Here is a 72,089-nt window from a genome sequence, read left to right as displayed (position 1 = left end):
CATACGGGACGACAGGGGTCCAGAAGACCATCAATGTTTTTCTCTGAACGACCTGAACACTAAGCCAATTCTTGTAAGTGAAGATGGCGGTGACACGCCACTGACTGGAACCACGGCTTGTCACATTGAAGTCTACGCTGTCATCATCTTCATTTGGGGGTCATGACAAGAATACCCCACCAACACCCACCTACCCCCTGCCCTGCCGACAAACAAGAAATTGTGTCGCTGTTTGAGAGAGAAACACTTTATAGCACTTTGAGTCTGCAGTGCAGTTTATGGACGCATGTTGCATACGTTAACACTATGACGGTCACCACACTCATTTAGAATAAATAAATAAAAAAGCAAAACAAAAACATGACATTGACCTGTGTGATGAGTTCACAATAAACAGTTTGATAAACTTTTTACTTTGGTCTTGTCTTTTTGCAGTATTTGACCTATTCATGACCCAGGCTGAAATAATGAACTGTGTAAATGCCAGCAAAGTGTGTCTGGGGAGTTTGTTAACACCCTCTTCCTCAACAAATGATTGTTATTCAGATTGCGTTCAGGAAGTGGCTTCTGGAGATGCACTATGAGAGTCCCATGTGGTTATTATGTGGAGTGTTTCATCATGAATTGGCATTGGACTTCTTCGGGCAGTTTGAAGGATCAACGCAGGTTTGTTTTAATGCCATACACCTGCTGATAAAAAAACTGCTAAATTTCTGTTTCATAAAAGGCTATGGTGCTTAGACTAACCCTCATTATGTCGCCTGTGATGATATATTTGCTATGCCAGAGAAGCTACAGAGACTTGATTGAAAGGCTATTTGGTATTGAGGTATTTTGCTTAAATTGACTGTTTAAACCTAACTTACTGGTAGGCTACATGGCTCCCAGTTAAAATCTCTTGACTTATCAGCAAGATGTAGGCCATTATAGGCTTTGGTCAAATTACATTTATTTTTAAAATGTGTTATAATTAGGCTACATTTATAACTATCTGGATTTGCCATCAGATGTACAGGTAGAAAATAGCATTTGTGATTTAACAAGACTAAAGACTAATTGTTTTTTTTTGTGCAGCACTAGCGGTTTATTTTTGCTGGTTGTGGATAGAAGCTCAAGACAGATTGCATGTGTCATTTTAGATTTCTTTGGCTATTCAAAAATAGCAGATGTACAAGCTATATCTACAAGCTCATGGCACTCAGTGCCCTGCTATGAGCTTGTAGATCTGCTTTTTTTTTATCTGAGAATTTGTGCAAATCTTTGAATATGTATATATTTTTAAAGCGAACATTTGTAACTCAAATCTTTGCTTCTGGGGGGTCCCTGGAACAAAATATTTTGAGATGGGGGTCCACGGCCAAATACATATCATTTTGGTTGAAACATGAAAAGGTTTGAGCACCACTGACATAGCAACATGAGTTTTTTTCTTTCTTACTTTATTTATTCCCGTTTCAATGTTCTTACTATATACTGGGGGTCCAATTGCAACATTAAACACTTTGATAATTTGCCAATTAGGCTACGAGTAAACAAGGGCGACCGTTGTGAAATGGCTTGATTTGGCTATTAAAGCCTACAATAAAACGAGATAACAGGCCCTTCTTCTTTAATTTGAACATAAATACGTATTTGGGCATAAAGACATTTTAAAGGCGAAGTTGGGTTTTGTTTAAAAAAAAAGCCTTGTTAAAAGGCTAAAGGCTATTGTCCGATATTACTTAAATTGCTATAGGGTGCTCGTTCAGTAACGGGTCTCATCGTTTCTCCATCTCTGTTGCAGCTAGGATAAACAGCTCGGGAATATGCCTATACCAATTGTATCAAATGAGGGGAGAGAACTCCACACAAAGAAAATGTGTCATGTAGGCTATTTATGTGTGTTGCAGTTCCAATTTTGTCTGCTCGTGTTTTCCTTCCAAATTCACTTATGTAGTAGGCTTATCCTGTAGCTATAATGATAGTCTTGTATCAAGGCTATAAGCTATAGCCTTGATACAAGACTATCAATATGACCAATGACCGTCTTGATTCAAGCCAAGGCTACCTGTAGCCTAGAGTTCTCTCCTAATCGAATACAATTGTTAGTCTATCTCATTATAGTCTATATTTATGCAACTAAACAGCCAGATAGATGTCTGCAAGGGGAGCTATTTAATTGAACACTTAATTCAACAACAAAAAGAAGAAAGAAAAGAAAGAAAGGAAAATCACTTGCAGCACCTTAAAGACACAATGTTAAAAAGGAAGCTGTGAAAAACAACTTTGTCGTCTAAAACGTGGCAATAGCTAGGCTTGGCTGATTCGCATGTCCGTCCTTAGTATCATATCTAAAGCAGCATATGTTGACAGGATATGCTGATGACACTGGGGTGTGTGTGTGTGTGTGTGTGTGTGTGTGTGTGTGTGTGTGTGTGTGTGTGTGTGTGTGTGTGTGTGTGTGTGTGTGTGTGTGTGTGTGTGTGTGCCTGCGTGCATGTGCAGGCTAATCAACACAGGACATATGGAGCTTTGATTTCCTGTCCTTCATATAGGGAGATATGCCTGCTTCAGCTTCTGACCATATAAGGTATAATAAGCACTTGTTCTGTCAGTGTGCTGCATCCGTAGCCTAATTCACACTTCGCCGTACGACCGCGCGTCGCTCGCCTCAAATAACCGATTTTCAAACCATTTATAAATAGGCCACTGTTCATTAAAAGAAACAACATTAAAGACGAAGTTATCAGTGCGTAATGCGTATAAGTACAGATTGCATCCATAGGGCCCCCTGAGTGGCCCCTGCATGCTGTCCTATTGTTCCGTGCGTAATGAGCCAAAGCAGGTAATCAGCGTCCTGAGCGAATGGAAAAACAGGTCGCCTCTGTTCTGTTCGAGGCCTTCTAGTCCTCCTCAACATATAATACCACCGTGTAGAAATACGAAACGCTCTGCGGCACCGGAGGCGTGCAGACGGAGAGTGTCTGTCACGGGCCGGCCACATAGATCAAAAGAATATAGCCTAATAATAGCCTCGATGGATTCACAGAGCTTTAGGCTGATCTCTCATTCTGATCTAGCCTTGGATCAAGACTATCATAGATGTATTTAATCGAGTCTGACTTTTACTTTGTAAGATATGCAAATGTCAAAATCGATAAAATACACCTATGATAGTCTTGATCCAACGCTAATTCTGATCTATATTTATCCAGAATTACTGCATGAAATGCATGAATATTAATTCTGCAACAGCGCAGCGTCTACTGCTCTCTCGTGTCAGACTGATGGGCCCCGGCACCCTGCTGTTTGCCTCCCCTCCCTCCCTCCATCACCCATCTAGATTGAGTAACGCATTGATAAAGTGGTGTAGCCTATCTCTCTTATCCTGATTGCCACGGCCCTCGAGTCCCCCTGGAGACATGCTGTTACGTAGCCCAGTGGTTCTCAACATGTGGGTCGGGATCCCCGGGGTGGTCCCCACATGATTTTGGGGGGTCCCCAGATGACAGGGAAGAGACAATTTAAGGACTTTTAAGACCTCAAATAAAGAAGGGATGAAAATAAAGACCAAAGACCATTAGCTACTGCATCAAAAGTGATCAACAAACTATAAAAACTGGTGAAATATTGGTCAAATAATATAAGAAAGAGGCAAAAACAATTGTGAAAATAGCCGATCTACAAGGTCACAACACAAATTTCACAATATTTATCCTTGGAACTAAATGTAATACCTCAACTCCTACAATTCCAAGTGCTTATCAGGGTGGGGGGGGGGGGGGTCCCCAGTTCAAATATGATTATTTTGGGGGGGTCGCAGACTCGCAGCCTGCAAGGTTGAGAACCACTGGTGTGATCCTGAGGAGACCTGCATATCGTCGTGGAATGAAGGACCAATGAATGGCCAGCTAGAGGCTCTAGAGGCCAGCTAGAGGCTCACACCCACACCGCAGGCACCTGTCTGTCCCCAAACACCTGGCAGGCGAGAGGCGCAGTGTGCGCATGCTCGGCTCTCAGTGTAAAATCTCATATATCATTTGACCACACGTCTCTTTTTAAACCAGTAGAGTTCAAATCTTTGCAGGGTTAACAACAACAACGCACACACCACCAGGTCCATCCGAGGGAACAGTAACACTGATTGCTGCTGAATCATCACCATCATCATCATCACAGAAGAGGCCAAGCGAAGAAACATGCCTCGTTCATTCCTGGTTAAGAGTAAAAAGGCACACAGTTACCACCAGCCGCGCACTTTGGAAGATGACTACAATCGATTGGATACCATCTTGGCTCAAATATGTTCAGGTAAGTGAATAGCCTGTAATAATGAGCTTTCGATTAATTGAATATAGGATCCCAATGGAAACAAGCCAGTGCTTTCTTCGGTTTAATCCTTTTTAGCATCCCTTTGTATAGAACTGTACTTTCTGTGCTTTTTTTGCAAACTGCTAAATAAAGTATTAAATCAATCAATCAATCAAGCAATCAATCAAAAGCACAATAAAATCATTAACTCCGAGAGTGTTCAAAATGGAACCAAATGGTTTTGTGAGTTATACCAGCATGATTGATGATGTATTAAGGTGTATTTTGCTTTGCATTAGGTGTATTTTGCTGTCCATACAATGACTCAATTTGTGAAATATGAAATCGTTTTAATCTAAGTCCAATCATACAACACATGCAGCTAAACAGATTTACAGACACGATTTTCTGAAGATATATACCTATTAAATGATTACGCACACAATTATGCATAAAAGCTTATAAGCCTAAATGTGTTTTGAAGACAAAAACATTTATCGAAGAATGCCTAAAATAGCCTACTTTAAAATTGTAATAGCCTATCACAAATTTACACGACAGTGTGGGGCAAATTATTAACCCATTAAGGCCTGACGTTCCGATTCTACAAAATGTCTTCTAAATCCAGTTTTCTAAAAAAACAATATGTTACTATATCAGTGGTTCTCAAACTTTTTCATGTCAAGGACCTCTAAAATGATATGTATTTGGCCACGGACCCCCCATCTCGAAAATATTTTGAGATGGGGGGGGGTCTGCTTCAAAGATGAAGCAAAGATTTTAAAAATACATATAAAGATCTGCTATTTTTTAATAGCCCAAAGTATAAAATAGTGGTTACACAGATGCGTTCCCAGTTTGAATGGGTCTTGAACCCTGGCACATAATATTGTTCTGATCAATTCCTCATTGTGGTTTTTCATCCGTTTTTTAGAAAGCGACAAGCTTCCAGAGGACAGTGATGTGTTGACGCTGTCCCCGGACCCCCACTTGGTCGACACGGGGTCCCCGCTAAGCTGTGGCGGCAGTGTGTGTGGTCGTTCCCCGGACTATGAGGACTTCTGGCGGCCTCCGTCACCTTCTGCATCCCCTGGTATACTGTCATCTGCTAAACAAACTTAATAGATAATCGATAATTTAAGAAATTGATTGAACTTAATGATAAATCCTCATGATATATTTAGTGTGATATAGGCCTATAGGCCGCCTGTTAAATGTGTTGTTTTTGTTTTGTTTACAAAGTTGTTAAATGTAGACCTATATGTGGTGGACTTTGAAATGCACAACATTTGTGCATATATTGTTTCTAATCATAATAATAATGATAACAATAATAATAATATTTATAATGATAAGTATAAAGAACTGTTTATATTACATATTTTTCTTCTTGATACTCGTTTATATGATGTTTTTGCATAGTATTGTATATTATTGTTTGTCATTAAATGTTTCGGAGAATTTAATACACATGGACGATGGACCCCAATGGAAACAACTTCAAGCCATAGCACTTTCTTGGGTTTAATCCTTTTAGCATCCTTTTGTATTCTGTGCTTTTTTTGCAAACTGTTAATAAAGTATTCAATCAATCAATCAATCAATACTAATAGCCTAATGTCCATTTTATTCCCCATGAACAGTTGATTCAGAGAAATCTCTGTCACCGTCGGCGGATGAGACGCAGCCCTTCGCGGTTCCCTTCAGGCCTTACGCATGGAACCGTGGTTACCCTGCTGGTTCTGACATGAGACATCTGGACCTGATCCAGCAGCACTCGTTCCATCATCACAACGTGGATCTGGAGATGAGCCCCTCGTCCCTGCAGGCGTTCTATCATGGCGACAGGACCACCAGCGACCCCAGCGCCTTCGCGGACAGAGGGTCTCTGATGGGAGACGAGCATTACAGTGATTACAGGCAGCACCACGCCGCTAATCTGTTCGACAGAAGTCCCGGGTTGTTTACAGACAAACCTCATCATCGTGACATGAAGGCTCAGGGGTCCGACCTGCTCTGCTCCAGGCTCATTCTCACCGGCGCCTACAAGTGCGTCAAGTGCAGTAAGGTGAGGAAAACAACAAAAAAATAAGAGAAATCCTATGTGAATTTAAGATTGAGAAACACTGGGTCGGGGCCCATTTGTGGATCGCACAACACATTTTCATGGGTCACGACTCACGAGTAGAAATATCCATTTTGTTTTTAATTATAATTATTTCAAAAATATTTCCCCCCCAAAAAATCCCTAAAGAAATCTCCATTAGACAACAAATGTTTAAGAAGTATAGTGAACAAAGCTCACAATGCGTTGCATGGCAAGGCATCGTGAGCTTGTAGATCTGCTATTTTCACTAGCTTGGGTCCTGGGGAGACATCAAATTTCTCTTTTTGGGTCTCGACTCTTCAGCTAAAAAGTTTGGGAACCACTTGGAGTTACAAATGGAAAAATGAACACACATAGGATTTTGCTGTGTAAATTTAAGAAAGACGTGTTTATATCTCTCACAGTCTCATCGGTGTTCAATCATCTTGTCTCTCCAGGTGTTCTCGACGCCCCACGGACTGGAGGTCCACGTCCGCAGATCACACAGCGGGACCCGGCCGTTTGCCTGTGATATGTGCGGCAAAACCTTTGGCCACGCAGTCAGCCTCGAACAACACAAAGCAGTGCACTCACAGGTAGGCCGACAGGCATATTAAATAGAGAGGCGATGCCATTATTTATTCGGCATTTAAGGCAGGGACCTCCATTTGATGAGATTTAGCCTCTCAGACCCAAAACTTTGAATATTTCTCCTATCAGAATGAACCAAATGGTCGCGTAAGGGTCCATTTGGTTTCATTTTACGCTCTCAAGAGTTAAAGAATAAAGATCTATAAGGGTCCATTTAGTTACCAACTCTTCATTATTTAGCTGGGGACCACCTGGAACCCCCTCAAGGACCACTGGTGGTCCCCGGACCACTGGTTGAGAACCACTGCATTACAATAAAATATAGGCCTTGTAAAGCCTCTAACTGACTTAATTGAATTCATAATTAACACGTCTCTCCAATCCCATTTTCAGGAAAGAAGTTTCGACTGCAAAATATGCGGTAAAAGTTTTAAGCGGTCGTCCACTCTGTCCACGCACCTGCTCATCCACTCGGACACGCGGCCTTATCCGTGCCAGTACTGCGGGAAGAGGTTCCACCAGAAGTCAGACATGAAAAAACACACGTTCATCCACACCGGTGAGTTTAGCCTTAAAAAAATCAAACGCCGAAATGCCTCAAAGGGGGAAGAAGAGAATCATCCTCATGGACGTAATTTATCAAGACCTTAAATCAAACGCCAAAAGCTTAAAGGGGGAAGATAATATTTATTAAGTAGACATTACACAACGACGAACGACCTGTGCGTAATTGGAAAGCCACGTGCGTAATTTTCCACGTATGTCATGAGAAGTTGAAGTAGCCTAATGTTATGTTTCTTATTTGTGTTCCTCAGGTGAGAAGCCTCATAAATGCCAGGTGTGTGGCAAAGCGTTCAGCCAGAGCTCCAACCTCATAACGCACAGCCGCAAACACACGGGCTTCAAACCGTTTGGCTGTGACCTCTGTGGCAAAGGGTTCCAACGCAAGGTGGATCTGAGAAGACACAAAGAAACGCAACATGGACTGAAACTGAACTGAACTGAACTAAACTGAGCTGAACTGAACTGAACTGAACTGAACTGAACTGAACTGAAATGAACTGAACTGGCCCAAACACATGAGGTCTCGGCAACACTATTAACTATCAGTGGTTCTCAACCTGTGGGTCGGGACCCCCAGGGGGATCCCCACATGATTTATTTTTTACTGCATGCTTCAAAGGTAAACAACAATCTATATTTTAAAAATGGTCAAACATTGGCCAAATTGACAATTAATATAAGAAAGAGGCAAACATTTTGAAACTAGAAAACGAAATAATGCCTCAACTAATACAATTCCAAGTGCTTATCAGGGTGGGGGGTCCCAAATTCAAATTCAAACATGATTATTTTTGAGGGTCACAGTCTGAAAAGGTTGAGAATGAGAACCACTGAACTAGATGTTTATGGACGCCAGAGAACCAGATATAAGCTATAAACAGTATGGAATTCAAATTAAAAAACTGTTTTTAAAGGTAGCCTATATATGGCAAATGAGTTTGTTATGCTCATATATGCTGATTGAGTATAATGACATTTTGCTGTAGGCCCATGGGTGGGTATATCCCTGCTAAACCCAAAATATTGACACATCATAACCGGATTGACAACATAACCACCAAGAAAAAAATCTGCGCCTCTCCAAAGAATGACATTTTGTTTTCAGTCCAGAGACATGCTGGCAAAACAGTCATGCACAGGACTGTGTGATTTAATAAACATAAGGGTTAGGCTATATATTTATTTTGCGAAATGCTATTTATTATGAAATGCTATTTTTCTCTTTTGCACATTTGGTCGTTATACGCACATGCTGTCATTTACAAAATGAAAATCTGATATTTTATTTATTTTGCCTATACGTCCTGTGGTCGTTTGAATAAAAAATGCAGTAAATGTTTTGAAGTAAAATGTTTTTGAGATTGGTATTTTTTTTATGTCGGCGAGGTCAATTGAGAGAAATCTCCAGACATTAAGAACCAATTTTACGCCTCACATGTAATTTAATTTAGGCCTACTGAACCTTAAAAACGGAGCAGTCTATTATAGCTATAGCCTAGTAGTCCCAATAATTCAAAAACAATAAGATAACATCTTCCTTATTTACACTTTACTGTAAACTTCTCCACTAGGCTTTGGGCTATGTAAGGCGGCAGGCCTACTGTATATTTACAAACAACAGCACGTGCATACACAACAGAAACTACATCAAAAGTCAAAGGCCATTTAAAAACAATGATTGTTATTCATTTGCTGATGGAAAAAGAAAGCCCAACAACAACAAAAATAAATACAAAATGAGGACCATCCAATTAGTATTCGACTTAAATGTAGCCTGCCCTATAGGCTTTTGTTTTTCCACTTTTTGTGGTTAGTCATTTTCAAATAATTGATGAGTAGTCCTGGCTCTGAATTGATTTAAGTTGAGTCTCAGGCCATGGGAGTATATATACATGTACTGTAATAGCTCTTAAAGTAATTTTGCCTTTGGCCATTTTACTGGAAATCTGCGAGGGGGAGACCACAGGAGAAGTCAGGTGTCAGGGGGAGACTCGAGTCCTCATGGGTCTCCTCCTTCTATTATTAATCATTCACAGCCATGTGCTAAAGACACGAATACACGTTTATTTATGACATCGCATATACAACGATATCGCAACTATATGCCTTGTTGTAATAAGCCTGTATTAGGCTATATATCAGTGGCGGAAAGTCACTAAGTACATGTAAAGTACTGTGCTACTTAAATACAATTTTGAGGTACTTTTACTTTACTGGAGTATTTCCAATTTTCAATACTTTTACTTCTACTCCACTACATATCAGAGGCAAATATTTGAAAACTTTAGTTACTAGTTACTTTGCACAGTTTTCAGATATTACATTATTATATCATAAAATATCATAAAACAACAGTAACATTACACTCAGTAACATTTTGAACACCGGCCATTTACTTGTAACAGAGTATTTTTATATTGTGGTATTGCTACTTTTACTTAAGTAAAATGTCTGAGTAGCCTAATTCTTGCACCACTGGGCACTGGCTACTGCTACCTATTACCTAAGCCGCTACAACGGTGTCGCTTGCGGACAAGATAAGAAGTTATCTGCTCACGACGTGTCGTCGCTTAATTGCCTGCAAACAACAGCCGTCGTGCGATGAAGTATCCAGGCCTAATCTTAAAAGGCAGGCAAATGACAAATCATTGCTCCACAGGCAGTGATGCCGTGTGTCGTGTGCTTCATATAGCCAGGGGCAACTTGGGCTGTTTGTTTTGACCATCATTTGTTTGAACCATAAACACAGCCTGAGCAGATTTAACCGTTTACCAAATGTTGTTTTTAAAACTCGGCTTTGAATTGGTTTAATTCGCCTATGTGTAGCCTATTCTTGTAGTTGTAAGTGGATTGGTGTTGGTGAATAAAGAACAACAATAGACGTCAGGCCAGCTGTCAAACTTTAGCCTTCCAGTCCTGGAAGAGATGGTTCAGCGTTGAACATCATGAATGACAATGGCCCAGGCGGCAGGCCTAAAAAAAAGAAAAGAAAAGAAAAACTAAAATGAAAGAAAAAACTGATTGTGTGTATAACTGCAGTATAGAGGCCAGTTTTTTTTTCTTCGATGAATTGAGTAGCCTACAAAGGACCCCAATGGAAACAAGCCATAGTGCTTTCTTGGGTTTAAAATCCTCTTAACAGACCTTGAAGCATTGTATTGAACTGCTTCCCTGTACTTGTCTTTACAAACTGTTAAGTATTCATTCAATCAATCAATCAGTGGTTCCAAACTTTTGCCCATAGCCAACAAGATTTGGGTTCTCAAAATGCTTTTAAGAATTCAATTTTTTTTCACATTTTATCAAGACTTATTGAAAATAGCAGATCTAAAAAGTCACCCAACACAATCTGGGAACCCATTCGTAAAAAGGAAAAAAAGATTATTATTTTTTCCTTTGTTTTTGCCTCTGGGGGCACCCTTTTTTGTGTAGAAACAGGAACTCGGTTTGGCTCCTCCCCTTTCTTAGTCCACTTCCTCCCCGGTGCTTCTGTGTTCTATGGTTTATTCCTACAACAACACTACATGTTTAGGGCAGTGGTGCCGACAGATTACGCATATTCGCATAACATGTATTGTGAGCTTTTTTATGTATAATGGGGTAAAGTGCATGGTGGAAAGTGATTTTGATGCAATCCAATTTGGCTGGGGACCCCTAATCCCCTCAAGGGACCCCTGGGGGTTCCCGGACCCCACTTTGAAAACCACTGCTATCTTGTTAATTCCTGTTTTTAAAATTTCAGGCTATGTTGAATGACATCCAGGAAAGACTGAAACAATCTGTTAATCCTACTTCAACAATGACTGAAATCTCTCACTGAGTCACAACGATTTTAAATGCCTCAGTTACCCCCAAATTGTACAATATCCAGGCCTGCGAAAATACTGAATATTTAAAAGCCCAGGATGAGCACGCCACTGGAAAGAAAGCATGCTCATGGGGTGAAGATGGGTGAGCGGAGTAAATGTTTATAATTTGAACATTTCTGTTGTTGTAATTGTAATTGACAACCAGTGAAGCATTTAGGCAAAGTGACATTTTAGGTATAGGCTATAATTAAACAACTAACATAGATAACCTTTGCCTGATTCTACTAAATTAAACAAACCAACCAAAAAGAATAATGCTGATACTCTCAAAGCATTGATGTGACTGATACTTTGAGATCTCTTATTTCCTGTAGGGCTATTTTTTATGTTATCATGTCATTTTATAATAAAATGCACTCATTTTAAACATTTACACCATAAGGCAGATTGTCCTTGGGAATGTGCGTGCATGCGACGTTTCTCAGCAATCGGATGCTGCTTCACGATTTGAGGCATTTTGTTCAAAATGGGCCACTCCTGCAAACTTTTAAAGCCAATCAGGATGGAATATGAAAAATCCGTCTTGATCACATGACTATAGAGATCATGTGTACCGGTGATGTTTGGACAAAATCTGTAGGAGTAATATAAAAAAATGTGTTTTGCAAAAATCGGCCTCCTGGTGGTGCTATAACAGGCCGATGTAAAAAATATGGGGCAGAGGTTCTGTTCTGGCCTCCAGGGAGTGTGCATGCACAGTTTCACGCCGATTGGTCCAACGGTGCCGGAGATTAGCTGGTCACAGACAGACGGACACATGGACATGCGGACAGACGGACAGGGGCAAAAACAATGAAAACATGCAGTCATGTTCCTAACTGTAATTTAATACTTAGCCTGATAGTAAGTAGATGTAGAGTGAAAAAGTTCCAAAACCCGGATTTGAACCGACAACCTTGAGTTCATGAAGCAATGATTCATCTCCTGCACCATAGAGGCTCCCTTTATGCTCCTCCTTCTTCTAACAGGGTAAAAAGAGCGTACCTCCACGCTCCTGACCTTTACAAAGACCAAAAATAAGGATTCACCGGGACCAAGAGTCAAGCCCTCTAACCTCAGAATTGAGAAACCTCCCCTTTCGTCTTGCGCCACCAGGCCTTTCACACTAAGATGATGTTTGAGATTATATTTAAGGTTGAAGGGAGAGGTGGTGGGTAGAAAGATGGAAATCCAAAGCAAACACCTCTCCCCCTGACAGAATGACTACAGATAACACCCACTGGGTTCATTTTGACACAACTGAGATTTAGGTTGTTTAAAACCAAACCAATCTTTACTCTGCACCCAGATTTACTCTTTTATTCAACGCAAATACAGAGATGTTTTGCCTTAGTGACATTAAAATGCATAACCTTTATTGTCATGCTATTCATTTATTAGTTTGAGATGACCAAAACTACGTATAGCAGTTTTAATAACATTTACAGTAAACCAAGTTAAAGGGATAGTTCACCCCCAAAATGATTTTTTTTCGGTCGATTAGTCACCCCATGGTGACTTTTTAAAATAGTTTTTGTTGCATTCCTAAGGCAATAATTTGATGACTGGCAGTGGTTCCGGTAGGAGACACAAATTTGTGTCTCCTACCGGAACCGCTGCTTATTGGCTTAGGAATGCGACAAAAACAAAAAAAATATCCATGAATTCAAGTCTCCATGGGGTGACTAATCAATAGAAAAAAAAATGTTTTTTTGGGTGATCTATCCCTTTAAGCATACATCATTATTTTGGGGCATGGGGTCATCCCTATGTTTCCCGGGTTCTATGTTCCCCATGCAGTCCCCACTTACCTTAGGGTTGGGTTTAGGTTTAGTATTGTAAGCGGGGGACATAGAACACGGGGAACATAGTTACTTGAGTTCTATGTTCCCCGGGTTCAACCCGGGGAACTTACCTATAGGTATAGGTGTAATGTAGGCCTACATAGTCCAGTTTCATGAAACACAGGAATGATGTTATAATCCAAAGTGCAGTGGACTCTGCATGGCAGGGGCGTCCTCCTCCCTGAGCCAAGCTTGCGCCTGACCGCATACCTGTTGTGTAGGATTGATGTTGGTAATCGAAGCACCGATGAGACACTGTGGGTTTTCAGATGAGCGGTGACACCGTTTGGGTCATCAGGTGGGCAGGCCCTCCTTCTTGGATGTTTCGCTTACAAGCCCACGACACCTCCAGAGGGTTCAGCAGTGAATCCCAGCGTCCCAGGTTCACTCCCTACTAGATGTCACCGACTCATCTGAAGGCCCATGTGGGGTCCTTTTTCCTTATCCACAGCCACTGACTCCCCTTTTCAGCAGCCCTGGAGAGGTCCTTGACCGCCTGCCGGTGGGCCTTCCCTCGTACTCCCATCTCCCTGAGTAGCCTAGATGTTGAGGTAGCTACGAACCCTCTGCAACCTACTTCCACTGGGCAGACCTTCGCTTTCCAGCCTTGTTGTTGAGCATCTGCTGCGAGATCGGCGTACCTCAGCATCTTCCGCTCGTAGGCCTCCTCCACTGCACCCTCCCAGGGCACAGTGAGTTCGATGATGAAAACGAGCTTGAGCGAGGCTGACCACAGAACCAGGTCTGGTCGCAGGTTGGTGGATGCGATCTCAGCTGGGAAGCAGAGTTTTGTGTCCAGGTCTGCCAGCATCTTCCAGTCCCGTGCTCTGCCAAGCTGCCCAGTGTCTGGTTTTGCGGTGGTGCTGCTTGCTTTACCCTTGCCCTCCCGAACAAATGGTGTTGGCTGCCAACGGGATGACGGGGGAGGAAGGGAGTTCACGCTTGTCCGGCGACTTTCCAGCACTGCTGCAAGACACTTTAGCACCTGGTTGTGCCGCCAGGTGTAACGACCTTGGGTGAGGCTGGTCTTGCATCCCACTAAGATGTGCTTCAGTGTTGCTGGACTTGGACATAGAGGGCACGTGGGGTCTTCGCCATACCACTGGCTTAGGTTGGCAGGAGAAGGTAAGACGTCGTAGGCAGCCCTGATGGTGAAGCTCGCCCTGAATGCCTCCATCTCCCACAGATCTTTCCAGGAGATCTTCCTCTTCTCCACTCCTTCCCATGCCATCCACTGCCCTTGCTTTGCCTGCGCAACAGCCTTTGCGCGCCTTCCTGCTTCCTCTTCCTGACGTACCTCCTGGACCACCAGCTTGCGTCTCTGAGATGGGTTGGCCTTGCTCCAGGCCGGTGTACTGGCCCCAAGGCCGAGACCACTCCTCCCCTCTTGTACTCGGCCCACGATGTCCCTGTGTCTGAGTGCTGCCTTTGCCTGCTCAGTTGCAACCAATGGGGTCCACTTCCTTCCAGTGGCCAGGATGGGGGCAGCTTGGGCTACAAATGGATCATTCGAATCCAGGAGCATCATCTCCAGTCTCACTTTGGCGCACTTGTACTCCTCTGCCAGACTGGAAATGGGTAGGTGTAACATCCCTTTTCCGTAGAGCCCAATGCTGCTGAGGCACCTGGGAAGGCCGAGCCACTTCCTTACATATGAGTTGACCAGTCTCTCCAGCTTTTCCACCTTTGAGAGCGGGACTTCATAGAGTGTTAGTGGCCACAGGAGACGAGGAAGTAGTCCGTACTGCATGCACCAGAGTTTCAGCTTGCCAGGAAGCAGGGTTTTATCGATGTTTTCCAGGCCGTTGGCTACCTCCTTCCTGAGCTGCTCTACTTGCTCTTTGTCTTTGAGGGAGGCGTCATACCAGCGACCTAGGCTTTTCACAGGCTTCTCGGTGACCGTTGGAATGGGTTCCTCGCCAATGTGGAAGCGGTGGTCTACCAGCTTCCCCTTGACAATGGAGATGCTTCTGGACTTGGACGGCTTGATCTTCATGCGAGCCAGCTCAATGTTTTCCTGGAGCTTTCCCAGTAGCCGTACAGTGCAAGCCTTGGTCATGGTGAGTGTTGTGAGGTCGTCCATGTAGGCTCTAATTGGCGGCAGCCTCAGCCCAGGTTTTATTCGCTGTCCTCCAACCACCCATCGAGAGGCCCTGATGATGACCTCCATGGCCAGGGTGAAGGCTAGTGGGGAGATGGTGCAGCCGGCCATGATTCCCACTTCCAGATGCTGCCATGATGTAGTAAACTCTGTTGTTGTCACACAGAGCTGGACATCCTGGAAGTAGGCCTTGACAAGTGATGTGAGAGCTGGTGGAACCCTGAAGTAGTTGAAGGCTGTCCACAGGAGGTTGTGAGGAACTGAGCCAAAAGCGTTGGCGAGATCCAGGAACACCACGTGGAGATCTGTTTTCTCCCTCTTGGCGACCTGGATCTGATGCCAGATCACACTGGCGTGTTCCACACACCCTGAGAAGCCTGAGATACCTGCTTTCTGGATTGACGTGTCAATCAGGTTGTTTCTCTGTAGGTATCCTGCCAGTCTGTGCGCGACCACACTGAAGAAGATTTTTCCCTCGACATTTAGAAGGCTGATCTGGCGGAACTGGCCGATTTCTGAGGAGTCCTTTTCCTTGGGGATCAGGATCCCTCCGGCTCTCCGCCAGGATGTTGGTATCTCCTTCTTCTGCCACACGACTTTCATCAGCTTCCAGAGGAATCGCAGGACATCCGGTGCATTTTTGTAGAGCCTGTATGGAACTCCGTTGGGACCTGGAGCTGATGCGGCCCTTGCTCTGTGCACGGTTTTGTCTACTTCGCTCCATCTGGGTGGACTAATATCTAGTTCGTGCTCTGGTGGATTAACTGGTGGCATGTCAGATGGGAGTGAAACCTCTTCCTGGTGTCGGTCATCTGTGCAGGACTTTTTCAGATGTTCTTCCAGAGTGGCCTTTGACACTGAGAGACTTCCGCTCTTCTCTTTTGTGAAGAGACTCTTCACAAATTTGAAAGGATCTTTGTAGAAGCGTGTTCTTGTATGCTCCTTCCTTCTGCGCTTCTTCAGGAGGTTTTCAGCCCTCCTCAGTGTTGCAAGCCTGCTCTGAATCTCTTCCTGCAGCACGTTTATTCCTTCCTTCTCCTCCTCTGTGGCCTTCCTCCATTGCTTCTTCAGCTGCCTTCTCTCCTTGACAAGTCGGTCTATTTCTGTCTGCCTTCTGGACTTGGTGGGAATTGACGGAGTAGATTGTTTGCTTTCGGCCACTCCAAACCGCTCCGCTCCATAGGCATAGATCAGGTTGCCCATTCTCTCCAACTTCTTCATGGTGGTCCCTTTGATCCCTTCTAGGATGTTGCAGAGATCAGTGTTAACCTCCTTCCACAGCGTCTTGTCGCAGGACTTTGGCCACTTTACTAATGGCCTTCGCCCCTGGATCTTCTCCTCTGCCGGTGGTCGTGATGTATTGGATTCAGGTTGTTCTCCTGTGCCTTCCTCCTCCTCCTCTGGGGCAGGGGTGTTGATGTCCTGCAGACTGTGGTGTGTGTCCTGCTGCTGAACTTCAGTCGACTGACTCGACCTGCTTCTCAAAAAGTAGCTGTCGATGCGACTTCCCTGTTGACCCTTCTTTAGGCACCCTTTCTTGCCCTGGTGTATCTTCAGGCCATGGGTGGAGGTAACCTTTGTCCAGCCACATATGCAGTTCTGGAGCGTGTGTCCTGCTTTAGCTGTCGAAGCCTCGGGTATACTGGTCTTCAATCTCGTGGTCTTTTCCGTTCCTGTGTTCGTTATACTGGTCATCAATCTCGTAGTCTTTTCCGTTCCTGTGTTCGTTACCGGGTTGTCTGCCGACGAGCCATCTTCCGCCCCCGCTCTCGCAGGCTCAAGGGGTGTTTTCTTCTTAGAACTTTTCGTAGCCAATTTTGGGTGGGACTCATACACTACTCGTGCTGAACCCCGCCGCCACGGGTAGCTAGCCCATGGCGGCCCCGTTGGGGTCTATTCCCTCCTGCCAGCTGTCTCTCCATGCCGTCGCAAGGTCTTCCCCTTGTCGCCAGCTGCGCTTTCACAGCAGTCACTGGTTCGCCAGATGATCAGTTTCATGAAACACAGGAATGATGTTATAATCCAAAGTGCAGTGGACTCTGCATGGCAGGGGCGTCCTCCTCCCTGAGCCAAGCTTGCGCCTGACCGCATACCTGTTGTGTAGGATTGATGTTGGTAATCGAAGCACCGATGAGACACTGTGGGTTTTCAGATGAGCGGTGACACCGTTTGGGTCATCAGGTGGGCAGGCCCTCCTTCTTGGATGTTTCGCTTACAAGCCCACGACACCTCCAGAGGGTTCAGCAGTGAATCCCAGCGTCCCAGGTTCACTCCCTACTAGATGTCACCGACTCATCTGAAGGCCCATGTGGGGTCCTTTTTCCTTATCCACAGCCACTGACTCCCCTTTTCAGCAGCCCTGGAGAGGTCCTTGACCGCCTGCCGGTGGGCCTTCCCTCGTACTCCCATCTCCCTGAGTAGCCTAGATGTTGAGGTAGCTACGAACCCTCTGCAACCTACTTCCACTGGGCAGACCTTCGCTTTCCAGCCTTGTTGTTGAGCATCTGCTGCGAGATCGGCGTACCTCAGCATCTTCCGCTCGTAGGCCTCCTCCACTGCACCCTCCCAGGGCACAGTGAGTTCGATGATGAAAACGAGCTTGAGCGAGGCTGACCACAGAACCAGGTCTGGTCGCAGGTTGGTGGATGCGATCTCAGCTGGGAAGCAAATCCAAATATGATCACTGAATTACTAAGGTGTTTAACTAAATATTGACTTACTGACAATGCCAGGGGAAACAGGAGAAACAAACAAACAAACAAACAAACAAACGATCAAAGTGGATTTCTGAGCTCAGTATCACCACATGTTCTCAATTAACCTAATTACATCCACTTACCGATAACATGTGACCACCACACACAATCCCTGTGTATCCCTCTGAGGAAGTGGACAAGACTCATGTCACTATGGTATTGTTCAATTAAGGTCAATTGAATGATACTATATACAGTTCAACAAATTACAAAACAAACCAGAAAAACTTAAAAGTGCATGTTACTCAACTAAAACCTGCTTCAGATTTACAGAAAATACCACAAAACCTCTGTTAATACAAACATTAACAACCTTCTTAACCACTTAATAGTCCAATTCAAAAACCTTCAAAAATAGCCCATCTACAAGCTCACAACGCATTGCATCGTGACACATTGTGAGATTGTGTATCTTTGAACATTTTTGAAAATCTTTACAAATAATGGCATGCCCAAAATAATGATGCCAGTGTGAAAGTGGTTAAGCTGTATGGTTCTCTGTGAGAGAAGCTCTTCTAACCAAATCTCTGAGAGACTCTTTGAGTTTTCAAATGAGCCATTAGGATGACCAGATTTCCTCCCAGGGACCCAGGACATGGGTGCATGGGTTTTTAAAGCTTTACCCCACTGCCCCCAGGCATATCAAATATGAATAGAATACGGCTCAATCAATTTGAGTGGCTTCAGTAATCAGAGCACTGCAGTCTGAGGCTCAAATCTAGGTCTGCGTCTTGAGCCTGAAGCAGACATGCACAGGTGAACACACACACACACACACACACACACACACACACACACACACACACACACACACACACACACACACACACACACACACACACACACACACACACACACACACACACACACACACACACACACACACACACACACACACACATTAATATTTCTTCACACAGTGGTCTGAGTTGTGCAATTATAAAGTTAGGTGTCCTGGGTTTAGTGGTTTTGGACGCTTCATTATTAATTTCAAGTTACGCATCAGTTATAAAAGATACATTTTACAGACAGAATATTTTGGTTTTTGAAGACATTCTGTGCATCTCCAAACGTTATATGCTAATCCCTTGCAAATGAAACGAGGTATATATGAGCTATGTAGGCATTCTACTCGTCTACATATGCACATTTATGAACCTGCTGACTGTGGCATATAAGAGTCATAAATGTGTCATATACTTGCCATATATTTACATATATAGTAGTGAAATCGGGTTAAATATCGTACAGTGTGTAGAGGTCTTAAGTTAACACGTGACCTCAATGAGCTCCCAGACTCTGTTGGTCTGCAACCAATTAAGTCATTCATCAAGGTGTGAAAATAAAGAACAGACTTCTCAAAATGTTTGTAGCACTTCTTTATCGCCACCAACTTTGAAAATATTCAAGCACTCGTGTTTTTATTACTGCTTCATGATATAGCACATGCAGGGTAGCTGCTATGAGACACGTACTGTGCTATTTTGAACCTACTGTATCTTGTTGCAGGTAGACCTTTGTCTATGTTGTACAGCTACTGGTAATTGTTGGCATATAAATTAGGTTAAACCGGGTATCCCTATTAGCAAATCTTCCAAAATAGCGTAAATAGCTAATCTACAAGCTCACAACTAAACATGTTGTGAGCTTGTAGGTGCATCGCGGTGCAACATGTTGTGGACTGGCTAATTTGCCATGACACCATCTTACGACCAAGTATAAAATAGGGCTTACGTGATTAATTCTCCAACCGAGACTTCAGAGACCACAAACAAGTCTCATTTGTCAGTAAGTAACTGGCATAAAGAAACAACCCCTTTTTAAAAACAGACCACGTGTCAAGAGGAACTGATTCACAACTGTCACACATGCGACTAAACTGCCACAGAGCAAAACTGCAACATGTATAAAAAAAAATATCACACACATGCAAGCCACTGTGGCTGTTACTGTGATCAGCAACATCTGGTCAATGCCAAGTACAAACTGTAAAACTGATGGTGAGAAAATCCTCACAAAGAGAGAACTATTGTGATTATGGCCTGAGGCTTTCTGATTGCCACAGTGTATACTGTAATAATAGCGTGGTTTTCACTGTCACGCTCTGATCAGCACATTTTGCTCTAGTTGAACAGGTTTGTAGGCCTACAGAGACCGAGAACTGGGGGCTGGAGCAGGGCAGGCTCCTCAGCAAGCTGGGAAAAATCTGCAGTGATCAGCAATCAGTGATGGAAATAACAATGCAGGAGAAGACTCAAGAGTGAGGGAGAAAGAGAAATGGAGAGAGATAAAGGTAAAGGGTGATAAACTTTCCTCCACACCTGGCCCCTCCCCCACAGGTTGACATGCCCTGTGGTGGGACAGACAGAGAGAGAGAGAGAGAGGCAGGGCTCACGCAGGACGCAGCTCTTTTGTTTGCAAAGGCTTATTCATTATTCACCTGATCTGAAAAATAGACTGCAAGCCAACTGCACAGCTGTCATCAAGCAGCAAGGCATAGACACAAATTATTCATGATCCTGGAAAGAAAAGGCAGGAGAATGAGAGAAAAATAATAACAAGAGATACCAGCAAGGCAGGCAGCTGACAGGCTGAACACGCTGTGTGGGAGAGTTGGCCATGTCAGGCTGACACGCTTGTTTCAGGACGTACCAGAGGGTCCTGGCCAACTCCAGGCTGTTCCTGGATGCGCTCACATAGCTGACTTTCACAGTACTCATTTTACGCTCATGTATTTAATAGCTTTACTTTTTAACAGTTTTACACAGCATTAAAAAAGTGCACTAGCATTAAAAGAGTACTATACTATATGTTTTTAAAGGACCATGCCGTGGTCTGTCATGTTTAGTCCATTGACTCTATGATTCACGGTATACTCTTTTTACCAGCTTGTGGAGCAAGCTGGTCTATATTCAGTCTCTGAGCTAGTAGTGATTTTCTCGGGACTTTTTTGTGACCTTCTCCTCATTGGCTGTCCTTTAAGCCAATGGGGAGTCCGCCATGCCTTCCCACATTCTGAACGGGCGTAAGACCTACAAATTCAGCACAACACTCGCTAATTTACCGTTAAACTTACAGTAGACACAGACACACGCTACTCTTCACCCTCTGGCAAGCATTTAAATGAACACCTTCAATACGTTTTTCATGCAAAATAAAGCAAGGGAAAAGGACTAAAGAATAGCAGACAAAAGGGCGACATTCAGGCACAAACAATCCAACATCTAACTGTCAACATAAACAAAAATAACTTACTAGTAGGCCTCTAATAAAAACTGCAGTAATACATAACATACCGGTATTCAACTCCTTTGAACACTGTTTCAGAGACACAGCGAATGTCATTATTAATCTATTGGTTCTCATTTAGTAGAGTCATGACAGTACTTTTCATGTCCCTATTTTGGACAAAAATGTCCAAATATTTTCCAAAAACATAAAGACTTTTGTTCCAAGAAAGGCCCTTGTTAGGGTCAGGGCACTTTATTATGGCATGTCCCTTGTCTACCAGCAGACTATCTTTCGATCCAGAAGAGCTGTGGAGGGACTGAGGTGTTTGTGTGTGTAAGTGTGTTATTACGCCCATGAGGAAGTCTTTCAGTTTTTTCTTAACCCAGGTTGAACCCTCAATAACGACCACACACACACACGCGCACACACACACACACACACACACACACACACACACACACACACACACACACACACACACACACACACACACACACACACACACACACACACCAGTGACACCAGAGAATGGTAGTGGCCAAATGAGAGCCGACATTTTTTTTTCTTCCCCCGGCCGCCTTGAAAGCTTTCCATTAGCCGTGCTGTGCTCCAAGGGTCTTGGGGGGACCCTGAACAGCGTGTGTTCAGGGGAGGGGAAGCCTGCCAGTCTGATGAAAGGGACGAAGGGAGAGCCGGGGTTAGAAGGGATTGGGGGTTGTAAGAGGTGGTCTTCTCATTTAAAGACATGTTTACCCGGTTCATTTAGCATTACATATCACTAGACAATTTGGATGTGAGCTGTCACTCAGGAACAAAGAGGGTGTTCCAATGCTCAGTTAGGGCCCATGCAGCCATGACACAGATTCCTCCATGTGCGGCCTATGCACTGTAACTTTGCACAGTTTTTTTTGTGTGTAAGACAGGCTCATATTCTGTACCTTATACTGTACTGTACTGTCTGTACATGTGGGGGGGAAAAGCTTTTTCTTCATTTCTAATCCTTTTTTCATGCTGTTACAGTACCCACCTGCCATGTTGCATCTTTATCTATGGTTGTGTCTGATAACAAGTGAATCCCGAGTGTGACATTAAAAGGATCTACCTTGGTTAAAAGGCTCGATAACAATGTATTCTCTTTTGGGGGCGGAGATGACATAGGAAAAGGGAAATCCTGAGAGAATCACAGTGACAAGGACTAGAGCTTTAAAGCCTTTTAGAGAAGAGCTGAAACTGCTGACATATACAAGCTTTTACAGGAGTTAGTTAGACACTTGTGAATGTTAAGTAAGAGGGTTCACCAACCCCTTGTTTACTGTACAATTAACACACAAATGTTAAATTAATGAGTCCACTTTGTCCTCCTCGTTGCCTCCAAACTTATATTATTCAGCATAAATGCAGCTGTCTAGGTAATTGCAAGATAAATGCATTCATCTGTGTAACATAACCGTTTTAGAAAGAATGAAGACTTCCAGTTTGCCACTCCTGCCACCAGAACAGAACAGAAATTAGATCACCAATATTAGGGAAGTTATACTGTAGGTTTCAGCTTCTGACAGACAACTGAGCAATACATTCTTATGGCCTATGCTGTTATTACAGTACCATTTATGTCTACTCTCTCTGTGTCTCGGAGAAGGGCTGGACAGTTCAGAAACCTACCTACCGATGATCATCTCAAAACAAGATTAAAATGTTCCATTAATGCAAGCTTCTATTTCAGTATGCAAACTCTACAGGAAGACAACGGCTATAGTTCCTAATTGCTTGGAATCCCCTTCGATGATGTCATTGGTGGGCAGGTTTCTTAACTGTCCATAGCCCACCAATGAGACGCAGAGTGAGTAGATAAAGATAAGGTTGAAAATGGGTGAAGTGCTCCTTTAATCAAACCAAGCATAAAGCAAGTCTACAGGTGGCTAAGAAGGGTCACAGATTGTAAATGTTGTACACTCTGAGAGTGTACAAATGGACTTGAAGACTGGAGTCAAATAAACACTCAGGACTTTACTGTGCGCTGTGCCAGCAAATATTTAAAAGTTTACGTATCTGTTGGGAAAAGCCAAATCCTTGCTCTTCCTATCTTATCAAATGGCACATGATTTGAGAGAGTCCACACAACCCAGAGATGTTGCTTTCTGATACAGTCCTACCCTGAACCGAGCCTGATTGCAGCTATGAATCTCTCTGAAAAATTCATAAGATCCATTTCACAAATGACCAAGCCAAGCGTGCACTTGTATCTAAATAGGGGGGGGGGGGGAGAGAGAGAGAGAGAGAGAGAGAGAGAGAGAGAGAGAGAGAGAGAGAGAGAGAGAGAGAGAGGCACAAGTCAGCAGAGGATTTATAAGTGGTGCCACAGCCAGGGGAGAGAGAACAAAACGACAAAGATTTATTCTCAGCCATGATAAAATATTTATGCCGAGGCATTCAAGTAAAGTTACTTTTTGTGTTCTGATTTAATGAGTGATTTGAGCGGTGGCGATGCTGGGAGGCACAGATGTAAGGTTTGTTGAAGCCTGTGCTAATGCCCATTCAGGGGGCCATGTGGTCATGTGTCAGACTACAGCAGGATCAAAACTGGCTAATGCCGGCATAGAGATCACAAACGGGAGAGAAGAGATGGGAAGTACTTCACCAGCCCCAGAGGTCTCTGCTGGTGCCTGGCTGCAGGAACAGCACAGGGAGAGAGAAAGACAGACATACAAAGAGAAAGAGTGGATTGTGTTTGTAAGCTCACAATAAGGTTACTGATCCTGAATGTACAGATGACCAACCATTTGTTACTCTACATTTTGTTGCATTTTTATGTTTGTTTGAAAAAATAAATATGTATATACTGTATAGGGTATATACATAATTTTGTACTTTGTGTGTGTGTGTATAGTGAGAGAGTGAGAACAGGCATAATGTGTAGCTGTGTTTAACATTTCATTCAAGGTGAATCCTGTGGTTCCATTATTTCAATTGGGATGGAGCTGATCAACTAGTGCGCCTGTCGTGAAAACATTCACCTAACGGTAACCGAGCACCTCTGTTATCTTTTCCCCATATCTCTAGACGGCCCAACGTTTCCATGGCTTTGAGTGTAGGTCTGATCCAAAACGACGGAGCCATGGTTAAAAAGGAAATGGATCCAGGCAGTGCGGCTGAGACTCTCCCAGTCCCCCTCTGGCGCCCTCTGAAACATTCATGATCATGAGGAGAATCTGATCTGGTCCACTTCAAACTCAGAGCTGTACCTTCACTCTGAATGGGACATTCACAGCACATGCATTGATAAGGCCACCTCTGAGAAGCATTGATTATAGCTGCTTGTGCCTAGAGATCAGATTCAGATTCACTATATTGTCACTTAGATGCACTGTTTAGGTACATACATGTGAAAAGCTCCAATACAATAAAACAATTAAAACCAAACCAAACAGACCAAACATGGAAGATGTCAACATAGAGAGAGAGGGGGGATGTCTATACTGATATTAGGGAGAAGATGATCATTTCTTTGCAATGATCCCTCAAATATAGTTATCAAACTGTTGTGACAGATATGTAATGGAAGCATGATACTTTACAGCTTAACAATAAAGTGTAATGCCCAAAATCACACGAGTGCAGTGAAACAATAATATATATAGACACACACACACACACACACACACACACACACACACACACACACACACACACACACACACACACACACACACACACACACATTTCTACCACATGCATCTTTTGCTGCATTATGTCTTGTCAAACTAAGTTTGCATATTGGACAACATATATGCCAATACCGATATATCTGTGACAGGCCTGTGCCCAATATTGACCGATAAAATCGGCCGACCTTTATATTGGTTAGGCTAAAATAAATAAACCAAAAAATAGGAGTTCCCCTAGAAACAACAATTTGACCAGCAGCCAAAGAAATGATTCCTGGGCAAGTGAATACAAAGTATCTCCAATTCAGGGGTGATCAGTTGACCTGGCAGGGAGTGGTGAGCGCACGTGGCAGGTGAAACACAATTCTTAACACTCGAGCAAACAGTTAAACGGATAAAGGGAGTTTTGAAAACATAAGGGGAGAGAAAAAAGAGGCTTAAAAGCCTCCATCACTTTAAACAAGACATTGGTACCCCAAACACGGTGTGTCAGCATCTCCAAACACCAACCCGAGAGGGGATGACAAAATTGCTTTGACAGCCAGTTCACATGAAACATCTGCGATTAGTCCACCTTGGGGAGTTGCCGGGCCGGTCTTGGCCCCACAGCCGGGGAGGGTGAGGGGGTGTTTACTGGGTCTGTGTGCGCGGCAGCAGAGTGCCCGTGAGCGCACAGTGCTTTATTGATCAGAGTCAGACAGGGTGTCAGTCACCACAGCCCGGAGAAACAGCAGACATGCAGACGTTATCTGTGTCGACCAGGGTGTGTGCGCTCTGTGTATTGATTGGGAACAACTTGACACTGGTAATTGTCATTAAATGGCAACGTACAAAATGGTGAGCAGGCTCCGGCATAGGCGAAGGTACGGTGCTGGTCGAAGGTGGTATGGATTTGCAGGGGCACTCCCCCCCCCACCCCAAGCGTCATCCGCTACCAGACAGATGCAGGACAGACTGCGGTGTCTGGTCTCGGGCCCTTTGTCTCACCTTGGGAGCTTTTTACTCATGCTACACCGGCAGATGAAGAGCCTTTACCCCATGTTGAAAGATGTGAACAAGGGCCGGCCCGGACAACATCCAGGTGACAGAGTACACACACACGTCACGTGTTCTCCAAAAACACTCAGACCCCACCGTCAGAGCCCCTCCCGTCAATTGTTTGCCACGGGGAGCAAAGCTTTTACAAATATTCTCCCTTGTGAGAACAGCCACTCCATTAGCTCTTAGCTCACTTGGGGTACTTCTTCCTCCTTTGAATTTTTGTTCTACTCCTAACATCCACACCAGCATTGGTTTTGCACTGAACAAATCACACAGAACAAACTGACTAAGCCCCACATTACTCTGACAATGCTGACATCTGCATCTTTCAACCAGGGCTGGAGGAAACCTGTAATCCTGCGCTCACTTGCTGCAGAATTCTTGAGGGTCACCTGGATCAGAGAGCAAAGGCAGCAATCAGATTCTGGATGAAAAATATCCTTGTTTGAAATCAAATGCATCAGTCCAACTCAGAATGAACTGGGCCCGGCGGGGGAGGCCCTAAACACGGCGCTTTTTCCTGACAAGCACAGGAGGGGCCCAAAGAGGGTTTTGGCAGACAGGAGAGGTTGCAGTGGCACTCTTTGAAGGCCCCCTGGGAGGCCCCGACTGGGTAAATAGTTCACTCAGAACATTATGATCTCTAAAAGCCTATGGTCACCAAGGAAATATGGGAGAGAAACATGCAGGCTTCATATAGTTCTCATACTGCTAGCTACATAGGGTACGTAAATATTGTAGAGTATACTAGCACTTCACTATCGAACATGAAATAAGATTCAGGATCAAGCTTTTCCTCACACACTCTTTCCACAAAATATTATTTTATGTGTAGGCTATAATTGAGTTCTTGTTCAGTCGGTTTACAGTAATAGGACAAAACTATACAGCCCCAACAACTCATGAATTCAAATCCATTTCTGAAAATATGAAGATCAATAAAGTAAAAGAATATTTTTTTAAATCCATGCTTCTAATACCTGTTTTAACACATATTTTGAGATCCTGTTTGACCACAGTGCAGCCTCCACACACCTTGAAGCACAAACTAAAGAGTCGTGAATCCATGAGGGGATGGGGTTACACAATTGTTTTCTTGTAGTCCAGCAAATTAAATATAAATGGACATGCGATAGCAGTGACCTGAGATATGCCTGTAAGCGACAGACAGCTCCCCGAATGCCTGAAGCAGAGCTGCCATGATTGGACAAGGTAAAGGTATAATAAACTATAATGCTGTTAAGTGGACGAGTGTTGTGCGCTGAAAATAGCCAATTTACAAGTTCACTATGGATGCGGTGCCTTGTGAGCTTGTAGATCTGCTATTTGCCGGTACAAGACACCACCATATGAGGGAGCATAAATTAGCCATTATACACTAACTACCTCTGTCAAATGACTACTCATCAATATATCAATCAAGGCCATGGAAATGGAAACTTTAGTTGACCTGATACAGTACATCAGGCAACATTAATTTAACAGGGCCACTCTGAGCTAGTCTTAATTAGATTTCATAATTGGATGTCATTCAAACTGTGTGGTTGTTTTTATAAACCTATGCACATAGTTAACATATCTTGTATTTATGTGCCTTTTGTTTTTGTCAGAGTCTAATATGCAAACTTTGGGTAAACAAGTCAAAAAGCAGTTCTATCAAACATATATTATATTATTAAGTAAGGGGAATATTCACACATCCAAAATAAGACTATCATTTATAATAAGTAGGATAGGATGAGCACAATACATACAAAAAAAAGCACACACACAACAGAAAGAAAAATCCCACACTGCACTGGTCTTACAAGACATGACATTATTAGGCTTCATGCCTTAAGAGCAGCAGTGAGAAGAATTAAGGTTCTCTCACTTTTTTGGCTTTTCAAACATTCCATCAAATGTTTATAAAAATGTATTAACTCATGTTGTCTGCCTGTTTGATCATCTGGTACACTACCTACCATGGAGTCACTCTCAGACTAGGCTATAATATCATGAAAACAGTGCCCTCCTGAGTTGGACACTGATCACTGCAAAACACTGAACCAGGCACATAAAAATGACAGTTTTATAGATTTAATTTGTCCCGCCATGTCCATCTCACAATGTACATAGATTTTGATCTACAAGAATAAATATTTGAATGCATGGCGGTAAACAAAAAAAAGCAGTTACAATACCATTCTAAGAGGTTACACTATTTTATTAATTGTTACAATCCCAATGTTTTCTGTTTAAAAACAACTAATTCTTCACTATTTTGTGTCCATGCGCACAAAGATAGAATAACAATGTTTGAACGGCTGTACCTTTTAATTAAAACAACTGGTCATATTTAAACCAGTGTTTCTTAACCAATGTGTCAAGACCCTAAAGAAGGCTACTTGATGCTGTGAAATGATTCATGACAAACAACTTTAATAACTAAGAATGTAATATTGTGTTTTCACATTTTTGGTCCTAAATTAATGGACAACAAAAATGTGGATCCCAGTGACACTTTGATAATCAGTTACTTACAGATATAAAATTAAAGTTAAACATTCTAAACTCATGTGATTTGGGCTGTGATCTGTCTCCTGCGAATCCTACATTGGTAATTCATAATTGAGAATAGGGCATAAACAATACAAGCATTGATCCCAAATTTCATATACTCTCATATACTCCTCACCCAGGTCCCACTGTCAAAACCTAACCTCATCAACCAGCAATTAATAACAGAAATCAGGGACAAACATGTTGTGAGCGCCAGTCTGTGTATCTGTATTTGCTTTGTGGCTTTTGTATAAGGCTTTCATCGCGCTGTAATAAAGAGAGCAAACCTAACCAGCAGATGCTGGCTAAATCCTACCGTTCAAACACGCTCCTCACCCCATTCATCTCAAATCAGGGCTTGAGCTGGTCCTTTACCCAGGCTGTCTAGCTGGGGCAGGAAGTCAGTGATTGTACTAATATTATATTACACACACGTGTTCATTGGGGAGAAAGGCTGGAGCATCCCTTTGAAGCCTTTTGTCATTAGATAGATGACTAATATAGTGACATTGGGCAATCATGGACAGGCATTCCTAATCCCCACATTTTGTGTGTGTGTGACATGCTTCTCCATTTGATTACGTTGTGAAAAGACAGGGATGCTCAGCTAGCATGGTGACTAACAAACGGTCAAAGCTTTTATTAGTATTGTGCATGTTGTCTAAGCTAAAGCATTTACAGGTAAAGTGAGTCTATTATAACAGCCTTTATAATAGCAGTGATCTACCAACAGATCCTTTGGGACAACCTTATTTTCACCAATTTACTAGCAGATAAAATCATATGTAGGCTACAGTACAAATTTCCATTTTGAGCTTCATGGTGGCTCCACTGCAATATCTCTGAATATTTATTAAATCATATACAAAAAAGTTAAACTTTTTAAATTACCTCTTGTGTAATGGATATCTACTTTGGGGGGCTTAATCCAGTGTATATGTTTCTACTGTATTTGGGGGTGGGGGGTGGGAATTGAGCTAGAACACTCCAGACAGTTCTACATGGCCCATAGAAGTGCCCTGGTTTAATCCTATTACGCCTCAAGCACAAAGGGAGATAAGAGGTTTATGGTGAGCACACTTCTCCCTGGAGACTTGACAAGATCTTTATATTTGGCAGGTTACTGACGCTGGGACTGTTTTATTTCTTTGTGTGTATTTAGGACTGAAATTCTGCTGAAATTGACCACACACTTAACACTGCCTGTAGAATCAGAGGAGACTGAGGATGTCTGTGCATCAGGTGAATGATGTAATTCAGAGATGGGTAAGTCGTCAAGCTAACAGACCTCGTTCACGTGGCTTTAATGAGTGTACAAATCAGAACACAAGTTAAAAATGTAGAGGAATTTGTCAAATGTAACATTAGAAAGCAGGCATCTAGCATTTTACCTTTTGTATTCATTATGACATTATGATACAACTATAATGTCACTATAACAGCTTATTATGTCTATGACTTATAATGCCTTATAACCAACCCTGTAAGTTTAACTGTCTTATGTTTGTCTCTATACATTTACAAGGAAATGTTTGACCACTTTTGGAACACATCTATGCTGCCTTGGCAAAAACTGATATTGGTCTAATATTTTGTAATGAAACTGATTGTGAGATGTTACTACTTTGACTTGGCATATTAGCATGAAATGGGACATTTTAAAGCCCGTTGTATATTTCATATATATATGTATATATATACACATACATACACACACACACACACACACACACACACACACACACACACACACACACACACACACACACACACACACACACACACACACACATATATATATATATATTATTTTTTTTATATATATCAAACCGAAAATCATGCTAAATGAATACTGCTCATAACAATTCTTAACAAAAGCATTCTACACAGTAAAAACCTCAGTGACAAATTAATTCTCAGAGTTAAATTATAGTGTATCCTGTTTCTTTTACTTAGAGTGATAATCCAGAGGGGGGTTTGAAGCCAGAGGACCATAAGCTATTCCATAATTTCATAACAACCTGTCTCGCTCGCGATGGCAGCGCACAACTACTAGTAATCCTTCAGGATGAGAAAAACCAGGTAACGCTACAGTACATCACAATGACAAAAACACAGTTAGGACTGGTCTGGTCAAACATGTGTGGAGACATATTAGTGTCCCAGAAGTAATAACTCCAGCTGCATTGCAATTGCAAGTCTCCTCGTGAAAACAACATAACCACTTAACCCCTACGTAAATACCAGGGTCCCAGGCTTTGTGCCCTGCTTTCAGGGCACCCCATCTTTTTGTTGAAAATGGCCAATCAGATCTGCTGTCTATCTGTTTTTTTGCCAAATGTTCACTTATTTTCGCCAAATGTTTGCCTATTATGACATTCCCAGAATACGAACAATAGGTTCATGGGGTTAAGAGATACTGCAGCGAACAGCGGTAACTCGCCTCCCTACTAGCAGAATATACAGTACGTGTCACCACTCACGCCCTGAAGGTGTGCGAGCGAAGGCAGTAGATATGCAGTCAGATTTCTCGCTCCACTGATAACCGTCTTCGATACGTCAACTCCTCTAAGTGCCCTTGGTTGTCCCATCGCCCTATGCTTCCCACTCTAAAGCTCATGTACTTTCAGAAGCATGAGCCTTTCACTTGTGTTGTCTCTAAGTCTCCATACACTAGAAACCAGAACCAGCTACCCAAAGAGAAACATGTAACCTTCAGTTTTTGCATCTGCTACATGCATAGGGTTTTTAATGTTCAGGAACATGACAATAAGCCATACAGATATTATGAACATATCGTCACTTTGGTAGCATTATGTAACATTTTAATTCAGAACATCCATAATGCTTTGAGTCTGAAATGTCAGAGAACATGAATAATTGAAAATGACAATCGAATTTCTCTTTTACTCAGGAATTTGTTAAGTCTACGGGCTGTGCTCTCTTGCCAACCCTCACAAATGAAGTGGTTAGAAATGAGAAGAGTGCGTGTCACTGTGAGGCTGCCATTACACACCTGGCCAAGGTATGTAAAACCGAATGTGACAATAGGACAATTATCATAATGACAGGACACATCATCAGCAATACATGTTAACTGAAGCCTGATACTTTGTCGTACAACGGTGTCACGTGTAGAAAATAGCCGATCTACAAGCTCACAATGGGTCACTGTGACGACGTGTGATACACTTGTACGATGGAGTATAAATGACCGTAGGCATTATAAAGTTGATGAATGTCGATCCTGTTGTCCAGACTTGCTGCCCAAAAGAGCTCCAGTGTGTTTTGCTTCAACTAGTGGAGGACATTAATCCAGATGTCATTGCTGATACCATCATAGCCCTGGCTCCACATATTCAAACAGGTACCACCACAACTCCTATTTATGACATAATGACCAGCTATAACTCTCACTCACTTGCATTAAAACATTCGCCCCTATATCAACAGCAATTTCCATGTAATGATCATACATGGCATGATATTTATTTACTAAAAAGTGCTATTTGCCTCCCCCTGCTGGGAAGTGACAGAATCTCATTTGATGTCCCCTTGTCTCCAAAAGTGGTACTTCGGATGGGCGAGGAGAGGGCAGCTTCTTTGGGCCTGGCTCTGTCTGCCCTGCAGAAGCAGGTGTCCCGGCTACCGGTGCCTTACACCCTGCAGCAGGAGATAGATGATATACACGGTCTGTGTCGCTGCTGCACTATCTTGGCTGCGTTTATGGAGCCCTTTGTGGAGGAACTGAAGAGGAAAGAGGCGAACGGTGCCATCACTGCTGCCGACCATGACCTGAAGACTGAACTTCTTAAGTTGTGCGTTTCACAAAAAAAAAAATCCAGATTTTTGGATTTAACTCAGAACGCGTAAAAATCTACCATCTCCATATTTGGTCGGGTTGAAGAATTTGAATATACATTCAGTTAAATTATTTAGAAAAGCTCAACACGTCACGATGTGACGTGTGGTGAGCTTGTAGTAGAGACTAGAGAGATCAGCTAGTTCAACAATTTGTTTTATGTCGAAGTTTATAGGGCTTATGTGTTTTTTTTTCTTTTCCTACAGCTGCATGAAAAGCTTGAGGGAGCCTCTCCTTAAGGCCGAACTAGAACCAGGGATAAAATCCCCCTTATGGATCTTTGCAACAGTAATAGTGGTAAGACAAAGCTATTTCTTACATTGCATCTATGTAAAGGCAGCCATAAAGACACTATACATTTCCTGATCCTAGGTCACACTGCCAGTCATCCAAGGACCTCTACCAAATCTCCTATTTTACAACAATATTATGAAGAAAAGCATTCTGGTGGAAAATGATCAGAGTCAGGAGGCAAAAGAATCAAGGGCCTGTTTGGCTTACCTACTCTTTGTCGAACTCATCACCATAGAGAGTTTTCCTGCAGTGTTCAGGTAAACCTTTACTAAAACGTAGATGATAAACTTTCACAAAATGTTAATCATTTATCACACAACGATCCAACTGCAAGGAGTTCATACTGTTTTTTGCTGTTCCAGTCCTGTGTTTGTTCTTCAGTGCAACATGGAATACATAAATATCTTACTCAGCAGGTAAGTCATACAAACTAGACACTGAGCATGGCGCTTGTACAACATTCAATTTTTTTTTTTTTTAAATAGAAGCTAGACCACAAACATTCATTTATCTTTTTGTCAAACAGAAAAGATGAATCACGTGCACAAAAAGGCCTGGTAAGAGACAAATTACTTTCTATAAAATAAAATAAATAAAAAATCAGCCTGAACCTGCAGCTGAATCAATTCTCCTCAAGTGTTAAAATGTGTTTCATAATTGTATTCAGGCACTGTATGCCAAAACATTAGAGGGCGTGCAAGACAACAGCCTTCCAGTGGATCTACTGGAATTACAGACCTTCTACAGTGTCCCACAGGTGAGCCATGTTATGATAGCGTTCCCATTCTTATAGTCTCAAATATATTTAGAAATAACACATGGTGAAGTATGCCCTAACAAAACACACTGTGGAAACATAACATAATGTGTGTACAGTATAAGGAACACTGTGTAAATGTTGTCATTACTTTGTTATAATGTTGTTTGTATTACTCTGTAATGTTCTACCTTGAATTCTTAAAATCCACAATGCCATGGCTGCCATTGCTTTGAGTTATCTTAATGCCATTTCAAAGATCGTAGTCAAGTGCAGAGCATTTCAATTGCTGACAAATCAAGTCAGACTTGTGTACAACTTTACTTGACAGCATTTGCGCCACATTCTCACGGACTGTCCAATGCAACATTTGGTGAGTATATCATCTATTTAATGATAAATAATTACTTATTTTGCAATGGACATACTGTCAAACAATCGATTTATACCTGAGGGCTGTTTTCCTAGAGAGAAAAGGGACTACAAGTTATTCAACTCTTCATAAATAAATTGGACGTTGAGGCAAAGTACAAGTTCTTCAGGTAAGAATACTAAGAACATGAGAAAAAATAAAACATAATGTCAACTACTAGAATATATCCATCTCCAGTTAGTTCAAAATGGTTGATTTTCTTTTGCAGGTGCATGTTAAAAACCAGCCACCATGCAGGGGTAGAGGGTTATATAATAAAGAACATCAAGAATCAAATTGAACTTTCCATGAAGGTAAGATGTCACATTACATTTTTCTTTACACTGGAGTGAAATCCTATGTGGATAATATTATGCCTGTATGGGCCAATTTGTCCATTCATCTATTAAGCTATAACAAGCAAGAGGCCTAATTAAGTTGCAGAATAACTGAGTCAACTGCTTGTGGATCCCTGGAGCAGTATTACATAAAAATAACAGCACTATAATGAAAAAAGGTTGCTGTCCCAGGGAACCTCTTGTCCAAATTGGAGGTCCATCAACTAAAGACTGTAAATTCTATGATAATTCCTCTGCAGCCAGGCCATGGCAATGACTGGTTTCTAGGAGCAGAGTTCCTCCCTCTGTTGGGGCTGGTCCTGTGTCTACCACAAGGTGCCGAAACAGACCTGTTACATGGCATGGACAGGTGAGAAACATTGTCCTCGTCCTTTTAAGCACAGAACTGATCAGTAGTTTCTGTACTAGCCTTACTTTATTTGAAAGCAAGTCTATTGTCATAATTAAGGTATTGCCATGACAAGGCAGATGGATAACAGTACAGATCCACTTTGCAATGAAGCTCACATTTCAGGAACCGTGGAGCTAATTTCTCAGAGGCTCAGGTGTCACTGACAGACGCGATAGATTCAAATTTAGACCAAGTAAACTTAAAGGCCTAATGGCTTCATTACATCTTAAATACATGCATTTTCCAAATAGTAAAATCCAATGGACAGTACACTTGTTAATATGACTGATAACAGCTCCTCATTTAGGCGGAACCAATACTAAACAATACCCTTGTCTCTCTTGTCTACCCAGGATAATGGAGTGTCTCAATCTGCTACGCTATCTCTTAATCAGAGACAAAGAATGGAAGAGAAATGTGAGTCATTGTGATTCACTACAGATCTTGTCATCTGTCACTTGATGCAGATAATGCAGCGCGCTGACAGCTTATTCCTCCTGCTTTCAGACAGGTGTCTGGACAGAGCTGTGCAGGATCAAAGACGAATACATAAAAATGCTGCGCGTTTGTCTCAGCCTCTCCAGAGCCTATTATGGAGCTGAGTTAAGAGCACTGCGGGAGGATCAAAAGCTGAAAGCTAAGGGTAGGCATTATTCACTAATCCACATGAAAAAAACAAACCAGATAACCTAACACAGATTGATATTGGGCGGCCACAGCTGAGTGGTTAGTGAGCCCGCCTGGGGAGCCAGAGGCCCTGGTTGTCCCAGGTACAATTCCAGGCCAGGCTAGCAATGTGTCGATGTGTGTCCTATGAGCAAGGCTCTTAACCCCTAATTGCTCCCTGAGCGACGTAGAATGGCCCTAGTAGTTAAAGGATGCGTAAATGCAAATTTCACGTGTGTACACAGTGACAAAAAAAAGAAAAACATGTCAAGGAGTGGGGAAAATTGTTATTATTATCAGTGACAGCAGTGGTTCTCAATGTGGGGTTGGCAGACCACCAGGGGTCCTTTGGGGGGGGGGGGGGGTTCCAGGGGGTCCCTGGCTAAATGATTAATGGTTAGAAACCAAATGGACCCTTTCTAATCTGTAATAAAGAGTGTACAAATGGAACCAAATGGACCCATGAGCCATTTGGTTCCATTTGTACCCTCTCAGAATGAAATTAACAGTGAAGATTGGATCCCAGACATAAAATTAATGTATCAAATGGTAGTCTGTGCTGGTCTAACTCTAATGCATATCAAATCCTTGAAAGTAAAAAGGTTGAGAATCACAGAGCAAGCATTCATATTCTGGACTGTTCATTTTCTTCTCTTCTAGAAGCCAGAGCTACAGCTAGATCTACCAAATCATTCAAAGGCGCAACAATAAGACATGAGAAGGTGTCTGATATGTCCCCAGAAGTCCAGCACCAGGTACTCTAACTATTCTTATCAGCTGCCAATTGTCTGTTTTTCAGACCTGCATTAAGAAAGCTTAAAGAACTCCCATACTTTTCAGGTACTGCAGAGTGCTTTGGTCACATTTGACCTGATGGAGAGCCTTATCTTTCGCATTGAAGAGATAACCGAGGAGAACATGAAGAGCATAGAATAAGTAGTTAGAATTAAAGAGCAGATCAACATAATCTGTTGTTTTTCCAACTTGTTCTGTTACCACTGCTGTGAGAGTGAAAGCAAATAAAATCTATGACTGACTTATTTTCATCCCTTGATAATGACAAAGCAACACTGACAATGTTCCACAGTAGTGTACCCTGGATGATGTCACTGATATACAAGCTGAACCACAGAGATTGTGTAGAGTACAGGGTATTGTAATATTCACTGTTTGGTCCAGGGACATTTCTGAAAGCAATACCGAGCGATAGATAGTATGGTACATTATAGCTTGTGTGGTTTTATTTTTTATTTTTAGGAACTTCATGCAATAAATAAGATCGTAAAATGGCCTATAAGTCACCAGTTTAGACACCTCACTGATTTCACGAAGTCAAATAAGAATATATTTTTAAATTAGTTTTTATGTTGTGGTTAAATAAAGACCAAGCACATATAAAGTATGCATGCTTCTATCCATAACATCTCACAGGAGATATAACAATCTCTTCCTATTGTCCGTACAGTAGTAGACTAGAATCGTAGTCTATGTTGAATTCTCAAGGAAAAATGCTCAGAATGTTTACGTGTACTTTAACAAGTTCAACAGAATATAGTGAACAGTTGTGGTCTTGAGACTTGACTACCTGCTCAGCCAAGCTTTATGTCTCTCAGCATCTCCCATACAGGACTGCTCTCAATGATGTGGGCCCGTGCCAGAGACATCCGATCCCGGATGCTGTCCACATGGGGTTTACTGGTAGCCTGGGAACATATGTGACTTTAAACGTTAATATCATAGAGGGTAGAATAGCCTATACATTTTGTTTTCCACATTCACCAATGTATGAATCTTTGGTTCTGTCTCATTTAGAATACTGCCCTGCAATCTGGTCGTCAGCTACAAAATCTGATTTGAAAAAGTTACAGGTTGCTCATAGGTTGCTATATGCATGAACATCTGGCATGGCTAATGGTTGAACAGAAATGTGGAATGTTCTGCCCAAAAACATTTTATTTACAATCCATAACAAAATTACTTACAAAAAATATATCAAGAGATATCTTGCCAAGTCACTTGTCAAGTATGTAACTGTTATTTGTGTATTTCTTTCATTTGACTGCCTGGACTGTTGGATTTGATTTTATAATGGTAATATGTCTTTTTGTATTCATTTTTATTTTATTGTTTTTTTTTTTTACTTTAATTTGTAATTTTTAGTTGTACATCTGTATGCTATTTGCTTTGTTCAGGACCCCAGGACTAGAGGCATTCATGTGTCTCTAATAGGGATCCTTTAATAAACATAAACATAAACGTATGACCATGTGCTGTCTTTATCCGTACCTTAGCAATTGTCAACATGCCTTTGACGATCTCTGCATTGTTTCGCACAGGTAGAATCCTTAGACTGGAGCCAAAAAATCTGAAATAGACCAAATCAGCTCCTTTCACAAATGACAGAAACATGACCACCAGTATAATTGCATTACATTAACACATTTATTGGAATTATTGTAATGAAACCCATGGAATTCAATGAAAATCCTTCATTTAATCCATGTCGTTGTTGAAATTACATTTGGACCAACATGTGACGACCATAAACTTGTTTTCCAAGATCCATCACAGTTGTCTGAATAATTAATAACAAAAAACACAGAATATTCATGAATCTACCTGTGTTGAATCATTGACAAGATGTTCATTTCACTTTTCCCATGAAAGGGGGCCTGTAGAAGTAGGAAGCAGTTGCGGTGGACTTTCACAAACGTATTGATCTTCTCAAACAGTCCTGACTCTTCCACATTCTCTGGGAGTTCTTGTAAGTGAACAAGCAAAAATGCTGTACCTGCGAGGAAAGGGAATAATGCAATGATGGTCTATTAACCCTTATTACCCATCTCCATCAAAGACCTTGTCTTTAAATTGTAAGTTTATAGTTCTGACCATGAGTTTGTTTGTATAATGTGAACAGTTTACCTGATAATGGGAAAACAAAGGCTCCAGGCTCCACACTGTCTGAAAATCTAATCCTATGTTGCTGCACACCCAGCATCCTTGACACACCATGATTCTGTTAAATCACATAAAGATAATTTCAGATTCTTTCACATTAGTTGAGAAGCTGCAAGCGACATCATTAACGGACCACTTCATCCATTTGCAACCAATCTTCATATAATTCGTCCTTTGCTCATGATTATATGGTACCATTGTTTTCTAACCGGTCTGTGTCTTATAGTAGGGCTGTGGACAGTTCAGAAACCCACCTACCAGTGACATGAGTACCACAGCATGGTACCATTTTTGTCTACTCTGTGTGCAAGAGGAGGGCTGTGGACAGTTCAGAAACCCGCCTACCAGTGACATCATCGATGGAGAATCCAAGCTAATAGAAACAGCAGGCTTTCTATTCATGGAAAGTTAGCATGCTATAATGGAAGCCATTGTTCTCGTGTTAATAAAAATCTAAATAAAACAATTGAAATATTGTTTGAAAAAGAAAACCCTGCCTAATGATGATGTCACTCGTAGGCGGGTTTCTGAAGAGTGCACAGCCCTCCTCTGAGGCACAGAGTACACAAAAATGGTACCATATTATCATCAGCATTAGTAAGGACATACTATATCAAGACAGGTTGAAAATGGGTGAAGTCGTCCTTTAACCTTGAATATTCAACATTATGCTAAACAGTATTGCTATCATCTCATCTGTCTATATATATCTATATTTTTATTTTTATTTTTAAATATATATATTTTCATTTTAGCTAGCAGTGTTGAGTGGTGTGTAAAAGGACCCTTGTCAAGTTCAACATCAGTCATATAGTTTATATAAAATTAACAATTGTTGTTTTTGTTTACATTTTGGCCTTATTCAACACATTTACAGAATGTACCCGAAGTTATTACAAAAGTATTTTGTAAAATACTTAATATTTATGATCAAAGTCCTCTTCAAGCTAAATAATACATTATACAAGCTAACTACTACATTTAGCTTTAGCCTGCCTGCTGCACACGTCTCCCCTTTTCACAAGCTCACATGTCGGATGTGAAGGTTGTGAGCTTGTAGATCAGCTATTTTCAAATAGCCTATGGATAAAATAGGGCTAAAGTGGTTAATGTAAGTTTTATAATGTAATAATTTATATCTGTAAAATAACTAGAAGGCTAACTAAAGTTTAAAAGTACAATATTTCTGCCTCTGAGATGTAGTGGAGTAAAAGTATTGAAAATTGGAAATACTCCACTAAAGTAAAAAATAAGTCAAAATTGTGATTAAGTACAGTACTTGAGTAAATGTACTTAGTTGCTTTACACCACAGGTAATAGGCTCTATTCACAGCAGCCATTTTGGAGAGAAATTGGGCCTCTTCTTACTTCCTTCACAGGTTGTTACCAATGATACTAATGAAGGCTCTGTTCCATTCTGCTCAAACAGAGTCAGGGTGTTGGCTCACTGGAAACACTCTGCTACACCAGTGGGTCTCAAAGTGTGGTCCAGGGACCCTCATGGCCCCTTAAAAGGTGTGTATCTCTGAGAGCGTACAAATGGAACCAAATGGACCCTTACTCTCAGAGTTATGGGGGTCCTTGAAATTAAAAGGTTTGCGAACCACTGTGCTGCACTAAATGGAACAGAGCCTTCATTAGTGTCTTTGGTAACACCTGTGAAGGAAGTAAGGAAGAGGCCCAATTTCTGTCCAATATGGCTGCTGTGCATAGAGCCTATAGGCTCTATTCACAGCAGCCATATTATCACTTCCTTCACAGGTGTTACCAATGATACTAATGAAGGCTCTGTTCCATTTAGTCTAGCACAGTGGTTTCCACGACCCCCATAACTCTGATAGTGTACAAATGGAACCAAATTTGTACACTCTCAGAGTTACATACCTGTAAGGGGCCATTTGGAAGCCCATGACCCCAACTGTAGACCTACTGGTGTAACAGAGTGTTTCCAGTGAGCCAACATGCACACTATCAGAACTCTGACATGACTCTGTTTGACCTCTCATTTATACAGTCTATGGTTTGACCAGAATGGAACAGAGCCTTCATTAGTATCATTGGTAACACCTGTTAATGTCTTACTTGTATGTATATGATGTATATATATTGTATATTGTACAATATATATTATATGTATATATACATATATACAATATATATTATATGTATATATACATATATACAATATATATTATATGTATATAATAAGATATATTGTATGTATACAATACATACAATATACAATGATGTAAGGCTGTGAATAGAGCCTATAACTTTACGTGGGTGTGTCACATGTGTGCCATGCAGGCAGCATGGACTGTCTGCTGTGGGTACAAATAGACATGTCCGTTCGCGACGGAACGAACGGCCGGAAGTCCCATCCACTCCCATGTTAAAAAAAAAAACGGGTACACGCCCCCGTTTTTTTTTTAACATGGGAGTGGATGGGACTTCCGGCCGTTCGTTCCGTCGCGAACGGACATGTCTGTTTGTACCCACAGACGCACGTTAACTTCAGCAGCCAGCGTTTACTTTACTGTCCAGTTGGAAGTCAAATGTTTAGAGTAACTTTGTTACCTGAAGTGGAGTGCTGACTATAATGGTGGTTTTCCATTGAACGGGTGAGTCACTGTGGGTAGACATCACTGACCAGACGGGTTGCTTGCTTGGATGAAAGAACGCAGCTGATGCGACTACATCCCATAGGCTGGAACGGTCCGCCGGGTGATTGGCTATTTGGACACCTGCTGAAACAACGCCCATCTTTGAAGCGGGCTCTCTCTTTCCCAGACGTTTCGCCCAGGTGGGCGCGGTTTTGAGGTTAGGTTTAGTTTAGGCATATTTGGTGTGTGAGATGTTTAGTGATGTTGAGGTTAGGTTAGGGTTAGGTCTAGGCATATAACCACGCTCACATGGGCAAAACATCAAAGAGAGAGCAGTCCCATATTCGATGTTTCAGCTTGTGTCAATCAATATTAAAGGCAGATTACATTTTATGAAGCTTTTCTTTTACCCAGACACAGTATATCAAATTTAAATGTGCCTCCAAAAGTATTTAAATTTGTGAGCTAACCATGTATGCACTGCATGCACACTCTCTCTCTCACACACACACACACACACACACACACAGTGTAACAATAACGACATGACAAACATTTGTGATTTATTCAGAAACACTACTTTTATTAACTTAAATATTACAGTAAATGTAAGCCAAGAGGCCCACTTGCCTTTATTTTTTTTAAGAAACGCCAGTCAGTCATCAGACCAATGTCATGATAAAGAAATGCTATTTTACTTCTTTTCTAGAGTTTTGAAGCAACACCAAGTAAACAGTTGAACATAGGAAAATATCCACATGCATAACAGCCCATGTATGTCTAAACAGTCCACGATTAGGGCATCGCTATGGGAAATGCAAAAAAGATACTTGTTGCTCAGTCCCAAAACTCAAGTTGACCAAAAGAACAGGATATGCCTAGAGATGGAGAGATATGTCAGAATAAGTTAAGACTATGTCGCAGCTGGTAAACGTTCAGAGAGAAAGGTGACAACTGCCCGTCAGAGGAACTCCTCAAGACCATCAGTGATGCGTTTCCAGTTCCACTATGGTCCATTCACCCTGTGGAGACGCAGCATCCTCCGGGGAGAAGCTGGTCACAGTGATGCTGGTGGAGGAGTCGTCCATGGGCGAGATGAGCTCTGCCCAACGTTTGAAAGTCTCCTTTTCATGGGGCAAGAAGGCCTCCGTCTCCAGGCAGTCCCGTGACAGGGACAGTGTCTGCTTGATGAGGTACTGGGCCAGATTCAGCTCCTCGGGCACAGGGTTTATGATGCCCAGACTGGACCCCTGGTCGGAGAGCAGCTGCCTGAGAAGGCTCCAGTCCCGCTCGGCAAACTTACAGTTCTCCTCATCATCTGCTCTCTGCTTCTCTTCCTCTGCCCGCTGTACATTACTCTTGTCCTTGTGCGAGCAGCGCTCAAATGCTTCACCCACATCCGTCTCGTAAATGGGCGAGAGGGCTTTGGATGGACGGCGTTCATGTTTGCTGGTTTGATCCAATCTGTCACAACCAATGTCGCCTAAAAGCAATTGACAATACTGCAGAATGATAAAGTGTTTCATTCCTCCATAGTTTTTTTTTTAAATGTCAGAGATATGCTCATACTACTCACAGTTACATTAAAACATTGATTATTGAATTTCCACCCTTAACGCAACTGTGTCCTAGAAATGATCACCCACTGCAGTTGGGTCAAAACTGTATGGTGGGGAAGCAGTTTCACTGACGTTATCACCACATCTGGCCACATTATGGTCAGTCAATGGCTCATATTTTTTTTATTACTACTAGATCACTGCTTAAAAGATGGACAAGGATGAACAGCTGCCTTAAAGGTAATACAGAGGAATGCTTTTTTCTGAATGTGTCTCTTTTATCCACCAGTGTCAAAAAACAGTAAGCCATGCATTGTCAACACTAGCGAGCTTTCATGTCTTAAGCTCATGTAGCATGAATGTATTTTTTTGTGAAGCTCTTTCAATGAACCGACCCAACATAAAGACTATAGTACTACTGTCACAAAACCCTAAATGCAAGCAACAATGAGTAGCAGAACAAATGAACACCACCAATGTCCTTGTGACATTATTATTATTAGTATTAGTCTTTCTAAACAAATGAACAATTTCACTGTAAAACCTAAGGTGGCAAAAAAATGCATTTTGGCATTGAAAGCAGAAAATAATGAGTTAATGTTTGCACTGGTATAGCGCACACAGCAGGGGTTTTCCATATAATGACAGTGAAAAAAGAGAGACATGGCAGAACCATTAAGTCTGTTCTAGAAACACAGCACACAATACTGTACAGGAGACTAACGCTAAACAAAATCTACAGAACGAAAAGCTCACACTACAAAACACTATTTTCTTGAGCCTCTATCTAGAAACACCAGTCTAGTGGGAATGGCAAAAGGTAATGGATACAAAAAAACAAAACAAACATAAAAAAACAAAATATTGGATGGAATAAAATAATGCAGCAACAAATGGTCTCTAATAGTAGCATGCATGTGTCTGCAAGTGTATTAAGCTGAAGCACAGGTACAATTTATGGAGGACAAAAGCAAAATGGCACCACAAAGGATCCTGGGAGAAAGGGTCCCTGGTGTAACCCACCATTTCTCAAAAGCAGTCAAGTGAAATAAGTCAAGTGGCAGTTTGTTGTGGTCAATGTTGTACAAATATTTTAGATTTATAATCCCATATCAACTTGCCACGCAGCATAATTTTGTAATTGGATTTTCATAAAATAGAATAAACACAGCTTACTCATGATTTGCGTTTGTTAAAATCAAAATATGGCCAAAACCTGCTAAATTTCAAGACATAAGAGAGACAATGAAAAGAACTGAACTTGCATTATATGTACATCAAAGTGCATTGATATGACTATGTCACAAGCCTTGTCGCAAGGCAGATTCTTTAAACCAGCACATGGCATTAATTTTGACATACAATTCTATCCATGTTGTTGAAACGAACATTGCTTTTTCCCTTTGTTTAAATGTAAACGGTGACATCAAGGGCTAAGTGCCTCTGATGTTAGGTAGTTTAGTTGTCAAATATGTACATTTCAGCTTGTGTTTTAATGAGACCAATCTACATCCTTAAAAGGATATTGGCGTTACAAATTCAAATGTAGAACAGTTGCACAGAAAATGATTTTGAGATCTACACAACAAGCATTTAGCTATGAGCAGATCAAGAGATGACTGCTCATAAGAAATATGAATTTGTACTGGTACGTCTAACTAGTTCTTAAACTAGTAATTCCAATAATATCCTTTTTTTTCCCTAAAGGAGACCATATGTTAATGTGTTGGATGCAGATATGGTCTAGGCATCAGACCAAAGGTGACCTGTCTTGCAGGGATAAACAAAACCTTCATCGATGGAGTTTGGGAAGAGGATGGGGTTTGACTTGGGTTTCTAGGAGGGTCCATAGATCATACATTACCTGCTGGGGATTGTGCGGTATGTACAGCAGAGTCCTCTGTCAGCTGAGGCTCATTTAAGTCTAGGTATAAATCAGCTCTCTTGCTGTCTGAGGGCTTGGCAGGGTTCTTGCGTTGCTTCCCATTGCTGTACTGCTCAGTATGTCTGAGGTCCAGGTGGCACGGCCGCTCCTGGGGTGGGAGGTCTCTGGCGTCGTGGTCAGAGCCTTGGACACTGGACTCTACTCCATCCACCTGAACTACCGGACGCTCCGCTTGCCTAGACTCCTTGAACTCTGTAAGGAACATGACTGATTTATCTTCTTGCTCGTCGCAGGGCTGTTTGCCTTTCATCTCTGTGCTTTCCAGATGGTCTGAGAGTCTGTTCTTTTGTTCAGTGGAAGGGACAGGGTCGGGCTGAGGGGTTTTAGAGTCACATTCAAAAACGTCACAGGGTGTGAGAGTATCGTCGGGTTCTTGGGGCGGGGTTTGGATGCCACCTTCTTCTGATGCCAGCTCCTCACACTCCTCGACAGAGAGCAAGACAGAGCGACGGAAATTAGAGGCTGACTGGTAGTCAGTCTGCTCATTCTCCTGCTCACCGGCGTCGTCATCGAACGCAAGGTTGACGATTCCCTGAAAGTGGGGTGGGGGTTCGGTAGGGGGAGCCAGGCCCTGCGCGGGGAGGACCTCGACCTCTGACCTCTCATCTTCCGTCTCCTCCTCTTCTTCCTCCTCGTCTTCCTCCTCCTCAGAGAAGAGTTGGTGGTCGGGGACGCACTTTGCAGTGACAGAATCAGTGGGCTGCTCCTCTGCAGGGATCTCGTCCCTGTGCAGCCAGGAGCGGGGGCGCTGCCGTGCTCCCTCCTCCTCGCTGGTGGTCTCCGCCTCTCGGCCTCGGAGCCGCACTTCGACTCTCAGGCCGGCCCCGCCTTCGCATATCTTCAGCTCCTCCGGGGTGCTGGTGTCGCTGCTGCTGCGACCCACGAATTCGTGACAGCGCACGGTGCCGCACTTGGACACACCTCGGTCATTGGAGCAGTCGTCATCCTGCGAGCCTCCTGCGTCATAGTCCTCCGAGCGTGGCTTGATGTCATCAGAAGACGTAGTGTTGCTGCCAGTCTCTGACTCGGGGGTGACCTGGTGATGGATACCGCTCCATGAGTCCTCCAGCGGGGTCTCGGTGCTGCCCACGCTACAGGGGGTGCCCAGGGGCAGCTCTGTGTCTTTTGGTGAATTCAGGGAGCCTGGCGAGTGTTTTCCTTTACTCTGTTTACAAGGAGCTGAATTAACAGAGGTGACTTGGGGAGCTCGGCGAGTAGGTGGTGGTAGAATGGACTCGCCTCCCGTGCTGCTGTTCTCAACCGTTTTAATTTTTGTCTTTTGGAGACTGTGCTCTGGGTCTGAATTCAGGGAAAGGGAACGTGAATCCCCTGCACCTTGGCTTAACGACTGGGTGCTGTGTGCTGTGGTTTGGTGAGAGGAAACCGGCTCTGAGGAGCTCTCTTTATGTTCTGCAGCTCCAGTGTTATCAGGTGTAGAAGATGTTATTTTGCAGTCCACATTTTTGCCATTCACTGCCTCTTTCCCTTTAGTTCCTAGTTTCTTTGAGGCTTTCATAGCTCCCCCAGATTTTGGCGAGCCTTTCTCTGTGGATAATTCAGTAGCACTTTTTGGCTTTGCTACTGGTTTGGAAGTTGCTAGCGGAGATTGCTTGGAGGTAACCGATGAGGCTTTTAACGGTTTAGTGCTGGCTTTAGTCATGGCTGCAGTTGATGAAGTAGGTTTTGTCATCTTTTTCTTAGTGGCTTCATTGGTTGCTTTGTCCGCTGCTGAGGACTTGGACGCATCCTTGTTGTCTTCTTTCCTGGGGGACGCAGGTTTTTTCATGGCAGATGCGTGTCTCGAAACTACATAGAGAACACAATGTTAGAATAGAAAAGAACATCAATGCTTTGAGTGAATTACTAAACCATGCACATCTCACCATGGTTTTCCGTTGCACTAGCTGGAGGTGTGCTTCTCCCCTTCGTGTCTGCTCTGGATGTAGTCACTGCAGAGGATTTCTCTGCAGCGCCCAGCTTGCCTTTACTGCTTTCTCTCATACTTGGCTTATTGGTAGGGCTGTGATCAATGCAAGAAATAGGCAATCAGAGCCATTAAAACATGTTTTTAATGTAATATATATCTGCGTACAATCTATTTCAACAGTTTTCTGTTTGAGTCATTCATGCATTACTATGTGACAACAGTGGGGGGCAGCAAAGTTGTTTCTAGCTTTTCTCAAGGACAAGTGTCTGAAACATGACTCCAGGATTTAAACGCTCACCTGTTGGTCTTTGTTGTGTCTGTTTTCTGGGGCTTTGTCACAGGAGACTTGTTCATCACCTTACTCTGCTGTTTTGGCTTGGGCCCTAAAAAACAAAACACAGCTTACATTGCATGTACCATGACTGTAAATATTAAGTTTGACAGTTTTGAGAATACAAAAACAAACAAAGGCTAACAGACACCGGACATTGTGGTGATGCTGAAAGGCCAACACACTTAAACATTATTAACAGAGTCAATATAATACACCAATATGACATATATATTTAGAAAACAAGCCAATAAAGAACCTTGATCAATAAAATAAATAGTGGTCATATACATTCTGTATGCGTATTGGCAATAATAATATTCACTGCTCCTGAATAAAATTTAAAAACATAATCTAAACACGTTAAAAGACTACCAGAATGCAGAGGTTTAAAAGCATAAAGACTATTAGTGGGCGAGGGAGAACATATGGCACTCCATTTCTCTTCCTTTATTGTAAGAGGAGGGATGGACATCTGAGTCCCGGAGGAAACTGGTATCAGTAATGATTACCCCACCTCTCCCAAACAAGCATTCGCCATCGCCACAAAAGCTCTGGTCATATCCCTATACCCCTAGTGACAGCTGTATTGGGGTTTGACCTTTGCTGTTCTGCAGTTAGTCTGCATATCAATGATGATGCATTCAGCTGACAAGGGCAATGTAGTCTAGTGCGCAACAAATGTTGATACAGTACATCGGCATAATGTACGACAAATTAATGCCGAAACAGTATCAACAGACTTGTGAAGTAGGCTCTATAATGGCCTAATCCCTGACTCTTTAGAGGTCACTACTGAAAAAAGAAATGCTGCAAACTGCTGTCGTTTATTAAATATTTGAACGGTCTTAGAAGTGCATTCAGTCTGTGGATGTCAACTTGTACCACTAAGGTGCTGCAGTCACTGGGGGTCTTTTGTTCCCGCTTTTATATACATATTTTCTTTTCTTTAATTATTTATTATTAAACAGAAGTTTTTTGCTGTTGTTTCTGTTTATTTAACTATCCCTCCTCTATTTATATTGCATTTCAGGTAGGTTTGGTAGCTTTCATTTACAGTTCACAATATAGTCTTTACTGTCATGATTGTATCATTGCTACGTTTTATCATTCGGTGTAGTGGTGAAACAGACTTCCCTACCAGGGCATAACTGAAGGCAATGAATCAATAAATCAATCAATTTCACTCCCTCTATCCCCAAATATCCAAGACCACTGTACAGCAATGCTTCATGTTAATAAATGTACATGTCTCATCAGCTAACATGTGCCTGAAGTCAGTTCTCTGACACATCTCCTTGGTCATGCTGATGTACTAAAATGTAATCAGCGTCGGCTCCAACACTCCAATTAATTAAAACTGACATGGGTCACAAACCTGGGATGGCATGGCTGCTGTTGCGTGGGCTTCCGGCGCTGTTCTCTGGAGAGACACTGCCAGACGTGGACGAGGCGGTGGGTTGAGGCTGGGCGGGGCCGTCTGTTTTTACTGCTGTGCTCTTCGGAGGTTTCACTGGCTTGGCCTGGCTTGGGGATGTGAAGCTTGGGGGGGAGGTTTTGGGCCTGGCACCGGGGCTAGGCCTCTTCTCTGGGTCCTTAACGCCGGCGGAGCTTCTGGGGCCGTTGGCAGTCGCCGTGTCCCGCCTGGCACCTGCGGCTCCTGCACCGTTGACCACTGGTGCGGCTGGGGGCGGCAACTTTGCTTTTGGCGCCGTACTACGCTCACCGGGTCTGGTTTTCCCATTCTTTGCCCTGGATGCCTGACCATCTCCTAGCTTATTAGACGCCCCCAGTCCATCAGACTTCATGGCTGCCACAGGAAAGCGAGGAGAGGTAGCAATGGTGGATTTGGAGACCTTCTGAGTCCTGTGCACAGGAGGGCTCTCAGGTGCAGCTGGCTGGCATTTTACAGGCTTCGGCTGCAGGAAAAAGATGTTATCAGAAGAAACCACATTGGTCATGTGATTGTGACAATAAGACTAAATTTAGCAGTACATAAATATTACGCAGTATAATGACATGAAAGTAGATGATACGGATAAAGGTTACTGCAGGCCACTTTGTAATGTAAAAAGAATTATACAGCCTTTGTTAAATGGTCACTTGAACATAAGGTCTCTGTTTGGATGAGGGGTAAATGCAATTGTTCTTTTTGTGTAAGAAAAGGCACTGCAGCAGTTAATAACCGTTTTTTGTAGGGTTAACCACTTTCATCCTGGTGTCCCTATTTTGGGCTGGTGAAAACCTTAAAAATATTCAAAAAGAGCCAGTCTCAGCTGTTGTAAGCTTGTAGATTATTGAATAGGGCTTAAGTGGGTGAAGACAGGGCAACCGATACTTTTAAATGCAGGAAATTTAAATAATATGAAAAAACAGTACCTATATTATAATTTGGCATTCTCATAAACAATATAAAACAAAATATAAGGATACTTAAGCAATATATTTGACAGTAGAAATAAATGCAAATAGGGCTAGTTTTGAATGTTAGACAAAAGATAGCTCTCCACCGCACCGACGTTGGCGCCGGTAAGTGTTGGGAAGCGTCTGCTGCCGAAAATCTGCTGTTGAATGGGCAGTAGGTACACTGTCGCGTCGGGTCACAGGTTGTAGGGAAGCGACATAGTAGCCGTCTGTTGGTGTCGGCTCTCAGGTAGCCTGGTCAACCCCCCGGGAGGGTTTACCAGGCTAGCTCTAAGGAGCACTCAGCAACTTTTTTTTCACAACTTCCAACCTACTGATCTCCCAATTTCATTCGACTGCCAGTCTGTAGTAATCTGTAGTAGTCTGTTTGGTGGAGAGCTACCTTTAGATATTTACAGTGTAGGCCATTATATCAAGTACAGTCAATACAACAAGTACAACTAGCAACTTCGTCCACTTGTGAAGTCCTCTCTGCTACCTGAGTACCTGTACAGCTGCCTTTTGAACTTCTCAATTCAAATTATTTGCATATAATTATATATATAAAAAAGCAACAGATATTGTTGTCTAGAATAGATCATAGTATGTAAATATCTGAAGTTGTCCTTTTATCGGTTTCCCTATCTTTAAGTAAAGCAGAACAGAAGCACTTCTCTTGCAGGATAGTGAAAACACCGACAGTATGGGAAAGTGGTGTGGCTCTTCTAGGCCAGTCATGCTAAACAACTCAGCAGTCCCTCTCTGGACCAACTCAGCCGGCCTTCAGCCATAAACAGTACAGTAACAGTATATCTGTTGAGCACTGTTGTGTTTATACTGCATATCGGTACAGAGAGGAGTTGCTGCATATTGCACTGAACGGCCACACAGTGATTATAATCACTGACATGGATTATACAGACTTACATGGATTTCTCGGAGCTCATAGACTAACTGAGCCGGTGTTTTGAAAATGCTTTCAAGTCATTTCTGGGTTAAAATTCAAATATAGGATGGAATAAAAAGGTATGAATATTGAGTATAAATGTACCTGTGAACTGGTGAATACAGGTTTTTTACCAAGTCTTCTGTCGTCTCCTTTATCAAGAGCAGCTTTCAGGGAAGAATAGCATGAAAACAAACACATTCCAAGTTACAACCACAGACATTCCAGTGGCACTAGAGCAAAATACGATGTTGTTCTCCTGAATCAAACATATAGAACAGAGACTTTCTGGACACTTAGATGAGTTCACATTCAGAATTCAACCTGCAGCAGCAATCCTAGGTCAAAATCTGTATTTACAATACGAAGGCAAAACATAGCTACAGTATATTCAGTCAAGCTGAAGTAGCATATAAGTCAGCTGTGTCCACCGACTAGCACACTTTGTTTTCAACACACACACACACACACACACACACACACACACACCAATTTCTCTAAACAAACCTACATTTGCCTACAAAATGGTGGCTGTTCATGGTGAAAATAACCAGTGTTGCTTATTTAGTCAATATGCATGTGTATTGTTTTCATCTCAGACACAGCCTGTGTGATTCCATTGCCAAGAAATCGGTACCGGTAATAGCAAAGCATATAGAGCTGAAATCTAGCCAGATAAATTATTCATGCAGTGCATTTCAGCACACAACAAGCTAAAGAATGAGAGAACTGGATTTTATTTTTTTCATTTGTGGACCCGTTATTCCCCACCCATTAAAACACAAGAGCATGCTAGTGTACGGCTGGCGCATTTACCACGATAGCCCACACTCATCTGTCTAGGACAGCTAAAATGCCACCCCCCACCCCACAGAAAAACAACAACAGGGTGAAAATGGTACACGAGCAAAATAATGAATGGAGCAGCAGTGGTGAAGCAGCTGTGCAAAAGGAACCATTGATGGTTCCATCAGCAGGCGGCATACGTACACACACCAATAGCTCTGGTCCATCTCTCATGATGCAGAGACATTACTTCATCACTAAGCTTGGTAAGGCACAGAAAAATGCCCCCCCCCCCCCCTCTCACACTCACACACACACACACACACACACACACACACGCAGCACACACCGCAGCATGAATATCCTGAGAGTGGAGATTTGGACAGCCGTGCAGGTACAGAAAGCCCCACACCTCAAAGCTCCCAAATTAAAGATGTCCTCTCCCCTTACCTGCCAGTATCTTCTCACTGTACATCAAGGGTAACCTCTCCCATCCCTGCGTGTGGCGGATGGCATAAAAAGACTGGAGCAAGAAGGTCCACAGCCTCTCGCGTAGCGTACAAATCTCTTGGCTGAACGGCTGGCAGAGGGAGGGGGAGAGAGAGAGAGAGAAAGGGAGGGAGGAGGAGGGGGAGAGGAGGAGGAGAATGGAAAAGGGTGCGCTTCGGCACGAACGAATCAGCAGCTGCTTGAAGAGCCCTTCACCATAGCAACCAATACCCCTCCCTCCCTCCCCTCCCTTTTGCTTCACTCTCTCTTTCAGAATCCACTTGAGCTAAATCACTGATGTCACAGGCTGTGGCTAACAACTGCCTGTTTCCTCACCTATATATTACAAACAACAACAAAAAGCAGCCAGGGCGGAGCTATCATTCTCCTCTCCACCCAGTCACCTCCATTTTCCTCAGCGCTTTCCCACTCTGCCTCTCCCACCAGTGGATATAAGAGCCAGATTAGTGCAGGCCACTCCCATACCTCAGTGTCTCTTAGTTTAATCCATACTGCCGTGCGCTTTCACTCATGCAGCCAGGTCATTTCCCCTAGGAATGGCGTGTGTGTGAGAGTGGGTGGGTGGGTGGGTGTTTTGGGTGGGTGGGGGGGATTTACAATAAACAGCGGAAGATTTAATGCTTGTAGAGTGATATCCTGTGGATTGTTTTACGGTTGACCGATTTTAATTAAATTAACCACTTATGTACTATTTCAAAATCTACAAGCTCACAACGTGCCACAATGTGAAACTTTTACACCTGCCATTTTCAAAATTATCTTTAGTTTTGGCCTATAATGAACGCCCAAAATAGGGATGCCAGGTTGAAAGTGGTGAATTTTTTTGCAAAGCTATATATTAAATCATGAAGAAGATGCACACACATCCGTGGCCCAGGTGCAAGACAAGCAGCAATATCACAAAAAGTTTCATATATTTTATCCTATATTAAAATTGGCTTACGGGAGGACCGGCCGACGGACGGGACCTCTGACCTCTGTTCATGTCACCATGACTCAGCCATCACCATATAAGGAGTTCCCTTCCCAATGCAGCTACACCCAAATATGGAATGTGTTGTCTAACCTCAATGTGTCGTCATGGCATCAGCAAACAAAAGTCAGTTTCATATATGGCTACAAAAGGGACAAGGACTGACAGATACAGAGATCTCCATACAGTGGGTGCGTTCGGAAATTGCGCACCGGAGCACACTCGCCTATTAGTTTGTATATTGGCCAGTGCACTCAGTGCTGTATTTTCGAACGCACCCATAATGGGCATAAAATGGACACGGACTGACAGATACTGAGATCTCCATATATGGGCATATCAGTCAGATCAGTGGTGCGACGTAGTTGTGTGGCCCGAACTCTATGTATTATGTATGTGTATGTGTAATTAAAATGTACAGATACAAAATAAAACAAACTAACTTAATAATAAGTAATTTGGTGGTGAATCATTTAAGATTCATGTATTGCTCACTTCTTGATGCACATATTGCTCCATTTCCTCCCTGTACAGAATTGCCACAGCCAAGAAGAGGTCACAGCAGTTGTCCACAGTCACACCTTCTCTGATGGCTAAGCACAGCTTCTTCAACAGGGCGGGCTCCCGGGTGATCTTTTCTCTCTGGAAACACACAAACCCAACATTGAGAAAACCACTGGAGGGCAAATATTGAATCTGTTCTTTTGAGAGTATGCATGTAAAACCTATACCTTTGTCATATGACAGCGTTGTAATATTTTTTTTTTTTACAGCGTGTCTCTGCAGGAAGCAAGCTGTCTGTAATCGATCCAAGTGTGTGCCTCTGTCTGACTGTGAGTCTGCAGCTAATATTGCAAACCGTTGGGGCCGTCCAAATTTCTTGTGCACACTGCCAGCAGGCCACAGAAGCACCTCCGCACATTTCTTTCTAAATGACATCATTGCGGTCATAACTAACCCTATACGTACTTCTGTCAAGTTCTCCTCTAGACTGTGGAACCACTTGTCTGTATGTTCGAAACTGAACATGGTGAAGTATTTTATCGTCTCCGCAAGGCCGAAAGGCATGGCCGAGACTATGTTTTGCACCCTGTCCGTCTGTCCGTCCATCATTCTGTCTGTGGACAGCTAATCTCCGGCACCGTTGGCTTGATGGCAGCGAAACTGTGCACACACTCCCTGGATGCTAGAGCAGAACCTCTGATACGCCCATATACAGTATAGGCATATATACAGATATATGGAGATATATGGCAATTCGAATTTTATTCTCATAAAACCAATTTCAGTCAGTGAAAAAAATGTATAATAGGGGTCAACAGAGAATGTTTGCCATCACATTTTACCTACACATTAATGTATAGTAAATCAGTCAGTCAGTTATTCAGTCTCACACTAGCATACCGTTCTTTTCTCTTTGAGAAGAGTTTAAGCTATAAACTATTTTTGGGGTGGGAACACCACAGGATTTGGCTATTCAGTTGCTAAATATTTTCTTCAGATTCATGAGATCAAATGTTTCCCTTGATGTTCTCTACTGTCGCTCTGACTTGTGTGAGCCAATCCATGGTTCAATTTGCATCAGGCTGACATAAATTACAGAATGATCAGCCAGTACAGTGAGAACAGACTAATATTATTCAATAAGCCTAAATTAATTAGTCATAATGATTTCCCCTGGCAATTCAAATACCTCAAGTAACCTAGGCTTCAGACAGCCCATCAATACAACGTCCATTTACGTCCAGCAGAGAGTCCAAAACAACTGTAGCCTACATTTAATAACTATACAAGTTAGCCACCTGTTACGGCCCCTAAAAATACAGCAAGGCAAGACTCAGCTGCATTGGGCCCATGCATTACAGAATGTGCAGTGTTGCTTGCCAAAAGGAACAGATGAGACAGATTGATATGCTAACATGCTATCATGGAAGGCACTATATAAATTCAAGCTATAATTATTATTATTAACAACGCGCCACAGATGTAGATCTGTTCTTTTTGGAAAGCGACACCGTCCCGCTGTGCATTATATGCTTCATGTTGGTTGATATCCATTTGTCGTTCGATGGTGTAACAAAAATATCCGATCTACCAGCTCACATGCGTCGCGGATGCAAGGTGCTGTGGGCTTGTATCTGCTACTTTTGGTGGCAACCATGGCATTAATCTTACATTTCAACAACTGACGGTGAAAATCACACATGTCCCCGGTATAATCTGGTTACATTTATTCTGTTATTAATGTGAGGGTTTCCCTCCCATTCCCTTTACATTTGATATAGACTCATCTTAAAAGCAACACTGAATCAAGTTTTTACTGAGTGGTTGCGCGAAACAGGTTGTGTTGCGCTATGAACGTGCATGCATTAGCCTACTTCCATCAACACATAATAGGGATAATATGCATTACCTGTCCAGCAGTAGTTATCAATTTTCCATTTCTAACCAGGTTCCTTGCAGATTTGCCGCGAATTCATCTTTTGGACTAAACTGTACAATACAAACACCTTTAGTATCTTCGTCAATGCGTGTTGCACATCTCTCTGCCCTTGGTGTCTCTACTGGTGAAACAAAACTTGCTGGGATGTTGCGACCGAGGGTTGTGTTTTCTGTGTGTAAACAATACCCACTGCTGCTCGCTGCGGCCTCTAGCGAGTGTAACATCACGTGACATAAAACTTCTATTAATAGCGTTCTCTCATTGTCTAATCTCAATACATCAAATAAGCGAATCAAATCAATACATACAGATGTTTATGGCTTTCATTTTCCCATGAGCCTTAAAAACATTATCTTCAAATGTAATACCTACGGTCAAATTTAAGAAAAATTAAGACGATAAAAAAAAGACAATTTAAGACCTTTTAAGGACCCGCGGGAACCCTGAGCCTTTTAACATTGCCCTATTATAGCGCCACCAGGAGGCCGATTTTTGCAAAACATTATTTTATATTACTCCCACAAATTTTGTCCGAACATCACGCAAATCGGTGCATATTATCTCTATAGTCAAGTGATCAAGACGGATCCGTCTTGATCTTTTCATATTCCATCCTGATTGGCGAATTCCGAACATTGCTGGCCCACAATAACCTACCTAAACTGGTTTATCCCAATTTAGTCATTATGCCAATTCCCGTGTATTCTAGTCACTGCCAACTCCTGCAGTACGTCTTAAGTGAAAAGCGGCCTTGACATCACATATCAGAGGAGACAAGTGGTTGTCTTGTGCTCTCCCTGACAGTGAGTTTCACCAGGAGGACATTTTTCACATAAAAAGTGGATGATGTTGGTGAGCGACGAAGCATACATCGGATTCAAAGTTCCCTTACCCAGAGTAGGTTTTGGAAGGCGTCGGTGTAAATGACCGCGGGGAGCTGGCTGACGATCACACTTAGGCTGTAGTCCTGCAGCTCTGTGGCCAGAGTCATCACCTGCTTGGCCCACTTGACCTCTGGGAGACTGCCAATCAGCTGCTCGGTGCCACAGAGCACGCTCACAGCATCATTCGCCGTCTGTGGAAAAAACATCGATCAGCTAAAGTAGCTCTTGCAGCACAGCTAGAAGTACACAAGCGTGCACACGAAAATAAACGTGCACACACAACATAAAGCAAAGGGAAGCCACTCGCCAACTCTGGGAGACAACTTTGCTACAACGGCCAAGTGTTCGTGATAATTGGTGGGAAAGCCGAATTTAGAAGGCAATAAATCTTGACACACACATGCAGTACACTAAAATCCTCAAGTGTTAGTTGAACGCTGGAAGTGTACAAATAACGGGTCCATTTGGTTCCATTTGTACACTCTCAGAGTTACAGATCAGCAAGGGTCCATGGAGTTACAAATGGATAAATGAACACTGAACATTTTACAGTGTACTGTGCTAATACACAGCACATTATTGTGGTGATGAAAGGCAGAAGGCAAACGGGCGCCATTATCAATTTCAACCACTGAACTACAACCCCATCTATCAACATTTGAATTACGTTCCATAATTACTATCATCATTAGCAATTCATAATATAATAAAGAAGTCCTTTTATTTGATCACGCACAAATTGCCTTCCTGTGGAAAAAAAAAAAACCTACATGTACATGGGAGAATGGAATGGGATGAAACTGTATGCTGAGTGGATAGAATGCATACTGTGAGGAATACGCACCATGTTTTCAGTTATGGCTGTTAGAAACTCCCTCTGGAGCTCACACGGCAGAAGGGAGAAGTTTCTCTCTGACCAGCACTTCACATAATGTTCCACAACCCACCTGCAAAATACACATCACTTATAAAAGGGAAAAGAAAGGGAATATTTACTTGTCCCTGGGGTAAGTCGAACTACTTTTACTGATTCACCCAACAGATGGCTGCTCAAATGGCTCAGATTAAAGTCTTGCTCATGGGCACTCCAACACAGACTGGGTGAGCTGATGGTCAAACCGGCGACCTTCCTTCCGATTTTCAAAACGCCTCTCTACCCATCCAGCTACGGCCGCTACAACCATATAGGACAAGTTGACTTCTCAAAGCCTTTAAAAGTTTAAATCATCCGTAATTCACTGGTTCTCTGTCATGCACTACATTATCTTCAAACAATGTCTACTGTGTGTGAGGCCATCATCTGATATATGGCAGCTGTGGTGGTGACACAATGCTCACAGTGTGAGCAGTGGGCCATAAGGTTAGGAGGAGGAAGTGGCGTTTCATCTGAATTGAACATTCAGTGAGTTCTATCTGTAATTTAGGTCAGGTCTGTGATGGAACCGTTTCAGACAAGCCACTATGCTGCCAAATTCCAGGCCAGACAGATTCATTAACCTCGCTGGCTTGCAGCTTGGGGGTGACTTCAGCCAAAGAATCCTCAAACTCTGAAAGAATGGCACATTTCCAAAATAGTGCCCAGTTCTCGGTTCCTCGCTCTCAGATTTGATCATACGCTAACTACCTCAATCAATGAAATTCAGAACAATCTTAATGCACCCATTGTCCCCATTACAAAGGATGTAGGCATAGTTAGTTAGTTACAGTATACTAGGCTGTGGAATCAACGGTGCAGTGCTGCACAGTGCGGCACAGCTCAACTTACTATCACACAAGGGTGACTCATCACATCAGAGGAGGAATCATGGACCAGCCTCACCCTCCCCAAACACCACAGACACACACAGAACATCAAAGCCCACAGCTTCTAATATTCTGACCTACATTCACATACTTCTCTCTACATGTTCACTGCAGTGGGAACTAAAATTACCAGAAGGCTAATCAGCAACATTGGCTTAAGTGGCTTAAGGGGAACTTCAGGTTTGCTCAGGTGCACCTGTGTGTATATTTATTTACAATTATCCCACGCCTGGACTAATTTCATTGATACTGAATATCGGTCAGAGACAGGAAACTTCCAAGAGACTTGTCCATATTCATCTGTTGGATCTGAATGCACAACAATGCCACCATAGCTCACTGAGCTCAAACAACACCCTGAGTTCATGTGTGTTAATTAAAATTAGTTGATATTGGCATGGTGCCATACTGGCAACGTGACAGCATTGAAGAGAGTAGCTCAAGCTGGAGTGAGGCGTATGCGGAGAAAGGCAAATGATGAACATTGTGTAAATCCTCAAAATGAAAGGGCATCTCCTCAGCAGATAGGACAACTGCACATACAGCACATGGTTCACATTCTAGTGCGCTTTCAAGCTATTCCTGACCTTTGGTGTGTTTCGAATGCATTACCAGGTGCAATATTCCCATACAGTAATGATGGCTCTAAAAGGCCACGATTGACTACAGCTTATTTCACAGCCATTGCCATAACTTTTCATTAGTGCAATTAATTCAAAACTCTAGTGACCCTCAAACAATGACACAGCTATTACTTATCAGAATGAAGTCCATTTATCAAATTGTTTACTTCTACAGTAAAATAAATGCTTATTTCTTCCGAAGCTTTTCAGAAATAAATGCAAAAGAGTTTAAAACACATCTTGCAGGAAAATGTAGGTTGATACATACTACAAGCTGATAGATTACGCACATCACTTGCTGAGTTAAGATAGGATCATGAAAAATAATATAATCCACACACTCACATGCTCCAATACATTTTAATGACGACGTTTCGAGCCCAGGCTCATAACGTTGTCATTCAAATTTATTGGAGCATGCGAGCGTGCGGATTCTATTTGGTTGATGAAAACTTCAAATCAAAAAGAGAACAAGGACAAGAGCTTTGCCAATTGGGCAAATATTGTAAAAGTGCATTGAAGATTCTTTCATGTGAACTGAAAGATTTCACAGGTTATTTTGGAACTGTAGAGATTCATCATGATTGCAATACAATGTAGTTTTGCAAAAACAACAAAAAATAAATCTGCAAAGACTGCATATTCCTGATCCTACATCAACTGCTAACAGCATTCCTTTGCGGTGACAGATTATTGTCAATACAACGGCACCTTTACGGACAACCTCTGCTACATTCCTGACACTCTTTGAGTGGGATCCACTCCCTGGATGAATGCAGTATCCACACTCACCTCTTACACAGCGTGTGGAGGCTTTGAAGGCCTAGGACTTGGCTAAGGGATAGGCACTCTAGAATTGTCTTTTGGACCCCATCAACAGCCATCTGAAAACAAAACAAGGAGGGTGTATCTTCATAAGAAAGCGTCTTGCAGTTTGTCATCATTATTATTATTATTATTATTTTACATAATTTTTTCAGATACAAATGGTATTAGCTGAAAAACTAAAGATGGTTAAGTGTGAAACAGGGGACGAGATCACAGTGCATGCTGTACAGCACTGGTTCTCAACGTGGGGTCTGGGGACCTACAGGGGACCTTGTTCCAGGTGGTCCCCAGTACACACTCAGTTACATTTTACAGCGTAGCTTCATATCAAATGGGGGTCAGTGAAAGTATATATAAACCTGGGGGTCCTTAAAATTAAAAAGGCTGAGAATCACTGCTTTACAGGGACAAGTCGCCACAGGAGTCAAAACATGTCACGTTGTATCAGGGAACATGATAATGAGGGCGTTAAGAGAACTGAAACACAGCAGGACTTTGTTGGCTGGGAACATATCTGCAAGGTACAAGGACAAGTATAAAATAAAAAAAGAACAGAGGAGACATCTTCTCCAAATATAGCTTCCATCATGTGCATTCAAGTTTTGATTGTAAGGCAACTATTAACCCATTAAGACCTGAGATACGTTCTACAAATGTCTTCTAAAGCAGCTATCTGAAACACTAATGTTGCTATAATATCAGTGTTGCTCAAACTTTTTCATGTCAAGGATCTCCAAAATTAGATGCATTTGGCCGCGGACCCCCATCTCAAAATATGTTGTTCCAGGGACCCCCAGAAGCAAAGATTTGAGTTAAAAATGTTCGCTTTAAGATATATATATATATATATTCAAAGATTTGCCCACATTTTCACGATTTTTCAAAAAAAGCAGATCTACAAGCTCGAGCTTGTATATCTGCTATTTTAGCCAAAGAATAAAATAATGGAAAGTGGTTACACAGATGCAGAACTGAAATGTTGAAAAGCACAATGTACAGTATGTCACTTCTAAGCATCTTTGCAGGCATTTCAAATACATGCAACACTGACCTTGGGGAAAAAGCGGCAATAGTCTCGGGTCAGAAGCATCTCCACCACATGATTTAACCCCTCCAGACCCAACATGTCTGCAGCCAACACCACCTGACTGGGGAGAAGATGACACCAGCCGTAGGTTAGCTTGTTTCATGGGCCTGTGTCCTGGGCTGAGAGTCCATGTGAATGTGGTCAGTGTGTTGACATGTCATACCTAATGTTGGCTCTGGGAGGCAGGTCCACTATGGCCCCATACATAAACAGGAGCAGGATTTCCATCTCCTCTGGCCCCAAGCTGAAAATGACAGCTTAGCATGAGTTTTCACAAGCGGTATCAGATCATTTTTATTGCCTGGTATGTTTGCACATGTGAGGAATTTGTTCTTTCAGATTAGGCTGTAGATAGAAACTATAAACAAGTAGGATTGTCCTCTTAAAGCACCCGTTTAGACTGGGACTTCATATACCATGGGCTACAACTGCATTCCGTACGTTTTGTGTCCTCACTGGGATTGAAACCCGGGTCTCCCGCATGGGAGAAAAAACAATGACCGCTGATCCAAGATGGAATACCCTCTTGGCCATAGGGGATATTGGGCTTATGGGCTTCAGGCAGAACTACTACTCAACAGTAGGTGTCCCACCTGATACCAGCGTCTAATTTCTCAAGTGTAGGCAGACCACTTCTAACCATTGCAAGTTATATTGTATTAACATACTCCACAATACAGATTGGTTAAAATGACATTTATTCATAAAAATAAGTTCTGGATTTTATGCACAGAACTTGAGGCATAGGATTTTGCAGGAAAACCGGACCCGTTTATAGCCTTTATCACGACACGAGTCAATGTTTCCCGTGTCACAAGTTCCCAACTGCACGAGCAGCACCAGTCCATGTGACTACAGCCAGAGGGTTACTTCAGGGTCATTGTGCTTCGCCGTCGCCCCTCCACCCCCAATCATCGCAGTCGTCCTTTGCGGTGACAGAGGCGTCTCCCCCCCGCTACCCTCAAATCAGCTGCGCTTGGGTGAGTGACGCATTTTCCGCCAGGAGACAGTAGGCCTCATTTGCCTCGGTCATTCTTCAACGAGATTGCACTGGGGTATAGGCAGTGGATCAGAAGACATTCAGTATATACTATGTGCTTCCAGGAGGGGGACAATGCAACCCACGGCGGGTGGAAATCTGAGCAATTCATTTGAGATTCCATGGCTTGTGGGTCGGGCGGTGTGGGTCTGTGTGTGTTTGCATATTATGCCACGTTGGGGGAGAGATACATTGTGTTGTTGAGTGGAACCCCGGTACAGAGACACCTCTGTGTCAAAGCATGAATAATTAATGTGCCACACATTGTTCCGACAATGAAACGTTTCACTGTAAGGCGAAGGCGGAGGTGCATTATGGATCTTATAATGGTTACACTGTGCCGGGGAGCCTTACCCTTGTAGAGTGATGCAATGTCTGGAGCTCTCCATCCAGCTCCCACTCAGCATGGCTCGGAAGTACTGAGATCGTGCGCACAGGATCGCCCTACAAATTCACACAAACAAGCAGGCATCAACGGGTCAGTTTCACCCACCACTGTAATATATCACATCTCATTGGTTTTGTCTAAAGAAGAGGCTGTGAAGTGACAAGCACTGGAACATTAAAGTTGGAAAAATGTATCTTAACACAGTATGGAATACAGGCACTACTCCTAATGAACATATGTGGATTGACCAAATCATGTCTTTGTTACCCCTGGAGAGGTTCAAATATGAATTGCAGGATATGTCAGATTTATTTTTGGAAGTGTGGTCCCCCTTTCTGGCCTTTATGGAAGAGATTAATTGATTCAGACTGTTCATGACCTTTACCCAGGCTGCATTACCCTTTCCGCTTTAAGGTGATGCCAGTGACATCTCTCACACTCACACACACACACACACACACACACTCACAGTTACTCCTCTGATTTTTGGCCCGGCTCACATCATTGGGCATACGTTATGTGCCTGGTGGTGTGGGCCGTGGCTTTTGACGTCAACGTTTTGTGTGTGTGTTTGGGGGGGGGGGGGGGGGGGTAGGGGCGCCTCGCTGCAGTGTTGTCCTCCTTTTGATGCTTTTACCACTTCATTTATTTTTATTATGAATGTGTCTATCGATATTTACCTTTTTATGATTATGTTATCACAATTATGTAATTGTCTGAGTCTGTTATCTAAAATAAATTATTTGAAAAATCTCAAAATAAATGATTAAAAATCTAAACAAAAATGTTCACAACAAAGCTGGTGAACTAAGACATACATCTCCTGATTGGCATGAAACATCTGTTACGTCAGAAGTCCAATCTGCTCCAATTCGCCCGTTTGCCAGAGAAGCGTGCAGCTTACAATAGCAAAGGGAAAGTACCCAGCCAAGACATCCTCGCACATTTTAACCACATTGAATGGTTTGGGGAGTAATATCAAGTCTCTGACCAGGGGTTCCCAAACCTTTTCACCTTTAGACTAGAGTTGTTCCAATATCGATACCAGTATCAGAAAAGCTAACGTAATGCATCACATGATATTTCATTTACAGAAAACAATTATTTTGTATTTTGAATGTTTCAGTTCATGTTGCGCTACCGTTTTATACTCTTACTGTACTATTTTCATCATTATTTTACTAAGTTGTAATTGCACTTTCACAATTATTAACTCTTATTTATTCCTAGATTTGTTTGTTACCCATTGGTATCGGATCGGTACTTGGTATCGACCGATACGCAAGTTGTGGGTTTCGGATCGAGATGAATGAAATGGAATATCTCTACTTGAGTCCCAAAAGACAAATGTGCTGTCTATCTGGGACCCAAACTATCAAAAATAGATTATGAATTAGCCACATAAAAAAGGGCTTATGCAACCCACAGTGAATGGAAATCTAATCTAACACGTTGTGAACTTTAAGATCTGATATTTTTACTATTTAAATTTTTTTTAAATGTATTTGGAAAAACAAAGACAAGCTATTTTTAAAAAAAAGAACACAAACAGGATATTTACTCACAACCCATAAAATGGGTCTGTGACCTATAATGGATTGCAACCCTGTTTGAGAAACAGTAACAAAATCAGGCACTGCATTTTCAAACAGATTCTGAGTTCTATGGCCTTTAAAGACAATGGTATGCCGGCAAAGAGAAGCCAACAGTATAAGATTGGATAAGTGAGAGACTAAATGCTTGTCACTTAAATGGCTATGATGGATGATTGAGTGTCTTAGCCACAAGCCTCGGAAACCCATGCCTTTTTTTTTGTTTCAAAAGAAAAAAAGCCTGGGAGAACCTTGCAGGAACGCTGGTCTTAGGACCTTGTTATCTCCTAACCAATCAGAGTGCTCCAAACCCAGGCGCTGGAATCCAGCGCCTGGGTTTGGCTCCGCCCTTCAAGACCATCGATTGGGCTCGTTCTTTCAGTCTACTTAGCCACTAACCCTGTGGTTTCATTCCTGTGTAATAAAGTATGACTTAGATAAATGTCACTGAATGAACTGAATGAGTAGCTTAGCTAGGGACATGGAAAGGCTCAAATCGCTGAATATATCGCTTCTCCTATGTGTGGTCAAGGGTAGTTGACGATTGTGGTGGGCAGATCCACTGCAAGCTGTGGCAACAACACTGAGCCACCACACGTGTCAGTGTTGCAGCGGAGAGCGCTCTCGTTCTGTCATTCAAAAAAAAAAAGGTCTGGCAGGCTGCTCTGCTCAGATCCAAGAGGAGCTGCTTTTCTTTAGCTGCCTGACTCCCTGTGCACTAGCAGGGAAAGACCAGTCTCCATGGTTACCGGCCACCACCATCACCACCACCACCTCTGCATCGCTGAATGAGCACTCACTGTTAACGCCCTATGATTCACGCCTGTGGCTAGAAGATGAGGAATCTCTGTCTACACATGCTCACAGAAGACACAGAGCACATCCACCATCCTGATCTTCCCACACCAGAACAGCGAGACCCTGGCCAAAAATCTGAGGCGCCACCTGTGTGTGTGTGTGTGTGTGTGTGTGTGTGTGTGTGTGTGTGTGTGTGTGTGTGTGTGTGTGTGTGTGTGTGTGTGTGTGCGTGCGTGCGTGCGTGCGTGCGTGCGTGCGTGCGTGCGTGCGTGCGTGCGTGCGTGCGTGCGTGCGTGCGTGCGTGCGTGCGTGCGTGCGTGCGTGCGTGCGTGCGTGCGTGTGTGTAAATGAGGGTGGGATGTCATTGGCATCACCATAAAGAGGAACACACGATGATGGTTAAAAATAAACCCATATAGATTGTGGTTCTTGGTCGAGTGTGCCTACAGAGCCCTGACAACACATCTTCTGTACCTGTGGCAGGGGAAGACCTGATCCCCCACTTGGATAGTGATGTCACATTGCTCGCCTCTCTGGTAGAGGTCCAACAGGTCTGCTCCGAGCCCCGAGGCCGGTTCCAGAACACCACCGTCTAGTAAGATGTTACGACGAGGAAGGACAGGAGAGACAAAGAGAGAGAGATTAAGAGGCTGTGAATGTGCATGTTTTGAGTATCCGTACATCTGTTTAAAAAAAAGGACAGCGGTATTGTATGGGGATGGTGTGACTATGGTGTAACTACTTCTCCAAAGTGAGTCACACACACAGCCACAACACTAGAGGGAGCGACCACAATCTGGTACTACCCAAATTCTCTCATTCTACTACCCTACCACCATCTGGAATGCCCTGGCATCATCCATTAAAAGATGTGAATCACTGGTTTCTTTCTAAATTGGCCTGAAAAAACATCTTTCAGGACACCACAAGGGGAGGTAAATGCAAATTCCCAAAGAAGGTGACATTCACTGCCACCGTTTCTCCTTTTTCTCCTTTGTACATATAGTGTTTTGTATTTGTTGATGACATGTGTAATTTTTTATGCTATATTGATTCATTGACTTTTTTTGTTATCCTTTTAGCCTTAATGTCTGACTGTACATTGTGCTGTTTTACATTTCTGACTAATAAAGTATTCAATCAAGGTTACCTCTGTTGTGTGGGAATATTGTAACAGGTTTATGGGATGGTGTAATCACAAGTTTACACCAGGTATAAAGGAGTGGGAGAAATTATTTTGTGCAGCTTCCCGTGAAATGTAGTTGCATTAAATAAACTGACAAATAAGATCAGATATCAAATACACATAATAAAGTGTGTGACTGTGTTCCACGGTGCAGTCCCTTGTGCAGGTCAATGACCTGACGAAGATGTAATAGACATCAAAACGTTGTGGTTCTTGCCAGTGCCTTCATTATTCAACTATATGTGTCTACTCCTGAGATGCACCGGACCAGCCTGATTGAGGCTCGAGGCGCGGTAGAACCTCCCTTCATCAAATAACATAATTTTCATTACCAACGAGAGGCTAAATACGATTAGGTCTTAAGTGGCTTATAAGTGGAGATGGCTTGAACTGAGGCAGGGAGGAAAGAAAGAAAGAGAGAGGGGAGTTGAAGCAGACCTAAAACCCCAAACAAAACCTCTCAATGAAAACGGCTTTGATTTGTTCTTACCCGAGTCATCAGGACTGAAGGGGTTTGTCGAGTCGGGAACAATTACTGAATCAAATTCCTCAGCCTCTGGGATTGAACCAGATGAGTACATCATGCGCCGCTCTGCTGTGTACACTCGCCTGCAGGGAGAGAGTGGTGTGTTTATGACCAAATCTTATCTCATGATGCACCTATGACCACTTCGGGTAAACACAGTGTGACTATGAGGACAGAGGTCCCAGCTATGAGGGATGTTCCGACCTTCATTCATTTTTATTGCAAAACATTATTTAGGAACAACAAACCAGTTGCCATGCATACCATCGCTGAAGAACTATATCAATTCCCATACACATCTATAGTACCCGATAGAGCCCAGTCTACCCTGTTTCCCCTCACACTATGGCATTGTCAATAAAGACCTTGCATAGGCTACCTGACACCATAGTAATGCTGTCACACCAGGACAGCTCTTTTAACAAGTCCTGATTTAAATAGCTAACTAACATGCATGGACAGTATCAATTGGCTGTTACTGCCTTAGCAGTAACTAGTTGATTATCTGGGATATTAAATTATTAATACAATATTATTATTACTATTATCATTATTGCTGCGATTATATAATAAACAAAAAGAATGAAACCTACATAAAAGAACAAATACTGTACCATACCAACCCATCTAACAGATTAAATGCAGAGGACTTAGCGCCCTCTGTAAGAAAAGCCTGGGAACTGCAACACCACCAACACAAAGCTAAAGGGTGCCTTAAAAGTTAAATGAACTGTTGTCCAAGTAGTGATAACATTTAGAGATAACATTAGAGCCAAAATGCTATTCAATAGAGAAAAGACACACAACTCCACTCCATGAGTGTCAGTTTGAACCAGACCCATTTCATTCGGAATCCCATTTCATTTAGAACTGGATGACATGGCTCAGTCATTACGTGAGCTCATGCTACTTGCACCTACCTGAGGAAGTCCTTGAGATCCGTGCTGACAATGTTAGGAAGGTGGACTTCATTGCTGTCCTTGTGAGCCCCTCTGAGGATGTGCGGAGCTCTGGCCAAAAGCAACACTCTGTGGGCCTGTAGTGAAGTGGTCCCAGCACACACTCGAACATCGGCTTCCAGCTCCTCGTGCAACAACCTGGGGATATATCACAACTAGAGATTTAACGATCATGACATTTTATTTGACGATTAATTGTCATACAAATTTGTGTTTTTATCATTGAACATTGGAACATATAAATACAAATTACATTTCTGTTTGGCTTTTAGGCTTTGAAAACCAAAGTTTCACAGGGCACATATGACAAATAACTTTAATATACTAAAGAAATGAAAGATATAATAATTTTATACTTTCAAAATATGTAAAAAGTAACTATCTACAAGCTCACAACATGTCGTAGCATGACGCGTTGAGATTGTAGAGCTACTTATTCACGCTATATTTTGAAAGTGTATGATTTTTTTTCTACGCGAAAATGATTGTGTAATACTTGTGACAGGCCTACAACACAATTCGAGGGTGGTTTTTCGGGCGATATCATTTTCTTTAAATGTGAATTTTAGGGAAAGATCAGAGGGCAAAACATCAAATTCTCAGCACAGCATCAACCAGTACAGTACAGTGAGTGAAGTATGTAAACAAACTCATCGTGCACACATGTTTATTGCAATAAGGTATTAAGACCGTTTGTTGCGAGATCTGAGGTGTTATCGTACCGTCATCTTAAGGCCACTTCCAACTTTGGTGAAATTGAAAGATTAATCTAATGGCCTGATTTCCTATTTCAGAGGGACTCTGAGTCTGAGCACAGTCCTCGGGGCCTTTCTTCACCACCCATCATTAAATCCCATTTAGATGACTGAACTGGGTGACCCAGAAAGTGGTCGGCCTCAAGCCAACTGGACTATATGAGTTCCAACTGCTGGTGCAGCGGCCATTTCCCTCTGTAGCCCTCAGGCAGGGAATGAGAATGGGGTCACCACCACCAGCAAGAAAATGTTCCAATCCAGTACGCACAGGTCCTCAACCCAAGTCTCTCGGAAATACATAGAGGGAGGGGAGACAGGTCTGTTTGATTGCAACTGAACATCCTTGTAAGATGGATGTTTCTTCAATTCTTTATAAGGTTGTTGGGTCAATCAAATCGCATGGGAAAGTTGTGGACAGATAAGGCCCCTGCAGTGTACAGTTTAGCTCACTGGCCCACGGCGTGGGGTCCGAGGAGCCCCATGGGTCTTTCAGGGGGTTCTATATAGTTAATAGAGTATACATTTGTACACTCTCAGAGTGAATACTGAGGACTTTACAGTGTACATTAACCAGTGTACATACCAGCGAAATGGTATGCATATCAAACTGAAGGGTCCTTAAAAAAAGTTGAGAATCATTGGTTTTCCCTTGGCCCTCAGAGGGTAGCTCTTAGACATTTCAGTTATAGGATCAAGTTATTGGCAGAATTATTAATCATGAAACGGCATCTAAGATGACGTAAGTCCAACTTCCCGTTTTAAAAAGGGATTCCCAGAGGTGATGACAATTTATAGTGGATTGGAACGCAGGGTAAGAAAGTATCCTCCACTCCCTCCCTCCTCCGCACCCTTGTAACAACCCCATAACTGCATGGGTGAGGCGTGGGCGGCATGAGTTACACTGTCGCTGACCCACCAACAGATGGCACTGATGAATTACACCAATATTTTTCAGCATGCTGCAGATGACAACTTATGTGTCAAGCAAGCTGCTTCATAGAAGGGATATCCCATGATCCTAGTGTAAAGCAACAGATAGCACATTATTCTCAGATTTATGAGTGGACATAACAAGAAGACAAGAAGCTAACAGAATGTATGTGTGTACACACACACACACACACACACACACACACACACACACACACACACACACACACACTATACAACATACACAGTGCAGAAACAAAAACAAAAAAAACCTGCATTAAATCAATATTTGATGTGATGACCCTTTGCCGTTATAACAACAATTCTCCTAGGTACACTTGAGCAAAGATTGTTTTTAAAAGTACTCGGTAGGTAGGTTGCTCCAAACTCGATTGTGTTGTGCGGACCAAATCTTTTTCAGGACTCCTTGTTCTTCTTTTCACTAAGATGTTTTTTCATGCCTTTGGCTGTGTTTGTGCTCATTGTCATGCTGCAGAATTAATTTGAGTCAGATGTTGTAAATTGGATACATAGGACTTTTTGGTGTTAATCTTTTAGCCTCAATGTCGGACTGTACCACGTGATGTTTACATTTTTTAATTTTGACTAATAAAGTATTCAATCAATCAATCAATCAATCAGATGCCTCCCTGTCCCTGATGGTGTTGCATGATGGAGAATAATCTGCCTGTACTTCTCAGCATTGAGGAGACCATTAATTCTGACCAAACCTCCAACTCAATTTACTGAAATATGGCCACACACCTGTAAGGAACCTACACCATGGTTCACTCACTGTTAATAATAATAATACAACATCAATAATAATCTGGACATACCGGTCTGCCTCAAAATGTCTGCCTGTGACCTTGCTGATGCAGGATTACCCACCTTTTGTCTTGTTGCAATGCTCTCTCTTGCCATGGTGTAAGATTTTTTTCTTAAGCAACCTCACCGTTTAAACTTCAGCAACGTCAGCTTTTTAGTATGGCTTATTCCTCCTACACAGCTGTTTCTGTTTCAGTAAATCGTTCTGGCTCAACCTACACATAACAACACGTACACCAAATATATGATCTACCACACACACACACACACACACACACACTATATATTACATACACATACATACCTGTACATACATACACACACACACTTTATATATACACACTGTATAAGCACACACAGATTGGTGCTTTGTGACATGCAAGGCAGCTTTCATGCACTATACAACTATGATGGTGATAACAAATGCAGCTTCCATAGGTGCCATTGCATTCAAATGAATGCCGACTAAATGTGCAATGTAATTGTGTGGTAATGATTACATCAGCAAATGACAGCCCTGTTTTCCTGTAACTCACGAAGGCCAAACTATAGGGACTTGGTCAGGTCATAATGGGATGCATGTGTGACCTGTGTTTATCACTCAGTGTACATGATTGGCAAAGACATGACTCAGGCCTGTATACAATACCACATGATAAACCAATCATTGAGCTCTGTACAATAGTGTTACCTGTTCAAGTCCTCAGACAAGGCTGATGACAAAGATCTCTTGAGCTGCGCTTTGTGTCTCCGCTCCTTGGCCTGGAACGAAGCCTTGCGTTGCTCCTCTACACCGCTCATGGTTTATTTGGCCGTCTACCACTGCAGGAAGGCACAAATCTCAGTTTAACTACTATCTCAATTTAGCTTATCTTAGTTTTATTGGACTGTAAAGCAGGCCGACTGAGAGCTGAACTGCAGGTCAAAGGGAAGGATGGACAAGATAGCATTCATCACAAATTATTACAACACAAGCTCATTTTAGATTGAATGTTGATTGAATACTTTAATAACAGTTTGCAAAAAAAGTACAGTTCTATACAAGGTCTACTGAAATGATAAATTCATTCATTCATACTGTACATACATACATAGGCTACATAATACTGATTCAAAGTCAGCAAGAATTCACCTTCAAAAACCTATTTAACACACTCAACGCCCCCCCCCCCCCCCCCCCCCTCATTCCCTCAACATTCTTCTCTCACACACACACACACACACACACACACACACACACACACACACACACAGACAGACACACACCTTGATCAGCACAAAACTACATTGCAGTTAGCATAATATGCAGCAAATAACTACTGTTCCATTTAGGTCAGATCACATTAATGCAGCCACTCACTCTCATGTTCCTCCTCTATGCGGCCAGTTAGCAGCAGGCTAGCGATGGGCTAGCTAGTCATCTCTCCAGTCCAGTCCGTGGACGGGATCTCCTTCACTCAACAGCACCTACTACTAGTGAAAATAAAAACTGAATGCAAGCAATAAGTTGGTTGTTTACAGCAAACAGTGACTAGTAACTCGCCGGTGCAGCAGTAACGATAACCAATTAGCGGTTATGACTAATTAACTGACCCATATCAATGGGCGTAGGAGAGCAGGGCTGCGTCTGTGTGTTGACATCATTGCACGCTGTTCACCAGCCGCCAGTCTGGAAGGCAGTGTTGCCAGGTCTTGCGAGAGAAACAGGTCTATGAAAACAAGCTCAAAAGAAAGGACTATGCTACGGTACCCTTAATTTAAACCTATTTGAAAATAGCCTATCTACAAGATCACAAGAGCTTGTATATCTGCTATTTGCTAAAACAAATCTAAATGACAATTTTTGAATATTTTTCATAATATTTTCAAGCAACTTTACGGAAAAACAAGCCCAAAGTCGCTTATAATAAGCGGACATGGCAACCCTGGCTTACGTCTAGAAGGAAGCTGCAGGAGACGACGCTTTCATCATCATCCGAACGACGTGTGAACACTGCACATGCGCAGTACGTCATACAAAAATAATAATGTCGCGCGCCCAAAGTAGCCGATCTACAAGCTCACAACGCGTCGTGGACGTGACCCATGTTGAGCTTGTAGATTGCCTATTTATCAAGAAACGCACACACACTCACACACGCTCAATCGCTTGGGTTGCCATCCCATAGCCCGGAGGAATAGTGCCGCTCTAATTGGCTACCTAGTTGTCAGGCCAGGTAACTGTCTGCGGACTTAATATTTTCCCAATGAAAGTTAATTTCAGTGGTGTAAACTAACTAAGTACATTTACTCAAGTACTGTACTTACGTACAGTTTTGAGGTATTTTTTACTTAACTGGAGTATTTCCAATTTTCAGTACTTTTACTTCTACTCCACAAATATTGTACTTTTACTCCACTACAATTATTTGAAAATAACCGACCTACAAGCTCACAATGCGTCATGATGCAACCCATTGTGAGCTTGTAGATCTGCTATTTTCCAAAGAGTTTATACATTTGAAAACTTGTGAAATGGGACCTTCTGCATAATGAATACTTACTTTTTTACTTTTGGTACTTTCAATATATTTTGATACCAATACTTTTGTACTTTTACTCAAGTACATTTTGAATTCTAGTATTTCTACATTGCAGTATTGATACTTTTACTTAAGTAAAACATTTGAGTACTTTTTCCACAGCTACTCTGTGTGACAGGCTATAATGCGAGTTGTAAAATGGCTTACTACTATTAGCTACTTCTTCAAAGATGTCCCATATCGAGAAACAAAAGCGTATCATCCAGTGTTGTGTTAGACAGCGAATAAGAATCATGGGGTCAGAATTTGCCTGACAACCAAATAGCCAATCAGCGTGACTGTCCTTTCTGACTATGGGTACAAGCACTACCAGGGAGTCAAGGCTGCCTCCTGCCGGCCGGCCTGTGACGAGTTTTAACTTGTACTACCATGCCACCCCACTGACAGTGACCCCAAGGGGAAAAAATCAATAAATTCAATAAAAATGATATATATATATATATATATATATATATATATATATATATATATATATATATATATATATATATATACACAGCCAGTGGTGTGTAACTCCTCAACAATTATTTTTATTTTGAAAGAATTTAGCCAATCTGAGATTTTATTGAGAAATTATTTGTCACTGTGATTCACAGGG

General features: G+C 42.4%; 5 protein-coding genes across 10 annotated transcripts in view; 3 read left to right on the top strand and 2 right to left on the bottom strand.

Moving 5' to 3' along the window:
- Nucleotides 1–411, top strand: part of evi5b (ecotropic viral integration site 5b) — a 47,801-nt gene extending 47,390 nt beyond the window's left edge. For all 4 annotated transcript variants that reach the window (XM_084067033.1, XM_084067035.1, XM_084067034.1 and 1 more), the window contains one exon: nt 1–411. This exon is cut by the window's left edge and continues 1,630 nt beyond it. The gene's annotated coding sequence lies outside the window, so the exon portion shown is untranslated.
- A 185-nt stretch (nt 412–596) lies between these two features.
- Nucleotides 597–8,834, top strand: gfi1ab (growth factor independent 1A transcription repressor b). Of its 3 annotated transcripts, none has more exons than XM_084067037.1 (7): nt 597–666; nt 4,067–4,290; nt 5,225–5,383; nt 5,934–6,358; nt 6,835–6,972; nt 7,361–7,526; nt 7,783–8,834. In XM_084067037.1, the coding sequence occupies exons 2-7, from the start codon at nt 4,179–4,181 to the stop codon at nt 7,965–7,967; spliced, it is 1,185 nt and encodes a 394-aa protein (XP_083923163.1). In that variant the 5' UTR covers nt 597–666; nt 4,067–4,178; the 3' UTR covers nt 7,968–8,834. The 3 variants fall into 3 exon arrangements, with proteins under 3 accessions (XP_083923163.1, XP_083923164.1, XP_083923162.1); XM_084067038.1 differs by lacking the exon at nt 597–666 and adding an exon at nt 2,517–2,569 and having other exon boundaries at nt 4,097–4,290; XM_084067036.1 differs by lacking the exon at nt 597–666 and having other exon boundaries at nt 4,007–4,290.
- A 14,961-nt stretch (nt 8,835–23,795) lies between these two features.
- LOC311051499 (glomulin-like) lies at nt 23,796–36,235 on the top strand (the record flags this gene model as incomplete). The annotated part of the gene is made up of 16 exons (XM_084066077.1): nt 23,796–24,041; nt 25,997–26,057; nt 32,127–32,376; nt 32,627–32,717; nt 32,856–32,971; nt 33,077–33,130; nt 33,241–33,271; nt 33,382–33,471; nt 33,803–33,844; nt 33,940–34,013; nt 34,113–34,197; nt 34,482–34,591; nt 34,987–35,050; nt 35,141–35,276; nt 35,960–36,054; nt 36,140–36,235. 16 exons carry the CDS (start codon nt 23,796–23,798, stop codon nt 36,233–36,235), a joined length of 1,641 nt encoding a protein of 546 aa, XP_083922203.1.
- A 597-nt stretch (nt 36,236–36,832) lies between these two features.
- On the bottom strand, nt 36,833–40,945 carry cUnh1orf146 (chromosome Un C1orf146 homolog). Its single transcript, XM_084067560.1, has 5 exons — nt 40,835–40,945; nt 38,222–38,315; nt 37,919–38,090; nt 37,586–37,664; nt 36,833–37,002 (listed from the first exon to the last, which is right to left on the bottom strand). Exons 1-5 carry the CDS (start codon nt 40,898–40,900, stop codon nt 36,889–36,891), a joined length of 525 nt encoding a protein of 174 aa, XP_083923686.1. The 5' UTR covers nt 40,901–40,945; the 3' UTR covers nt 36,833–36,888.
- A 483-nt stretch (nt 40,946–41,428) lies between these two features.
- Nucleotides 41,429–70,537, bottom strand: btbd8 (BTB domain containing 8). Its single transcript, XM_084066604.1, has 19 exons — nt 70,270–70,537; nt 69,601–69,731; nt 66,358–66,534; nt 65,402–65,520; nt 64,200–64,317; nt 61,302–61,391; nt 60,072–60,152; nt 59,873–59,969; nt 58,786–58,877; nt 56,412–56,514; nt 55,576–55,758; nt 52,736–52,882; nt 51,208–51,337; nt 50,077–50,138; nt 48,001–48,541; nt 46,590–46,674; nt 46,248–46,384; nt 44,284–46,170; nt 41,429–42,343 (listed from the first exon to the last, which is right to left on the bottom strand). The coding sequence occupies exons 2-19, from the start codon at nt 69,708–69,710 to the stop codon at nt 41,844–41,846; spliced, it is 4,659 nt and encodes a 1,552-aa protein (XP_083922730.1). The 5' UTR covers nt 69,711–69,731; nt 70,270–70,537; the 3' UTR covers nt 41,429–41,843.
- Nucleotides 70,538–72,089: the final 1,552 nt, after the last annotated feature.

This window comes from Gymnoscopelus microlampas (genome assembly GCF_963454915.1).
Source record: "Gymnoscopelus microlampas genome assembly, chromosome: 9".
NCBI classification, from domain to species: Eukaryota; Metazoa; Chordata; class Actinopteri; order Myctophiformes; family Myctophidae; genus Gymnoscopelus; species Gymnoscopelus microlampas.
The sequence above is the reverse complement of the archived record's forward strand: the minus strand, read 5'-3'. Positions and strand labels throughout refer to the sequence as shown.

Excerpts from the sequence above, each read along its gene's own strand:
- gfi1ab (XM_084067037.1), top strand. The coding sequence starts at position 4,179 with ATGCCTCGTTCATTCCTGGTTAAGAGTAAAAAGGCACACAGTTACCAC. Across the intron at positions 6,359-6,834 it reads AGTGCGTCAAGTGCAGTAAG|GTGTTCTCGACGCCCCACGG; the intron begins GTGAGGAAAACA and ends TTGTCTCTCCAG. Across the intron at positions 6,973-7,360 it reads ACAAAGCAGTGCACTCACAG|GAAAGAAGTTTCGACTGCAA; the intron begins GTAGGCCGACAG and ends TCCCATTTTCAG.
- cUnh1orf146 (XM_084067560.1), bottom strand. The coding sequence starts at position 40,900 with ATGTCTACCCACAGTGACTCACCCGTTCAATGGAAAACCACCATTATA. Across the intron at positions 38,316-40,834 it reads TAGTCAGCACTCCACTTCAG|AATCATGGTGTGTCAAGGAT; the intron begins GTAACAAAGTTA and ends GTGATTTAACAG. Across the intron at positions 37,003-37,585 it reads GCATGTTGACAATTGCTAAG|GCTACCAGTAAACCCCATGT; the intron begins GTACGGATAAAG and ends ATATGTTCCCAG.
- btbd8 (XM_084066604.1), bottom strand. The coding sequence starts at position 69,710 with ATGAGCGGTGTAGAGGAGCAACGCAAGGCTTCGTTCCAGGCCAAGGAG. Across the intron at positions 64,318-65,401 it reads CTTCAGTCCTGATGACTCGG|ACGGTGGTGTTCTGGAACCG; the intron begins GTAAGAACAAAT and ends ACATCTTACTAG. Across the intron at positions 51,338-52,735 it reads AGCAATATGTGCATCAAGAA|CCGTTCAGCCAAGAGATTTG; the intron begins GTGAGCAATACA and ends TCCCTCTGCCAG.